This window comes from Hetaerina americana, unplaced genomic scaffold (genome assembly GCF_022747635.1).
Source record: "Hetaerina americana unplaced genomic scaffold, ioHetAmer1.1.p SCAF_10, whole genome shotgun sequence".
Classification (NCBI taxonomy): Eukaryota; Metazoa; Arthropoda; class Insecta; order Odonata; family Calopterygidae; genus Hetaerina; species Hetaerina americana.
Window position 1 is genome coordinate 67,343,345 of NW_027286070.1, and position 63,616 is coordinate 67,406,960.

At 39.0% G+C, this 63,616-nt stretch overlaps 1 protein-coding gene across 1 annotated transcript; it reads left to right on the plus strand.

Moving 5' to 3' along the window:
• The first annotated feature begins 35,035 nt into the window (after positions 1 to 35,035).
• Positions 35,036 to 60,413, plus strand: LOC139700355 (serine/arginine repetitive matrix protein 2-like). Its single transcript, XM_071598996.1, has 9 exons — positions 35,036 to 35,155; positions 45,822 to 46,094; positions 48,417 to 48,884; positions 48,930 to 48,962; positions 51,676 to 51,887; positions 53,402 to 54,942; positions 57,037 to 57,202; positions 57,745 to 57,907; positions 59,528 to 60,413. Exons 1-9 carry the CDS (start codon positions 35,036 to 35,038, stop codon positions 59,699 to 59,701), a joined length of 3,150 nt encoding a protein of 1,049 aa, XP_071455097.1. The 3' UTR covers positions 59,702 to 60,413.
• The last annotated feature ends 3,203 nt before the right edge of the window (positions 60,414 to 63,616 follow it).

The window sequence follows — 63,616 nt, forward strand, 5'->3', positions numbered from 1 at the left end:
CTGGCACGTCATATACAGGATCCCCGTCGTCGGATGAGGAGCGTGGCGACGCCACCCACCCTCACTCACGATTCCACAGTCCTCTCTAAAATGGGTGGCGTCGTTGAAGGGCCGTGGCCACTCAATCCGGCCCCCGGGGAACTAAACCATGGGGCGCCGCCGGAGGCATGGGTAGTTTCGGAAGCTTCGGAGGTTGGAAGGCCACACCGGTTGTCGTTTGTTTATGGTAGCCAGTAAAAATAAAAAAATATAATGAAAAATTCCGCCAAATGATTAATCCGTTTAGTGATCAGGTTTTTACTGGCATTAAACGTCAAAGCTACCGACATTCAACGGGAAATTTGTGCTGCGTACCGACTAAGTGATGAGTGGCAGTGTTGTGCGTCAGTGATGTCAGTGCATCAGTGATGTTGTTAGTTTAAGAGTGAACGGACAAATACCCATGATGTCCAAGAACTGGCCATCCGTCAATTCATCTGTCACAAGTCTAGGCGAGCACTTCAGATGGAATACATCGTCCGTCGGATAGGACGTTAAGCTGTTGACCCCATAGGCACCTTTCTTTCAGTTAGTCAACACCAACACTGAGTTTCTCTCCACCCTTCTTCCCCATTCCCTGAACATTTTATCTCTACTAAAATATCCTCCGATCCCAAATGACGCAAATGTTCTCAGCTGTCGGTCGTCTCTCCTAATAAATACGAGTACTTGAATCCTGCTTATTCCCATAGTCTGCAGATGTCTCTTTTTTGAGCAATTTTCAATGACCTCCAGTATGTGTTATTTCTTCTTCATATATCTCCGTCCCAAAATATCCACTGATCCTGAGTGGCTCAAATGCAAAATTACTACGAACATAATGCCGCCAAAATAGGATCTGTGTTAGGGAAGGATGGAATCCACAACTGCTATATCGACAGACGCCCAAACAGGAAATCAAAATAGCCCATCCTTCTCGAACGAAATCGTAGTTACATTTCAGGTTAAATCGATCCGATTGGTTTCGGCCTCATTTTTCTTCTTGGGTTTTTTTTTATTTCTGTGAGAGACAACCAGTTTTATGGGTGCAAAATCCTTTGACCAACAAGTGGAATGGACTTTTTTGATATATTTTCTGATTTCCTTTCATGGTAAGTTGAATTTTCGATCACCTCCATAGGTTCCATTGCAGTTCAAAAACATTTACTAATAGGTTTGATTTCAATTTATGATCGAATTCAGCATTATACGTGGACGCAGTAAATGGGCCATAACGGCGTTTGAAAAATTCATAGAAAATGATAGGGTTACACTCGATAATGAATATAAGTAATTGATTCAGTCTAATGTGTCCTTTATATATTTATTTGCTACTAAATTTGTTGAAAAGGCATGTTCGACGTCATTTTCACATTTGGCGAAGGAAACAGCGTTTTTGGAGAGAAAAATAAGAGCATGAACACCAACGCACCACTATATAATTGTGAGTTTAATAAAATTTATTCTGTGCGCTGCTTTATTTTCCTGTACCTTTTGCCGAATATAAGTATTATTAAGCACCCCATTGATAGGTATCATCCAGGCCGAAGACTCAAGTTTCCTGTCCGGAGTAGATATGTCCAGAAAAACGTCAACTCTAACTCGGTCGGAAACCACTCTCCCATAAAAGACAGTGACGTATTAATTTTTTTGCGTCGATGCCTGCCATCCGTTTCATTGGTTTGCTGTGGAATTTAAATGTCGAAAGAAAAAATTCACAGTTACTGCTCAGTTGGCTATTGCGAAACCACTTATATTCATGATTACTATGGGCCCATTGCCGACTGAGAAGGTTAGACTTCGGGATGATCAGTACCTATCCTGTCTTATTAGTGTTTACTGCCGATGTCATTACCTGCCAGCGTTGCTCTTGTTATCACATTTTCAGCATTAGAAAAATTCAAGTAATAGAATTAAAAAATTGCGGTCAGGACGGCACGTTCGTTGATGGTCTGTATTTAATGATGTCAGGATCAGTTATACTTTATGGCCTGATGGCATGACGGAGAAATTAGGGCGAAAGATCTGCGAAAGATATCCAAAAATGGAAGTGTCGTTAATCTACGACCCGGATATTCCATAAAAGTCTATTTTTATTCAAGTGTTAATGAGCATTGTCCAGGATTTGAAAGCTTTGAATGTTAGGGCAAAGTAAATGTAATAATGCAAAGTAGGCTGAAAAGTAATGCACACATGCTTATAGGGCACGAACGAAATGATTTTCAGAAGCACGCTGGATAGCACGTGGAAGTAGCATTTCTTCTCAATACTCATGCACAAAATTGAGGTCGTTGCGTTCATCAAGTGCTTTTCGACAAGCGGAAGTATGAAGCCGTGTTCTAGTGCTGTGTCAACGCGAGTCAAACAGCATGCTGTTATCGAATTTTTAACTGCTAAAAAATTGACTCCGACTGAGATTCATCATTTTTTGAAGGCTGTTTATGGTGACGATACTGTTGACATGCCCATTTCGACAAGTCCCTCCTCGTGAAAACTTCTTTGCCTATTGAAATCCCGCACCTGATATCCTTACTACTATGACCATCTTAGTCCAAAAGTAGTACAGTTTTAAAATAATTTTTCCTTAGCCTACCGCTGATATAGCGTGATAACAAATACGAATAATTTTTGAGCGCTAATCTGAATAACTTTAAGCATATAATAATGATAATAATGTTGGAGTGACTAAGATGTATCGGATCGATATGAAATATTGCGAGTACATTGATCTAGGTCAAATCTGAAATATTACGTATACCAATCACACCTCTCCCCGTAAATAGGGAGAAATTATAGAGGGGAGACTTTGACAGAGGCGAGAATGTGTAATGGAGGGAGAAAAATTTTGGTATTGTAGCTGGTATGTAAGGAGGTAGAATGACACTGAAAAGTGGTCAATTCAAATATGTGGGGTTGGGTGTTGCTTGTGCCACAGTGCCCCGGTGCGTAGTCTCTGTGCTCAACTAAAACCTACTTTGATTTTAAGACTACTGCTGTTAATATTAAAATAATATATTATATATATAATATATTATTTTACACACACATAGTACATACATATAGTACGCACATAGTATATAGTACATACACACACATAGTACGCATTGTTCGAAAGAAAGATTACCTTCTCTTTCAAAATACAACGCATGGGTTATAAAACTAAGTACAATGGGCATGGGCAAACGGACTCAGTACCTAATTTTGTGGGCGAATGGAGTATGTCAACTTCAAGGGTAAAAAGTGGATGAAATTTTCATGTCACTTACCTAAGCTATTTTGTTATTAAATGTTCCACTTCCGTACTCTTAGGCTTCAAATCCATAGCATGGTTTATAATATGTCTGAGCACTAACTTCAGATGCTGCCGAATGCGTCACTGAAGGACGGCCGAATGGGAGAAATCGAAGAGCAGCTAAGTGACCACTTTTTCGATGCTTTGTAATTGGACGAAGGAATGGTAGGTCATGGTATCCACATGGTATCCCTTAAAGATTTCTTATCGTCAATAGTTTTCATTGTCGCCGATAATTCACTGTCGAATAGCAAATGCCTTCGAGCATTTTTTTCCTCGCGAATTAACCTGATTCTACCATTTCATAAAGCATCTGAAGATCTTTCACATATTTTTCGAGAGTAAAGACTTACTTTTTAGGTAGTTCGATTGTTAGTTATTGTTTGAAACCGCAAGGATTTCCTTTCTATCCAAAATGCGTCAACGAAATCGAGAGCTTTGCGGCTATGTTTTTTATCATTGCCGCTAACACAATTGAATCTGCCCAGGGAATGGTTCAAGAAAATGGCGCCATATCATCTCGAATAAAATTAATGAAAAGCATATTTAGTCCACTTAATTATTGATTGTTTTCCAAAAATTCGTGAGTCCACTCGTAATTGTTACGTTACGGAAATATATATCAGTCGGTTGGTAAAAAAAATAATTAACAGTGAAAAAATATTTTCATGCTTATTTCTTTATTCGTGATAGTGATATTAAAAATCATAATTATCTGGAGTGACTGATGAATCCAATTGAGCGTTTTATTACGTGGGTGGTCTGAAAAGTTTCGAACCTAAGAAATTTTCAGAAAAAATATCTTGTATCTTTGTTAGGTTGGAAACTTTTCAGACCACCCTCGTAAATAAGTTTAGTTTTCAATGGACTTAAAGCGAGTTTTCGTACGATATTATTTGTGATTACATAAAATGAACGTTCGCTTACAGATAGACGTTTTGATTGAATTTTTAATTTAAAATCTAAGGCAAATACATCACGGTGATGATAAAATGGACCCAAATTCTAACTAAGTGCTCCCCTCGCGTTGCCCAGCCGGCGTAATTTGAGAACCTTCATATGCGTGCCAATTTCTCATCCATTGTGACTCACTCTTTCATTTAGTTGATAAATAATCCTCTGAATGAGAATGAACTTGAGGAAATCTCAGTTGGCGAGAAGCATTAAAATTATCTACCGCACTTTCATGGACACTGAACTCATTAAAACCAAGTAATCATTCTCTCCAAATTGCATTAGTCATAGACTTGTAAGGGAATGCAATAAAGTCTGGATCCTTCTAAAACTTTGCAACAAGTTAGCTGCATTTTTTGCGGTTAATTCTTTTTTTACTGCATACCAAGATCTTAATAGCAGGACGTTACAGTACTGAAATTATTGTCTTTTGCTCTCCTAATCGTGGTCATATTGGCTGTGTCTCTTTGAAGGAAGTCTGGAGGGAGGAACAAGTGGATAGGATAACATTTAGGTTGAGATTGAGTATATACCCTCTCACTTCACGTATCTTATAGTCCTTCTCTCAGGAAGGGTATCCATTGGAAAGAAGATGGGTTTAACGTAAATCATAGTAATATTTAGTGAAAATAATAAAAAGTAAGTCTGACAAATTTTGATGGTACTATCATTTCAATTGGGAAATTTGGGTGATATCTCGGCGTATTGTTGGGAAAAAATACAAGGAGCTGCGAGAAAAGTAAATTTAATTCTCACCATTAACTAAAACAAAAATTAATATTGCTCTGACAGTTAAGCACAGAATCCCATGAGCCCACAGGTCTAAATGTGTGACACACTTTATTTTGACAAAAGCTTTGAAAATGTCGAGGTCATTTTAGGCACATTTGTCCAAAGGGAATCATCAAAACCATATAATATTTAGGCAGGGTAAACCTATAGAACCATGCTCCCTTGGCTATACAAATAGCACTCAATATCCCAGCCCTCTCTCACCGGCTAACAGCAGCCATATTTCATTAACAGCAGGCACAATATCATCAATTGAAATATAAACAGAAACCAATGATTATCAACCCCTCCACTTCACAATCCAACGAAAGATAATCAATCATCACTAGCCTTGGCTTCCGCATTCATCCCTTCCAACTTCTACCTGGACCACTTTACATCTCTTTACTTATTAACAATTATTGTTAGAAACGCCGTCGTCACAACTTCCATTTCGCAATTAATTCTTTTAAACCATGCAATTACTGTTTCTGAATGATGAACGCAATTGCACCATGGGGACAGTTCTAAGGTTTGATCATCATACAAGCGACGCATCGCAAACGAGCAAATTTTACCGGCACTTGAATTAGGCAGCAGTCGCCGTATAATAAGTAAATAAATGGTAAGTTTGGTTTCAAATTTTTTACATAGATACGATGTGAATATTAGTAACAGAAAAAGCGCGATAAATTTGCTGAATTTTAAGCATTTGTATATATCTTTTTAGGAAGTTCATTCTACTGAAAAAATCATCATGATACTTTAATCTTGAGAACTTGATAAATCTAAGACATTTTGGCTGATTTTCAGCAAGTTTTGTTTTGAACAAACATTTCTGTATTTTATGTACTTATGTAGATGTTTTACTTCCGGGATATTTTAAATTTCGATGCTACTTTGACCCTCAGAACAAAATGCAGAAACCGTTGCATGAAAAAAATGCTCGAAAATAATATCAGCCTGTCTATTGTTATCGTTTAAGCGTAGAGGTATTCAATGAATCTGTTAAGGCACAAATTTTCACTGATTCATTAAAAAAAATGATAAAGCATCTTAACTGAGTGGTTAAAACCCTTGGCAATTGAAAACTGCATCCAAAGTAAAAGCGGACAAATTGGTGAAATCACAGACAGACACACTGGCCCTTTATTGGCATTATGCATAAAAAGAATGGATTTCTACGAAAAGAGAAGATGCCCGGGACTTCCCTATTGGCTACTTCGAGGCGTGGGAGTGAGGGACCGGAAATATTCTCCCGGCTGTTATGGTCGCATTGTTCATAAAATGGGAAAATTATAGCCGAAGTGTAGCGCTCTCCGGTGACTCCCATCCCAAGCCATCACTTTGCCGTGAGGTCAGCCGTTCCACTCATGGAGCTTCCTCTCATCTTCTCCATTTCCTTAGGGATCTCGTCCATTGCCAACTTTGGAACGAGGTTTCGTGGATTGTACATAAGAATTCAGCCATGTTCCGAATTTATCAAAAATATCTGAAAGCTGTAATGTCTCCTGTATTTATCGCTCGAGTGGAACCATTGTGAGCCCCCCTAGCGAGGCATTTCACCTCCCGACCCCTTCTTGTGTGACATGAAATTTGAACACTTCGTCGGATATTTTTCTTTCGATGCTCATGGAAACATTGTGAAAACACATCCCGCGTGTTTTGGACGAGCTGAAGCGAGAAGCTTTTAGCATGGGATCGTTCTAAAGGAAGATCTATATTCTTCTTGAAACCGATTTTATTCTTTACGACCTTTGTGGTGTTACTTTATGATGGATATCAGTAAGAACTAGAAATATGCCGTCATTTGTGTGTTTTATTCTAAGATGAATAAAATATTTAATAAAAATGTGGCAATTCAGAAGGATATTTTTAAATTCTCTGGCGGCCATTATTACGATTTTTAAAATCGTGAATGCTAGCTGGCAATTTCACTAAGTGAGTCAAATTTAGAAATAACTTCCCAGCTCATTAACTACTGTCTATCACTCACTTCCAAAACCTTGGTTGGACCGAATAGTTTAAAGAATCCACTGGTTCGACACTTGTTTAATCGGAGAAATTGTGGAAATTATCGTCTGCCGCTTTTCTTGATTCCGGGTTTGGAAGGGATCGGGAAGGGAAAATCGAATCCCGTTGTTTCGATTCATCAAACAAATACTCTAGGAGGGATTGAAAAACGTGTTGATTGTTGATTTTATTGTTTCAAAAATTAGTGGATCGCCTGACGTCTTGACCTTCCTTATCTATCCACCTCACTGCGTTAATAGAACAGACTATACACAATATATATACATCATGTACAATAGATTCTTTCAATTAAAGGACTCTCTGTAGAGAATTTAAGATCAGATTTTCACTTATATCATGAAAAACCCTATGATTTGACGTGGCGCGTGTATGAGAGAGACAAGTATTTAAGCCATATGTAGGCGGCTTAATGTTTTTTGCGTGATGAATAAAACGTGCTGAAATGTGTTTGTTTGCTGATACGAAATTCGCAAAAGTGCTGCTTACCTTTAAAAAATATCTCGACGATCAATGGGGCGATAAATTCTTTTAAAGTCTTTGACTATGTGAAACGACACATTCGTCAGCGTGAACGCCCGTACTCGAATACGCGAGCTCACCTTTCAATGAGTGTAATGAAAGTAACGCATTTCGGGGTCGAGGGACCAGCTCTCTTAAGTACCTATGTTTTCTCTCTTCCGGGTCCTTCCGGTTCTCGGAGACCTACTGTCCCTCCGGAACCGGAATGTGTTTTCTACGTAGAAAGCAAACAGAAATAAGTTTCTCTGAGCGCTGATTTTAAGCAAGAAAAAAAAGTGATGTGGCTATGAGTCCCCAATTGGTGTCACTTTAAAATACTCAAAACGCGATGGCTTTCGATTTTCATCGCACTCTTTTAAAATGGTGCTGAATTTGTATGGATCCAACTGGAAAATAGATTTAAAGATTCAGGTATAAATTGCCTACACCCTGTGACACTTTACGAAATAAATGAATTTCTCAAACAATAGAAAGGATAAATTGAAATGAAATTGGATGTAAAATTAAGCACTTATCGTTTGTTAGCTGTAGTTTGATCAAAAAAGACATAGTAAGGGAAAAGTTGTGCCCCAGAAAAAATAAACCTAGAGGAAGGAAGGGATGAGAGCGACTCAGATTAGAAGGGTCTGAGAGATGTCCTATAACTTGAGCGTGGATTTTTGTGTCATTCCGATTCTTAGAATCCAAAAAGAAAGGCGACGATCTAAGGTTGGTTGCTTTTGAGATGAGAGTCAGAAAATAAAACAAGCAGAGTAGTTTTCTATATGCTAAGGGAACAGAGAAGGGGGATAAACCGAAGGATCCAGACAAAGAGGATGCTGTAAAGAACGAGACATTTATTTTCATAAATCTCTGGAAATACCACTCTGCGAAGGGTGCTTAGTCAAGAGAAAGTCTAATAAGCAGGGAAAATAATTGAGAGGGAGCGAATTGTTTAATTCTCTGAATGTAAGAAGAATATTAAGCGGGGAAAAGATAGAAAAAGAATGTAATTTAGGCGCGAAATCGCAATCAGTGATGAAGTAGCGCAGTGAAAAGGTGTTGAGCGGAAGTTATCTGTCCACAAAGCTTTGTTCTATTTCTCAGGGCCCGTATAACCTAAAACCCTGCTCTAAATTTTTATCCCTTGAAATTTTTAATTATGTTTATTGTTTCTCAACGGTGATTCCTACAACCAACGGTAGTTCCTATTATCTACTTGGTAATCATTGGCTATTAGAGAGGTTATTAGAAAGAAAATAATATTGTCCTTTAGCTAGACAAGCCCTGCGATTTTGAAATGCTTTTCAACATTCAAAGGAATCATACGGTATGCTAAAATATGCTTTACCTAACTCGATGCCGAGTAATGAATGAACATTGTGTTTTGCTAAAGTTTCCTGCGAGTGTCAAAATGTGGCATTCCTTTACTACAAAACTTTTGAATAGGAATTTTTAAATATGAAATGGACAACCTTCAGGACTGAAAACTGACTTCATTTTATCAGTTAAACCATTTGGATCTGCTTCAATAATTACCCACTTAGAATTTACAGGAATCATCTGCCTTATGGTACGAAAGTATTGCGCCGAGTCTTGCCAAGCAGAAGACATGGATTCCAGTATTTTTAAGTAGAATAAATTCTGATAGAAAGGATACCGTCAGTAAAATTTTCCAAGTGTCCGTAGCTTTGTTTATAGAGATTCACCTGAATTTTTGTTTCGGTGCCTATGAATTAATTATACATGCGCTCTATAAGTTTCAGCTGTGTCTGTGCTCCGTGAATATTTCATTTACGATGAGAATATTTCCATGGATCTCCGACGTGCTTGCCGCATCCCATCTGTCGAAGTAACCCTCCACCGACTCTGGATGTGGTTTCGGGGCTCTCTGCAGTACATTGACTCCGTTAGACTCAAATGAATTTGTCTTCCTCCTCCCCACACCGCGGTACTTTCTCTCTTTCTCTCTGCCCATTTCTCCTTCTCGGGAAGCGCCGGCACAGCTTTCGCGAACGAGGCAACATTTAATATAATAAGACGCAGGATCATTCAGTACCAGAAAATATTGTGATCATGTATCAAAGAATAATTTTTGTCTTTACATACTACATAAGTAATGGCGGTACAACTGGCATGCTGTTATTCAGTCTTTATTAGAATCTTTCAACATTGAAAAGAAAAACTCGTGCATTTAGTTTAAATTCAATTAAATTTCAGGTCAATTGATTTCAGGATTGTCATGGTGAACAAAATTATGAATAGAATCTGATGAATGAAATAAGTAATGCATTACAGTATAACTGGCCTTATGCTAGAATTTCGTGATTTTTTCATTTCACTAGCTATATATCAGTAACCACTTATGGATTTTCACAATTATATCAAAATATTGAAAAAAATATCGTCAGGCATTATTATTCCTCCATTTCGAGTTGTTCTTCTCTTAGACTGCCACTCGGGCCATCGCTGACCGGTCAAGGTCTTTTCTCTTCGGTTAAAGAGGACGCTGAGGTGCGGATATTCAAGTGTTGTGGAAAATACTGTTAATCTTAATTTCCATCATGAGAAGGTTGAGATGCATACGGGACTGTTTCCATCGCTCCTTAAACTTCCTCATCATTTCATCTTGACCTGCCAAAGGAGCTTAATTAAACGTGAGCCACAGCACCGTTGAATCAAGTAGTAGTTTTGAGGGGAGGCGACCGACAGCTGAGGTCATTTGCGCCATAGGGGATGGACAGGAAAGGATGAAGGGTGGAGAGAAACCCGGCGTCGGCATTAGCCTACTCTTTACGAAAGGCGCCAAGGGGTCCGCGGCTTAACGTCCCATCCGACGGACGGCGTACTCACTCAAAGTGCCCTCCACAAAGCACCTCAAGTAGGGATCGAGATACCTCTGAAAATATTCAACACCGCCGGGATTTGAACCCGGGCCCTCTGGGTGGGAAGCCAGTACGTTAGCCCCCGCACTATCTCGATCCCCACCGTTGAATCAAAAATTCTTTATTGGGAAGATGCGAAAAACAAGGTGTGGGAGGTTAGCTGTTGATCCTGCCGTTACTTTGATGCTCTTTATAATTACCATACCTTTTAGTAGTTATTAGGGGAGGCGACCAATAGCTGAGGCTATTTGCAACTATCATACCTACTCTAAATCAGTTTCATTGATTGTATAGATCGCAAAACCTCGTCAAGTGGGGATATTTCACTCCAAGCCTCGATATTTGTGCAGAGAATTGGATGACCATTTTAAATTTTTAAGTTTTTTGAAGAATAAATTGCATCCCATTATTATGATATTATTTAAATTTCAGCTTAGAGTTCTGAATTTCTTTTTCCACTGAAATACCACTTCACAGGATTGCTGGCAGGAAAGATTTCACACTTTGGCAATTATAAGACGCAGAGAAAAATTATTCTTGAATTACGCATCAGGCTTGCTGAAGTCTAATTTGACATATTGAATAAGTTGTTAAAATACCCATAATGTTAGATAATTTACAAATTGGTGAGGCTATGATATTATTTTTATTCAATTCCTCAATTGATTGTTTGCCATGTAATAATATGTATTCTCATTAGTACTACCTTGATTATGCTATCGCGTCCAGGATAATGTTCATAAATATGTAAAGATAAAAAAAGTGCCAGGAAATATAAAGTTTGCTTTAGCTTTACTGAAAAACTTACGTTCGCTGTAGGTGGCATATGTATTTAGATTTTTACAACCACATCTATTTTGATCTTCATGATAGGATTTTATTATACCCACACCATATGCTAACAGAGTAGACAACGGTGTATAACTGTTTAAAAAACACAAAAAATTCGATTAATTACTTTTAAGGAGGATGGCCATAGTTAAATAGCTATCATTTTTTATATCTATTTACCACACGTTGAAATCTCTCGTGTATTGACCGTGCCTGACTGGGTTTGGTGTATCAGTAAATGATATGAATCTAATTAATTCTGATGATACTAAAAATAAACTTACTGCGGGAGTTTTGAGCTGCGGAAGTTTTCTTTGGTTTACAGTTAAATAATTATATAGAACCTTATATGGTGCACAACACAACACCTTGGAATTGAACCCTCTGAATAAGAGTCATAATCATAGACAATCAAACCTAGATTCAGTTGGTATCGGCCTTCGACGATGCCCTGCCAATATATTTAATCCTTCATTGTTTCTTGCTCAGATTTCTTCATCACGTACTTCTCTTAACTGATCTTTGCCGTCTGTAAAAAGTTCTTTCTCTAGAACTTTCCTCCACGCTTCATTTCTTTATAATTAGTTTTCCTCCTTTTTTTGTTAGTTTCATCCAGAGGATTCTCTTTTCTTTCACGACCCTCGAGACTTCGTTCATTACTCCCTCTATCCATTTTATTTTCACAGTTTTTGTATAGAGCCACATTTCAATTTGTTATTATACTATTTTATCTGCTGAAGCTATTGTTCATGACTCACAGGGATGAAAAACTTTACCCCATATGCCATTCGACGTTTAGTTGTTCTTTTAGGCAAGCAGCTCTCTTCCTTCTTTCTTTCGTGTTGGACTGTTCTGGTTGCTGATTTTATGCTTGTACCATCATGAGTGTTTCTACCGTCAAATAGAAAACTTTACCCTAAATATATTAGGAGATTATCTGTTTCGCGTAGGTTACTTAGCTCAATCATTTTTTAATTTGATCATTTAAATCTTTATTTTTTGTTCCCTTCTATATGCAGACTGTTCTCATTCCCAAGAGTCCTGCTTTCTGCTCAAATATAGCGATAGCTATAAGAAATATTATTCTCCAATTGGCTTAAAGAGAGATCTTGACATCGAATTAAACTTAAGACGGGGCCATATACCGATCAGGTGCTCCCTCCAGCAAACGCAAATTTTCGCAATTCACATTCGCACCCGGAATTGCTTTGTCATTCCTGTCACACGACAAAGTACTCTCGCATGCATTCTCTCTCACCTCAGACTCACGCCTTCGCTTAGAACTCTCACTTATCTCCTCGTCGCTTATTAATTCCACTTCCCTAGCCCAAACCCGCCGGCTCTCATTGTGAATTTCCCCTCCTTCATTAGGCACTGCCCATCGTGCCCATTGTGCATCGACCACAAGCGGGTGCTTGAACTAATGTTTCCGACCGCCTTCCGCACGTTAAGAGAGCGATTCCGAACAGTGGGTATCTATTCGCGGAATGTGCATCATGGTGCGAAAATTCTCATAGTGACGCATGCTCGTGGAATTTGGAAAATCAGGGGTGATAGGTATCGTACGGATACATTTAATGAGGCGATACTGTGTGTTCAATTTCGCACGCGCGAGCGGTAGCGTTTGGATGAGTTCTAAGTCCTGACTTCAAGCGAAAATCTGCAGACAATGAAGTTCGAGGCCTCTTCGGGCCTCTTCGTGGTCTGCGGATTTTAACCGATGGGAATTGATCGGATAAATTTCATTTCCAAAAGCGGGAAATGCCTACGGGGTTTATTTAGGGAAGAATGTGGAGCTCCGGTCGGACTTTTAGGGATGCTTTTCGATTTTGAGGCAGAAAAAACAGCATATCTGTAAATTATCGGGGTAGGCATTAAAATTTTTTTCCCTGCGTACGATTTCCGTATCCTACAAAATACGCAGGATGCGAAAACGTTTTATTCATGGATGCCAAGTGTAATTTTCTGGAGGCATCGCATGCCCCTGAGAAACCGATTATCATGAGTTCAAGTCCCGTTTTGGGAGTGGCCGTTGTGGTTGTTAATTATGGGTGTTCGTCTCACGGGAAATCCAATTGTGAAGGTCGAGTGGGGGCTGGCTGGAACTCACATGCAAACAGGGCGTCCGGCAGATGATAAAAGCTGACAGTACCTTGAACATACATTTGGTATAAATAAGCATATTTTCATGACTCTCGGCTTGGCTATTCACCGCCTTCAATGTGTCAGACGTATCGTTTTCTCCCCTGATTCATCAAGCTTTCTACTTAATGTGAATATCGGAAAAGATATACTTAGTTATTCCACATATATTTTATTAAACACGACCTAGGTTTCGACTTACAAAGTCATAATCTGGTGTTACTTCGCAAGTCGAAACCTAGGTCCTGTTCAATAAACATATGCGGAATAACTAAGTATTTCTTTTCCGATATGAATCACTTCCACTAAGTGACGCCTCAAACCATTCTATTCACTTTATTTGAACGCCTCTCAAAGGCCTATATTCTCGATTTGTTGTTCATTACTCCTGGAAAAAATTTGTACTCTTCAAATTAGTTGCTTTACTCACCCTTATGAGGTAATTTTCATACACTTTTGGATATATTTGTCTAGAAAATAAATTTAATTTAATTCATTTAATTCTAAATTCATCATTAAATTAACTTTTATTAATTTAGTTGATTACCTCATTGTTTTCCTGCGCCGCCACTGTTTCTTCACTTAACGTAATTTCTCAGCGTAATTATTTGTGTATTGGCTTAGAAATATTTAATCCTTAATTTTTGAATGATTCTTAAAAATGAAACAGAACTCACTGAAAATATTCTTATTTTGTTCTCAATTTTTTAGTGCATTTTACCCAGTGCGCTATGTAGGCGTGGCATAAATAGTATATAGTATAATAAACTTGACCATGCAGTTAATTAAGTGCTGAGTGCGTGTTTTTTTTTAAATTACACTCTCAAAACATTATTTGCTTAAATTTCCTGGGATCTTATTAGCTATTACTGCAAACATTAAAATTACCAGCGCAACCATGTTTCAACTTCATAGTCCGTTAAAATATCTGCCTAGTATTTAATGACCGATAGTTGCGGGTATTTAAGTATGTTTCTTGACCAGCGATTTATAATTCAAAGGATAAATCGATTTCGGATTGGGGTATCAAATTGTTTGAATCCTTGAAAGTGAAATAATTTTGAAAGCAAAATCTTTAACTTCTGTTCGCTATTTAATCATTTTTTTTAAATATTTATTTACGCTCTCAACTATTTCTCTGAAATCTCCATTCCACACAAACTTTTTATTGAAAGTCACACTAAACGTGAGTGCTCTCATTTAAATGTTATCATTGAAATATTTTAGAATTTATTTGCATATTTAAGGTTAATTTTCATCCATATCTTTTAAATTTCCTCGAAATTACGTGCATAGAAGAAACTCCCTCAAGCCGATGTAGAAACTATGCCATCCAACCTATGGGTGAAATTCGAAAAGTAGCGGTGAAATTCATGAGAGGATTCATAAATACATGGTCGCGTCAGACATCGCTTCAGGGCTTATATTTCCGGTCTAATACTTTTGATTTGCATTATTTTCTTTTTATTTTATTATTTTACTGTCGCGCTCGATACATTTCCTTCGAGTCTCGTCCTTACACCCTTAGGGACTCGAGCAGGGGAAACTGGTTGGGCAATGAATTTCTGTGGGATCGGTTTCACTCTTGTCGGGTTAAGTCAATAATCATGACTTGAACTTGACCTTATAAATGGATGATCCAAATAACTTTTGTAGATTATAATTTGTCACCGAATAAATTACGCCGGAACATGTGTCAAGGGCTAGGCCAATCATATATGATGTCATTTACTTTTACTAGCATTTATTTTAACTGAGGGTCGTGTTTCATGAAAAGAAGAAGCATTGCCATTCTACGGTATAGGATTTTTTGGCACCTTGTTTAAATACATAGCTGTCATTTTTTGGTGAGAAGTTGTTAACATGTATTTCCACGAATTTACATTCACATAAAATATACAGTTCTACTAATTACTAGTGGAAACTGTGTTTGTTGTCATTATTTCGTTGAATCTGGGGACCCTTCACAATGTTCATATTTCTTTGTCATTCCATTGTGGCTTTTCTCTTCTATATAACTCGTCACCACTTTGGATTTCCGTATATTTTCCCATCACTACCCTTGGGACTTATTTTCTTCTTTTCATGTTGATTCTTTTTGAGGTATTCCTTTGCCCTTCAATCATTTCAGGTTGTAATTCCAAATTAACTCATTTTTTCGATAATATCTGTTCTTGTTACTGTTAAGTTCAGTAATGCCAATCAATAAACGTAGTTTAAAAATAAACCATGGCAGTTATTTCAAATTATTGAAGTCACATTTAGAATATATAGCAGAATTTTGGAGTCAAAGAAATTTAATTCTTTAATGATCATTATTTTAGGAATTGGATAGAATGATAAACATTCTCGCGAATAGATATAGTGTAAGAGTAAATTATATGTTCCAGGACCTCCAGTTTACATCCGACACCAGGATAGAATTCTCAAACACCACATAATCGAATTAAAATACCACGGATTATTCCTCCCTGTCCCATCCTCTTTTTTCGCTCCCTTTCCAAATTAAATGCAAATAATTCTTTTTTACAAATTCACGGCGAATGATGGTAACCTAACACTCTAAGGCTCGCATGTTGTAACGTATAATTCTTTATTCTGTGCTTCTGGAAGCACACAACAAATGTTAAGGAAACGATAAACATGGTAAAATCAACAGCGACCCAATGTAATTCAATTTTAACCACTTTCCACTAGCGGTGTTGGTTGATTAATTCCAAGCTTTAAAAAAAACTCGTTCCCTTACGAGGAGCTGCTTTGAATGGCTTTTCCATCCCCGTGGGATTCTCGTCCGGACTGGTTGGGTGCGAATCAAATCGGGTTTTGTGTTTGGGGACGGCGAGGAATTACGGATCACCACCCATTCCCCCATGAGCGATTGATGAAGCGCCATTTTGCGTGGTTTGTGACACGCCGGCACGCGGAGAAAGTTATACCGGTGGACGCGTGAACGGTGACGGGATCGGGGGAAAGGGAAACCGTTTTATTGGTTTTCTCTGAAGTTAAAGCCCACGTAGTTATTTCACGAAAGCTGTGCTTAGCCGAAATGTGTACTCTCCAAAGAACTATCAGGACAAGGTAAGGGAGCCATATAGGGTAAGGTGACCTCTAATAACCAGCCGACTCCATCGGCTGGTCATTCGCTCATCAGTCATCAGCTTATAATCAAGTGAGAGCAGTTGTCCAAGCATCAGGTTGTAGTGCCACTGACCGAAGGGTCCGGGTTCAAATCTGAGGAATATGATTTTGACCCTCTGCTAATATCAAAGCTATTTGACTTTCTGGGTATCAGATATTTCTATCAGACCAGCTGGCGGTCTACGGAGATGAAAAGTTTCCCCCACAATGAACCGCACAAATCTTGGTTCCTCACTCGAAGTGACCTCTGCTTGGCTGTCTAATTAGCAAACACCTTCCTCTCAACTGGATTTTACCAACTTTCCACTTGTCTCCACTATCTTTTTGAATTTCAAGTTTGAACACTCTGAGACCGGCCCCCTTTGCGAGGGAAAGGGAATACCCTGTTCGTCAATCCGAGAGTATATACCTGTTGTAACTGAGTTAACTCAATTATCTTTCAAATTTTTTAAAGGTACTCCTATGGTAGAATCGCGTACGATTTATCTTTACCACCTTAACATTACTGTTAACTCAATCAATCACTTACAAAACAGCTCGCATCCATGTTCTGAACGCGATTCGAACCCCCATACATATCACTTGACGTTGGAGGGTTACCCTTGTTGCTATCAGAGATCTGCCGCCCAGCAACAGGAGTTTTATGAATTTACTTTTTATTTTCCGTCATTATCATAGTCTTAAATGAGAATTGTTTGCCACCCATAGTGTCTATTTGCCCTATAAAATAGTTTCATAACTCTTCATTCCATATAGTCAGCTGATTTTTCTCCTAAGGCAGTACTTTACGGTGTCTTCTGATATTATTTCAATGAATAGAAGGCAATTGAGAATATTGAGAGATCCTTGTTCTTCTGAAGGATGCATTTTCATATTTACAGTCACATCCGGCATAGATATACGAACATATAGGAGGCCTTCCGGGGATTGTATGGAGGGGTAGGTTGTAACACCGGGCCTTACGGGGATGCCGGTAGTGACAAAAGAAATCGTACTCTTCACGTGCAGAATAATGATTGATTGAACTCATCTTGTATGCATAGAGGGTATCGTACGTTTCGATGCAACATCTTTCATGCGTCTCATCTTGCGCATTGCCTCACCGAAGTTATTACGAAACTCTACGGGGATTATATTCGATTTGTGGGAATTGGTATTCGTCAGTGTAGACCTAAAAGTTTTACCGTGGGGAAGGTATGAAATCATAGACACATAATCACAGGCGATATTGGGAAAAAGAAATGCCATGAGACGCATATCCAAACGCAGTACCGACCCGGGAATGAATTGATGGTGAAATACTACGAGGGTCATCCGGAAAGTAGTACCCGTTCGTGCCGCATGAAGTGCTGACGACGCGAGTAGCCGCTGGACGAGGTCAGATAGCTTCAGTGGCTTGTCTGCCTTCTCTGAGCCAAGTTGCGTGACGCTAGCATTGCCTGTGTTGTTTCTGTGATTGTTTACAATGTTTAAAAAAATTGAGAACGCCGCCAGTTGTGAAGTGAGGGCAGTGATTAAATTCCTCAATGCAAGAAACGTTCGCCCATGTGATATTCATCGCCAATTAAAGGAGGTGTATGGAGACAATGTAATGGACGAGTCGTCTGTTCGGCGGTGGTGTCGCAACTTCAACATGGGGAGGGGGAACACACACGACGATGAGCGTTCGGAGAGACCGTCTGTCATTACAGACCAACTGGTGAGCTCAGTTGACGAATTCGTGAGGAACGATCGGCGCGTCACAATTGATGACATCTGTGAGCATTTTCCCAATGTTTCTCGAACAATTGTTCAAGAAATTGTTAAACACCATCTGCATTATGCAAAAATTTGTGCAAGATGGGTCCCTCGCGTATCTCAATGAGCTGGCGGCGAAGGACTATGCAGCAGGAATACAGAAACTTGTCACACGTTATGACAAATGCCTTAATTTGCTTGGAGATTATGTTGAGAAGTAGTTTAAAGTATCCTCTTTCAAATAAAATTTTTTATGTTTGTTAATATGTACCCGTTCGTGAAATAAAGACACAAAAGTAAATATTAACAAACATAAAAAATTTTATTTGAAAGAGGATACTTTAAACTACTTCTCAACATAATCTCCAAGCAAATTAAGGCATTTGTCATAACGTGTGACAAGTTTCTGTATTCCTGCTGCATAGTCCTTCGCCGCCAGCTCATTGAGATACGCGAGGGACCCATCTTGCACAAATTTTTGCATAATGCAGATGGTGTTTAACAATTTCATGAACAATTGTTCGAGAAACATTGGGAAAATGCTCACAGATGTCATCAATTGTGACGCGCCGATCGTTCCTCACGAATTCGTCAACTGAGCTCACCAGTTGGTCTGTAATGACAGACGGTCTCTCCGAACGCTCATCGTCGTGTGTGTTCCCCCTCCCCATGTTGAAGTTGCGACACCACCGCCGAACAGACGACTCGTCCATTACATTGTCTCCATACACCTCCTTTAATTGGCGATGAATATCACATGGGCGAACGTTTCTTGCATTGAGGAATTTAATCACTGCCCTCACTTCACAACTGGCGGCGTTCTCAATTTTTTTAAACATTGTAAACAATCACAGAAACAACACAGGCAATGCTAGCGTCACGCAACTTGGCTCAGAGAAGGCAGACAAGCCACTGAAGCTATCTGACCTCGTCCAGCGGCTACTCGCGTCGTCAGCACTTCATGCGGCACGAACGGGTACTACTTTCCGGATGACCCTCGTATCTTGAAGTAAGGCTTATTTGAGGCAGGAAGATTAGCGTAGGCAAGGAACCAAGGGAAATCGGCGGAGAGAATTTTCACTAGTCTACAAGGAATAATGTCAGAACTATGATTTAATTGTAGTCCCTACTGCACTGAGTCAAATTTGAGGCGCGGGGAGGCCTGTCTACCAGAAATGTGGTATCTAAAAATATATGTCACCAGCAAGAATGGGCATGCAACGTTATGTTTTAAATGTTGCTACGCTATTTCAGCCGTTTGTATCGCTGTACTCTGAAGCCTTATTATATCCCCTTCAAATGGCGCTTATACGATTCCCCTCGTTTTATTCCTAATTGTGAAGGCCGCTGGACTACTTGGAATTCTAATATTAAGATCTAGCGCCAGGGTTAGTAAAGACAGCGGGAGGGTGACGGTAATTATGTTCAGTCTAGTCTTACCTATGGCATCCCGGATAGCTAAACCTCCAAGCCTACGTAACCGCGTGTTGGGACGAAATCCTCCAACTTCTCTCTAAGTGCGTGATGCCACCTTCCATCGTGACGGAAGTGATGTATTTTCTAAGAGAATGGTGCTTGCACTAAATAATTATTTTCGTGCCTCGTCTTGGATTGCATTAAAGCTCTATGCATTCATAGGACCATGGCCTTAGATATTTTTCATGATGATGAGGTCAATATTTTCCCCACTTTGTAATATTCTTTTTATGCTTGAAATTGTACTCTGCTTGAAAAAATAAATTTAGGAGTGTGCTCCATATTTTATATTATTTTGTGCTTGATGGTCAACGGTTACAAGGTTGATTTTTGGATGGACACAGGCTGAATACTCCTACATTTTTTTGCCACGTTTAAGGCGACAAAACCGGACACCCCACACTGCAATGATTTGTTATTCAATGCCACATTCCGCCCAATATGCACATCCAATTCATACTCGTTCATCGCTTGCCTTAAATGCTCCCCTTTATCACAGTCTTCACCATTCCATCGCCAATCAAAATGCTCTGCATTCACTTTACACGCCTCCTTTGAATTTCTCCCAACAATTCTCTCTCCTCCCATGTCACACCTTCTACTTCGACTTTTGTTTATTTTCTGCACATTTCACTTTCTCCATACTTCTCCACTCCCACATCTCAAATTCTCCAATTTGCACCTATCATATTGCTTCAACAACCAGGTTTCTGAGCCGCGCAAACCCACGATCCATTTCAAAGTTTTCACTGGCCTTTTTTTAACCTCTTTACTAAACGTCCCTGTCATCAGTCCCCTCCTTATTTTGAAATCTTATTTGCCTTAAGCAATCCTACCGACCGTTTGCTGGGAGGGCTGGGTTCGATTCCTGGGACGCCCCAAGGCACCCTCAGCTCCGCCCAAGCTATGCCATTTCTCCGGTACCAGATTTTCCTGGGTAAATACAAGCGGAACGGAGGAAAGAACTGGCCCCTGAATCGTCATATGTGATTTAAACAGCCTTATTACTATGTGATACTTATCTAGCCAACCTTCGTGTTGATTACTGTGATTAACGTGGCAACTGATGGTGCCACGTTAAAAACACGTTATTGAGGAAAGAATCTCAATTCTTCATCCTAAGAAATGATAATGGGCAAGAGGATAATTTTTATTTCATAAGCTAATAAAAAATTCAATGCTCTTAATGCTGTAGGAATAAACCCATTCCGAGTCAACTTGAGAATTCAGTGTGCGTTCAAGCAGCGATCCTCAGCTCAATCTGGAAATCTAACACTAAATTCGACAGGAAGGTTCGCGTATCAAACTTGAGAGCGCTCTTTTATGAAGACGCACCTGCAATATTGGCCTAGGGGATTTCCGTCGTATTGTTCCTGAAATGCCCGGCCAATTCTTTTGCTTGCAGCTGTTCTCGGTAATTCAAGGCGTTTGGAATAGCGTTCAAATAAGACTCACATCAGTATTACGTCTGCCTGGTGCCTAAACTTCGTAAACCTTTGACTTATCGAGAGTATTTATTTATTCATTGAAAAATGAACAATAGTAACTTTTCCGCAGAAAATATTTTCCGTGGAGGATTATAATTGTTCTTACACAATGAATATGCAAACCTTCCACGAAGTTAAACTTGAAACATTATTGGTTCACTTTCAATATTTGTCACATATCATTTCAATATCATTCATTCTTCTGTGGTGCAATGGGAATCTCATCTGATGATTTCCCTGAAGGATGTGGCTTCTTCATGGTTACCTTTTGTATTCAAGCTGTCCCTCTACCATAAATCGAATCTTAAAAATCTGAGAGCACGGAATAAAAACTTTTTAATGCTATCAATGCTTTCAAATCCCAATCCGAGATTTTTTAAATGTAAATATCTCGTACATACCTGTACTATGCTGCCGCATGATAATTCAAAGGCAATGGTGGTTTTATTTTTCCGAAAGTTTTAACCTGTATTATTTTTAGAAGAGTAATGTCTTCCATTTAGTCAAATAACGTTGGTTTAAATTTAAAAAAATATCAAAAGTTACTGCCAATTAAAATCTTTAATTGGCAATAACTTTTCTTTCTTGAATAAAAAAATTAACCAAATTATTGTCAAATAATCAACGCAAATGAGTAAACAGGAACAAAATATATATATGCTTAAAAACCATCTAAAAAGCTCAGCCAGTCATCATGAAACCGCAAAAAAATTCATAAGGAAAATTGAATAAGACGATAGATATTAATAAGGAAAAAAATAGCCCCGTGAGGTTAATTGTGAGACTTAAATCTTCACTTTTACCATGAGAATATCCAACATTGTATGTGGAATTGGCCAGGCCTATTATTCTGCGACCGTGGTCCGGTGGGTAATGAGCTCGCTCGCCGGATAACTTGAAGGTCGCGGGTTCGAAGTCCACATCGGTCATGGCTGCGTGCCGTATTAGCGTTTGGAAATGACGCAGAATGACCTCAGTCATTGGGGCACAATGGTTACTGTTACAAAGAAAAGCACATTGGGCAATTCATACAATATATAATTTGAACATTCCTCCATACGTATTATTATGTACAGAAACCATAATATCATGAGCTTCGCTGGTAATTAACTCCGTTCCGCAATAAATTGTTTGGCCTATAATACTCTCTGCATCTGTGAGACAACTTGCAGTGTCCGAATGACGAAAGTAGGGGACTCTAGGCCGTCCGTTGATGTTGTGGCGACGACGTTTCTCTCTATATGAGTTCCTTTCCCGCTATTTCCAAGAATGGCACGCGCTATGCCTTCCCCCCCCCTGCCTCCCTCCCCGTCCCACTCCGCCGTCCCTCCAGCCCCTACCCCCAACCCAAGCATCCAACTTACCCCTCATTCCCCTCCCTAACATTGCAACCTCCGCCTATGCCCGCTGCAGCGACGTTTGAAAAAGGCTAATGGACGTGAGATCCCCATTGAAGCGTCCTTAGCGTCTAGTTTGTAAATGTGAGTCATGTGCGTGACACACTTTTTTCCGAATCGCCTGCTGAACTCCCGGTCGCCTTGTTACCTACTCTAGCCTTGTTATGGCGGGATGACTGCCCCATGCTGCCGCTGCTGCTGCCGATACTCTTCCCCTCATCCTCACGGTTGACTTTTGGTTTTGCGTTTTTGCTGCCTCTGAAATAGAACGGATACATTCATGAATCGGGTCGGGGGAGTGGGCGGAGGCGGCGTGTGAACTTCCCGGGCGGGCAATGAGAGACGCTCGCCTCAGAGATAGAAACTCGGAAAACGGCGAAAAATTGTTTGAATATTTATTTTTTTGAGGTCCGTAAGCGAGGCTGGGAATTGACCAAGGTCGACCGTCAAAAGTAGACACCCCTAATTGTTTAATAGTCGCGTGAAATGTGCCTGAAACGTGTTTACATCCGGTCGAAAGGATTCGGCTGAAATAAATTTCTCCTTAGGTTTGAGGTTTGAAAAGACGATATTTCTGACCTATTAACGGCTGTGAATAAATTAAGAGCATTATAATAGTTCAGCTTTCGTTGTAGTTCTACGGTATTTTGACCATAGGTGTGTCGCCAGTGTTGACAATTTACAGTATTATACCTATGATGAAAAATAATTGAAGTGCTTCCATTCTTTGTTTTTCAATCTTAACACTTACCCTTATACTTACCATTCTTCTCAATTCCATTCTTCAAATTAAAACTGCTATTCTTCCATATTTTTGCTAATCCCTTAACCCTTGTTTGCTCCCCACCCTCATTGTGTCTTCATTTAGCCTAGATATCTGTTAACACTTTGGTCTACTTGATTTGCCTCCAATTTTTCATTATTTCCTTGGTCCGATCCCCACAGCCATTTATGTTTCATTACTTATTTGTTTGTTTTTGATTTTAGTAGGAATGCTATTATCAGATGGTTCCCTAATATAATAAAATTTTGAAAGAAAGTCCTTGAGAGCGTAATGCATAATAGGAATTACCCTTTAAGAAATTATCCTTGACTATCACGGTGAGAATCACCAGTAGTAAGGAGTAATTGATTTAGTTTTAGGTGGTCATACTACTTAGATCATGCGCAACTAGTTTGAAGAGCAAATCACTGGGAAAACTCAACGCCAACACCCGAGGCGGAATTCAAACCCTTGCCCTTTGGATTGACGGGCCGGCACATTAACGTCCTGGCTACCGCAAACATAATCCTATTCTCTTTTTGCCAGTATAATGCCGCTGTAAAGCATGATTTCTCTTAACTTATCATCATGCAACTAATGTACAAATATTTTGGCTCTCCGGAGATATTGTGTAGCTTTTCATTATTCCTCCCATTAGTCTATTCACGCCTGTTTTGGTAAAGGTTTAGCCCATTGTGTCCTCCGCTATTTGGAAACGTAGGAACAAGGTTAGCGACGTCATCACAGGCATTTCAAATCGTAAAGTAATCGGCGTAGAACGTTGGTGTACTGACCGGAGGGCCCGGTTCGATTGCCGGCCTCACCTCCCTCTAAGCTTCATGATTTTTCGGGTACCAGATCATCCTGGGCAACCATAGCCGGTACAGGTACCCCTACCCTGGTGTGTGACTTTCACGCGCCGTATAGGGCTAAGCACTGGATGAACTCCACCATCAAACCGACCTTCGGGTTGATTACTGTGTTTATGGTTTATAAATAGAAATATATATATATTCATAAAATACATATATATATATGTATATATACTGTTTTATGGTTTATGGTTTACTGTGTTTATGGTTTATATATAGAAATATATATATATATATATATATATATATATATATATATATATATATATATATATATATATATATATATATATATATAGGCAAAGCTGACGTGTTTTGGTACGCGGCTCCTGATTTGCATAATTGAGTGACAGCAATGTTCTTGGAACATGCATCTAGCTTGATACATTCTTAATCCCTGAATATTAATGAGCATCCATTTTTAAGCACTAATTTATTCTGGCGGACGCTCCTGGTATATCGCATGCCTAGTGGGATCCCAATAAACATACGCGATCCGGTAAACAGGTTTCCGCTACTGAACTTCTAAGTCTACCTCCGATGGCTTACACACACAACATTTGCGTTGGAGATGGGAGTTTTTCCCGGCCGGTTATCTGTAATGAACTCTTCCCCAGAAATATGTACACTCTCAGTCATGTCTCTGTAAAATATTTGCGGATTCAGCTGTTTCTGCTCGTTTCCTGATTTTCCTGTGAATATATACGCACTCCTTATTCTATTTTATATCCATTAACAATACTCTTTCAACTCATAGCCTATTTTTTGTATTATTGGTTGAGAATTTTATATGATTATTCATGGTAGCCAGTAATTTTTCGTAATGAGAGTTTTCATAATTATCAACAAATTAAAGAATTATGTCTATTTTATTACTTGGTTTAGGAAATGATTTGGAAATCGTATAAAGAAAAAATGCTTTTAGTTCCTAATGTAATTTCTCAGTTTCTTTCTTATAAGTGAATGGGATAAAAAGTTGAGCCCTAAGTTTGTAGACAAAATTTAGTACATCAGTCCATTTTAAGAGATTCAGTTGACTTTCTTGCTATCGCAGTTTCAATTTCACCAAAGGAAAAAATGCCACAAATGCGTCCCGACAGTTAGGCTATAAACAGGCGATTTCCATTTGCATGTGTGTCGATTTCTTCTGCGGAAACCCTCTTCTACGCGCTACTGAACACAGAAACCGCCGTGTGAAATATAGGGCGAAATAGGCCTTAGCCTATCAAGTTTTTTCACAGTAAAATTACCAAAATACCTGAAAGTTCGACTGAGGCTCTAATTTCAGTATTGCGACGTTAGGAAACGGACTACAAAGCATGATTGTTTTGTTATGACATTGCACGGTTATCGCGGGGAAAGTTTCGACATTCTAGTTTCGAAATGGGAGCTTTTCAGAATTTCCGAAATGTCCCGTTATGATACGCCAGGCAATTCGTGGCAAAGGCTTGATGACGGAATCATTATCACTGAAAGCATATTGGAAGTACGTACTTCCGTACATTTTACTAGAAAAACGAAGCTTTTTTGGCGAACGTTATGCCCTTTAATGTACGGATTTCGTAGTTGATGACCCTTTGAGAGGTTTAAGGCGTGAGATGTAATTTAGACGGAAAATAAATGTCTACACGATTGTCATGAAAACGATTTTATTTGGTGACCGTTCTAAACAATAGAATATTGTGAGAATTTCACAGAATTTTACCCTCGCAATGTTAATACCTCCAAATTTAGGTTTTGAGAGCAGGAGTTAAGTACTTTCTTGAATGCTGCGGCTTACTTCCTCAATATTACTCAGAGTAAAAAGAAAATATCGTGAGATGCTTGTGGAATAGGTATTTAAGAACACATGCTAATTAGAGACGTATTTGACCTCAAAGGGATTCTCCGAGGTGAGCAAGTTAACTGCCACGGGAGAATTTGCAGTTGAAAATATTCGAAATTTTTAACCTCCTCGCAAGAAAATGGGCAAAGTACGTTTGTGGTTGCTTTAATTCCCGGTCACCAAGTCGAGAGCTTCATTTACGAGAAAAACGCAAGCATCCGCTATCGATCAAGAAAGCATTTGCCCTCCTTATTGCTTACCGCGCTCCCGCTTGCTGGGTATTCCGGTTTCCCTTCCGTCGAGTGCAGTGTTCAGGTCTCGCATATAAATATCAGGCACTGACGTGCACAATTAGTAATTCCCGTCCTCCCCACAACATCGTTTCTTACATGTAATTGGTTCACAATTACCTAAACTACGTACGTTCGGAAATGCTGTCTCATCAGTTCTTTTCATTGCTATCTCCATTATGTTTTTTCCTCTCCCACCCAACAATCCACCCCGCCTTCACTCCCCCCTTTGTCTCGAGTTCATCTCTTGACCGATAGAAAGTGCAAGTGGGAAGGGGGCCAACGAGCATAAGGGGGCCCACGGCACTTGCCGCGTCCTCCCACTCAGATTGTTCTGCATCTCCCGCGCTCGGAGCGCAAAGACAATTAACGGTCGTAAATTCAGCGGCGACGCGGTGATTAATTCGCCAGGCCGCGCGAGCCGGGCTGCTCGAACTCAGCCTGGCGAGGAAGCTCTCCATAGACCAATGACAAGAGACAGTTTCAGGAGGTAAGAGTAATTATCTTGGGCACGGTAGAGTGGCTTTTAAGGGCCCGAGGATTTGTCTCCGCTCAGTTGAGCGGTGAAGGTTCGTTCACCCTCATTCCATCCCCGCATTTCAGAGAATCCAAAAATCCCCTTCCTCTCCTCATTTCCCGCCACCACTATCACACTCCTCCTACCCCCCTCGCAAGGTTTTTCACGTCTCGGGAAAAGCTGAGGATCACCGCGAGTGGAAAGTAAACGCACCGGAATTGAAAAATGGTGTATCCCGTTTCCTCGAACCGGCTTAGCTGTGGACGATTCGATGGAATCCATGCTGGTCAGCATGATGTATTCGGACTCCCCAATTCATATCATTTTTAATCGAAACGGTGGATAGGCTTTTTTTAATCATACGATTCCAGGGTTTATGAGGTGTGAAGAGCACGGACAATATCTAGAATAAATCGAATTTTGACAGAAACATTAGGATGACTGCTTCAAATTTGATGCGTGTGTGTATAAGAACGCTGATAACTACGTTTTATGTCCATTTTTACTCGAAATATTTAAAATTACATTAGAATTCATATTTTTGCCATATAGAATCCAATATATTCTTTACTAATAAACAGACATTTTTCTTCATTGAAGTTTATTTTCTTCGAAGCATTGACTGCTTCTCTGTTCTGAATCGGCATGCCTAGTGGACTTGTTTCACCTTCAATTTGAATTTCACTCAATCTGGTGGCCAAAGATATTAAATTTTCATCTATTACTTATGATGTATTTATAGATATATTTTTCAGCTGTATTTTGGTTACATAATCATTCATATACTTAACTTTAGTGTGTTGTAGATAAATATTTTAACTTAACCAGAAAGTCAAACAATTTCAAATATATAATAAATGTATATAATATCTCTTAGCATATAATGCGCGAAAAAAAATTAGTAAATGCTCTAGTTTTTTAGCACAAATTAAATCAAATATAATTGTACTAGTTTCGGAAATAATCCTTAACATGGTATATGCATTACATGATGCACCCTCTATACATTTTACGTCGTATTTTTTTTGAAAAGAGCAAACATTTTATTTAAAAATACAGTCATATATTTACAGCATATAAGTATTTCATGCGATCAAAATTTTGTGGTTTGGATTCAGTGGTTAAAAATAACCTCGCAGTTGCACGAGTTTAATTGATAACAAAATCGTCTCATTAAAATAGGCAATGGCAATAAGTTATCTATCTTAGCTAATATCTAAGTTATTGGACATTACGCCCCATCCGGTATGAAACCGGACAAAAAGGTCTAAAAGGAGTACACCAGTGCCTCAAGCCATTCTGTACGCATTTTCGTGCTATATATAACCTTTACCATTAACCTTTGAGCATAATTGGACGCCAAAGTGGTGTCTGTCAATTCCTAGAACACTTCATGCTATTATGCGCGAGTCTCTAATATGCATACTAGTCCTTGAAGTGGTCAAGAAAATGGAGCGGAAGCAGACATTAGCAATTAGCAGCATTTAAAAGGCTAGCATTCCACAAGTTAAGCTCGTTGCAAGAGTCAAAGTATGAACTGCCTGATGCTGTTCAACCAACATTTATTCTGTGTCGTGGAAATTCACGCTCAAGGACAAAGGGAAAGGGTATTACATTGAGAGGGTCAATGATCCATAACCGTTACCTCCAATGGGCAAAAAATCTAAATCATAAATTCCTCTCTCTCTGGGAGACTATTTTTTAATACCCAAAGCCCCATTTCAAAAAGATTCATTTCTAGAAAAAATGTGAAATTAAATTTTTGACGTCATTTTCCACAAAGAGATAATCTCGAGCGTCGAGCATTGAGTAACCCGACTCCACAGATCACCGCGCACGCGAGCCACGTTTCTTTCTCTGAAGATTTATCTGTGCACCACATTCTTAGCCCAGTTCTGTTTGAGGAAACAAGTCCGAGGCGGTGTTATGCTTGGTGTTGTCAAAACTCTTTTTAACCGTGGAAATATCAACCGCATTGTTTCAGTTGAGTGTCGAAGCGACGATATCCTTCACATGCGTGCGTTGAAGTCTCCCGAACGGTTGTCTCTTAAATGAAAACGATTCTTAAAGCCATATTTAATAATTCTTAAATAGCGCATTTTCAAATGACTCTAGTTCTTCATAATCTGCGAGTACTTCCCCCAAGGAAATACCTTCCCTAGGTGCAATGAAAAATGTAATCTTAGTATTACTGCTCATTGTCATTATTAGAGGGTACATATTGGAAAACATTCATAGAATTTTTATATAAACCAAAAAAGAACATCATGCTATGAAAATTTTCGTTATCAGTTAGGGTATCGCCAGTGTTTCTTTTCATTATTTCTATCTTTTCAATAAAGTTTCTGAATAGGTAAGCGTAACATTTGGCGTAATTCTTTCACTTTTTTCGTAAAATTTATTCACTAAATTTGGTTATTTTAAAAAATATTCGAATTGAGAATAAGATTTAAACACTTTTCATTCGACGTGTAAAATTCTATCCAAATGATTTAGTTAATAAATCGATTTATTTCATATATTTTAACTGTTAATCCTCAGATGTTCATTAGTTTAAGTAAGATAAATGTATAACCTGAGCTGACTGGATTTTTCTCACTTAGCAGATTTTATCTTCCGCATTCTACAGTATTACTCGCTAGTATGAAAAAAACCATTACATTATACATTGATAACTTTTCTAAAGTCTGTTTTGTCTTAATACATGTAAATATAATTTTTCCATTTTACTCTATACACATTGGGAGGGCATATTTAAAAATTACGTGCATACGGCTATTTACAAGAGCTACTAATTCCACTCTTTGACGCAATGGCATTGACGCTAATTAAAAATGAATAGAAGGAAGTTGGCTCTCAAAAAGTTTTCCCATTATGACCGAAGGTTGTAGCTTCGAGTTGTGGTTATTGTAGATTTAATAATGATAATAGGAGCGAATAAATAGTAGGATAAATACGAAATTATAAATTTTTAAAATAGGAAGTCGATTTTGGCAGCCGGACAGATTTTGAACGAGATAGGAAAGAAACGATGCCCTCATGGCGTCACAAAAGTACATGAAGCTCCTCTGGGCAGCCTGTTATTTTGTAAGTTGGAACATGGACCCCGCTATACAGCGTTTGCATTTAATGATTAAATGCAGAAATTCAAAATACGTGGAAAATATAAAAGCCGCCTGCACAGTTTAGCGTTGCGAATTTGCCGTGGGTATCCAGCTAATGCAATCGTGTTAAGACAATGAGTGGCGGCACAACGCGTATCTGCCGGTATCTTCCTTTCAGAAGCAATTTTCCTGAATTGACACAGTTATAGATCCGTTAAAATCCCACTAAAAGTGCTCAAGAACGCTAGATTATACTTATAACAAGGTTTCAGTGGTTTATCAACACCGCAATGTAATTCTGACTTTATTCTAGCAAGCGAAGAAAATATTATCAGTTAACTCGTAAAGTGTGATGACCTATATAGATCCTGATTTTCGAAATTTTGGGGAACCCATGGTATTTATTGAAATTTAGTGCATACATTTCATTTGGAAAAAAAAACCTTTTTCCCTCTTAATTTATGGACTAGGCGGCATTTTCGTCATGCATACGTTCAATCACAATGAGTGTCGGTGTCACGTGATAAAATACGAAATCCGGGCAGCTTTTTATTTCTTCGATATAAAAAGTCATTTAAAGGCATAACCGCTAGTCTATCAGTATTGAAATGAAATATAATAGAATAAGCATTTTTACACTTCTTAACCTATGCGGACATGTTGGTCACCGATACTCGAGGGTAATATATCTCCAATGACTTCTGACAACGAATTTTAGTATCAATATTTATATTATGATGTTCAAAATGAGTAAGAATGGTACTTTCAGAGACGAATAACTTATCTCTATTGATTGATAACATCTATATGGATATTTTGGACGTAGGTCCGGGGCGTGGGTTTTGCAAAACTATGCATTATGAAACTTCCCAATTCTAATACTGGTTGTAATAGTAAATAGAGGCAGTCATAGAGACCTTAAATTAGGGTATTTTTTCTTTTTAAGACATAATTTATTAATAACTGGTTTGTTTCGAGGTGGCAGCGACTTAATCATAATAAACATCATCATTTTATTTAACTTTCCTTACTTTGCTGTAATGTATTATTAGGTAGGTACTTTCCTAGTTTTGATTCCATCAAATGATAATCCTAAGAAATTATCCAGACAAAATTCAATGACGACAATAAACCAATCCAGCCTAAGTTTGTTTGTTTTATTTTTTGTCATAATCAATCTATTTGCAAAGATGTTCAATGTATGTTAAATTTAACAATGAATTTAAAACTGTCAATGAAGATTACATTTGTTAAAATTAAAGTATATTTTTATTTCTTAGCATGCAACTCATTTTTTGGTAATACCTTAGCAGGAAAAACATTTGATGTGGAGTTATTTAACCTTTAAGTACTGTATTTTAATTTGATCAGGTTAGTGGCAAAATATTGTATAATAGCATGCATTTTCTTTTTGTGGTAAGTGGGTTGGTGCTCAAAAGTTTGGTCGTTCCATCATTCCCTTTATAGTAGTTGACGATTGCAGTTACCCTTTTCTGCTGCTGACGGTCCCTAAATCCTCCGAGAATCATTTGTAGTTTTTTAATAGGTAGGTAGGAGTTTCTACAGAAGTGTAAATGTCATCTTTTTATTTTACTATCGAGAAATATCAGCCAACCGAAATGAGTTTCTTTAGCCTAAGCTACTGGAAATGTTTTTCAAAACACAATCGTTCATACGATTTTCCTTTCGAAAGAAATGAGATGCGACCATTTCGGAGGTCAGAGCGTGTTGAGAACTACATTTTCAAAATTTTCGGGGGAGGGGATGAGGAGGAGTCAGAATAGACAAATTTTAGGGCGGTGATGACATCGAGTTTGATGAAAAGAGCGTTCCATTGGTGAATAGACGTAAATTCCCGGATAACCCTTCCATCCTGAGGAAGTAGTTCCGTTCTTTATGAAATTAATTTAGAGGAGATATAACGCCTCAAGAATTGGCCTTCTCCTTTCACTGCATATCTGGGTTGGCCGTGCTCGCGTGAAACATCGGCCCAAGTTCGAGTGAGGCTCCACTTTTCTCTGACGCCTCAAGTCTCCGTTTTCCCGTCTCGCTGTCATCCTCTCAATTATTTTCTTCCTACGACGCTACCGGTTAACTAAATTATCGATGCTCCATCTCTTAGTCTTGCGAGCCACATTAGTGCCTCCAGAAAGATCGAAGCAGGGTCAGGGCTGCGGTAGGAGTTTCATTAAAAATATATCCAGTCCTTGCAAATTTGTAATCTACATAATATATATATATATATATATATATATATATATATATATATATATATATATATATATATATGTTTTCTATGATTCCTTTCCACTGGCCATTGAACGGACTGCTTCATTTCAACGTCCGATTAGCACTATCTAATTTTGCGTATAAAGTTCCCTGGCAGCCCGTTGCGACCCGGATTGAAGGATTTTTAGGGCCCTCCAACCTTTAGGCCATAGTTTTGGCACCACGGGCTGTATCATATAGCGAAATAGTATCGCAACTCACCGGCAGGAAAGTCACCCATTCGCCGGATCTACCAACTGGGGATGAATTTCTTTAATAATCCAATTTTGGTACCTCCTTTCAGTCAGATCAAGTATGATAATTCTGAAACTTGGGGATTTTTACTCTGCCTTCGAATGTAATGCTGGGTGGTGGATAATCCTCACCATTTCGTCATAGATTATCACTTTCTTTGCCTCCAGCATGAGTATTGCACCTTGAAAATGGTCTTCAAAGTTTATCGTCATAGATTTATCAGTGCTAAAAAATGTTTATAGCAGATCTCCAGACTATCCTGTTCCCCAAACAATCTCTTCATTGCCACGAAGCTTCTTGCACCGACATTTTTCAATACCTGCTACTAGTAGTTCAGCTTTGTCCTTCCTATGTGATTTCTCCCCATTCGCATTCTCCAATAATGACCTTCAGTTGATTATTTTGGCTCAGGTTACATTCAATTGCAAGAAGAGGAGAAATAATCGTCAAATATGCCTGTAGTATAATTTTTCAGCACTTTTTCGAAAAAATCGAGATTCAGAATATCAAGTGGTTGCAGCTGAATTTTCAATGCATGAGTTTTCATTATTTTGGAATTCATTCGTGGTTCAAAGGCCACGAAACTTTGTGGCACATATTTTCGCTTCCATTTATAGGGCCTCAGATCCAGTTCTTAACTAGTATCTTTGACTTATTAAATTTGTACTTTTAGTAGCCCATTCGTCGTAGTCCAGTTCGTAGGGTACCGGGTTATCGACCGGGGGCTAGGTTTGATTCCGATTGACAACTCTGGGCACTTTCAGCTTCATCCAAGCTGTGTGTTTTTTTTGCTACCAGATCTTCCTTCTGGGAAACCAAATGTTGCACAGGACGTCATGTCGTACCTGTGAGTTATGAAAAACTTTCTATTAACAATTTAATTGTTGGAACCGTTTCATTATGATTTAATCTAATAACTTAATGTTTCTAAATGTATACCATGTATATCTATGAACACATACTGTTATCCTAAGCCCAGCTGATGGTTTAGTTTGAGACGCGAGTTGATTTTAGAGGAAGGCTGAGCTGAAATCTTCGAGTTATACTTGCAACAAAATGCCATATTACTTAGCTTCGGAGTTGATGAAATATACACTCCGTCGCGTTGCACATTGTTTGTATGTGATGTGGACGTTTGTTTGTATGTGATGCGGAAGTGTCATTTTATGTAAGAATCTTTTGTCTCCTATCTGTTTTTCTAGCGCGTGTATGTATGTATGTTCGTTGTAAGAGTGATCATTAATCAAACTTGACCGTTCCCACAAAAACTATTGCCTAATTGCAATTTAATTGTTAAATAAAATAAAAAAATAAAAAATCACGAGGTTCGTACTCTCTCTCTCTCTCCGATGGAGTTTACTGCCCAGGGGTGTTGATCTATCAATTGATGTAGCCTCCATTTTTATTGTTCCAAAGATTTTTCACCCGTCCCATTTTTACTTGTCTCGGCGATGTTCGAGAGGAATTTGGGAATGACCTCGCTCACCTTATTATTTTTGGGCCTCAGACGAACGTGTTCGTGGTGCCGTGGATAGTTTCCCATTGGGATAGGATAGATTGAAATTCCTTCCTTCGAGCGCGAGAAAATTATTACTTCATGAATATTGAATTCGCTACTCTTTACCCCAGGCAACCCAAAGAATCCAATTATCATGGATGAGCAAGTCCCTATAGACCTAGAGACGAGGAGGCACATTTAGACGTCACGATCGCTCTCTCCTGCGATCGTCCCCCCCCCGCGCGAAACGGTGCGTGACCCCACGAAGTCCGGAAGACCACACTCGATCGGTGCCCACTCCGCGTCTGACGAACGTCCACCTCAATCGCTTCATTCTCACCCTCCGTGGGTAGGCCGACACACTCATCCATGGTGACCTCCGGCTCCAAGGGTCCTCAGGGCGCTGAATCTGGTCCACGGGAAGATCGCCCGTGGCCCAAATAATAAGAAAAAGTGGATGAGATAGAAAGAGGGGTGCACACTTCTATAGAGGGACGGAGAGGAGAAGAATGAAAAAAACTCTCCAAATAACACCCCGGGACCCGAATGAAATCGCCGGGCTCTCTTCTCTCATCCTCCCCGTCCCCAGCTCCCCCAACATCACCCCACCCCCGACTCATCCGACCACCTGTTCGTCTCGCCCGCACACACACGCGGCACAGCCACTACTACGAATACTTTCTCTTTTCCCGCAGGCGCATGAGGAGGGAGGGCCCCGGCTGTTTGAGACACCGATTCCCGGGCGAAGCGTCCTCCTCTCTTCGCTGGACCACTTGAAAAGGAACCGTGCGGCCTCCCAGCAACGAGGGCAAGGAGAGTCTTCTCACACCCCCCCCTCCCCTCTCTTCCCCTCGCCCTCTCCCAGAGGGAACATTACCCCCCCCCACTCCCAACCCCTCTCCTCCCCATATCTCGCGATTTTTTCTACATGTCGTCGCTGCCGCGGTGACCGGGGAGGTCAAGAAGGTGTCCTCCTATAAGTGATGGGCAACTCTACGTCTTCTGTGGCGCTGCCGGCGGCGCCGGTCAATTCGTTCCCGAGGCACCACCAGAGGTACCACGCGGCTCCGCCGCCCGTGGTGCCGCCGGCACCAGTCACCAAGGTGAGTGGAATTTTTGTCAGCAGTCTCGTCCGGTCATATTCAGCGGAGGGGATGAGTGCCGGCCGCGTTCCGTGCGGACGGCGACCGCAAGGACAGCGCCATTCATGTGTGCGCCCCGGCCCTCCCCCCCCTCTTCGACCCAAGACCATTCTCTACTATTTTGTCTCTTTCCTGGCTGTAATTGAAAACATGTATATTCAAACAATACTATTGTTATTCAATCATGTATACAAATGCACTTTAACTTTAACACAATAAATCCTGAGTTGGATTTTTACAGCAGAATTATTGCCGTAAAAATAGAGATAAAAATATTAAATTTTTTCGCTAAATTAGAAAAATGTTAAAAGAACCGTGCATCCAAGCATGAAAATGTATGGGCAGCATATGCGCAAAAATTACAGTGAACAATAAATGACCGATAAAATATTTAAAATTTTATTTAAAATTGGACTAAAAATGTGACGCTAGTATTAGTTTTTAGCTAATATTAATTTTCAGATAATATTCTCATGTGCGGTGAAGAATGGACTGCGATGTAATATTTCACTCTCGCCGAATTCCAATCAACCGAAGGATATTTTTTTCTATGCTGCGGGGCGGTTTTTCGACACGCTGTTTTTCGTTCGAGTTTCCTCTCGAACCAATTGAAGTGTGACCATCTAGGGATTTGGAGATGATTTGAAGCCACACTTTTATTTTTGAGTCACAGAGATCGCAGACGGTATGATATTTCAGTATGGCCACGAGGAATGGTCGACCGGCGAGAAAAATTTAATGCCCCGATCAATTCTATCACTTTTCTTCGGCGAAATAAATCAATTTAGTCCTATAATGTGGATTTCGGATCCCAACATTTTGGGAAACTTTAATATCGTGGGCATACTTCCCCTTTCGCGACTGGGTTCATCATCCTTGGTTTTGGGATTTTAAGGTCAATTTTTCCAGTTTTTAATACTCAGACCGATTTGAAAAATTCATTTTTTTCGGGGAAAAGGTGAATTTGAATGTCGTTAAGACACTCTCTATCTTCACACTTTCATCTTAACTGTAACCCAAAATATCATCAACGAAATAGAAACGGTGGATTTTATGAGTCTTAATATGAAAAATATTTAAGTAAATTCTCGATTTAAAAACTGCTAATCTACTAATCGTGGTGGAAAGTCATTCTATACGATATCAATCTCTTTATGGTAAAACGGAAGAGTCACTGTAATTGAAATGTTTGTGCCATTGCTGAATTTTCTCCTGAGGTGCACAAGTATTTGAATTCTTACGTGTCTTTGCTGTGCTTCTTCGCTTGAATCATGACGTCATTTTGGCGGCTAAGGCTTAAAAGGAGTACGCTTTGAACTCTCCACTAGGTCGGTCACTCTATTAAGGGTCGGTGTTTCGAAAGGAGTGAGATAATTGGTCGATGAGTGGTCACTTTGCCTAGTTCCACTTTTCTCTACTCAACCTGAGACTTCCATCTTATGATGTTTTTTTATGGGCAACTTCTGGGCGTGTGAAAGTTTAACTATTTAGCTCAAGATGATTCCATTTCATTACACTTACCAAGGAAGTTTTCGGGGTCGAGAAAAAAATCATTTGAAAAACCTGACAATTATTAATCGTCGCTTAATATTATACACATTCTCCTTCGTATTGTTAGGTGTGAAAAATATGCCTCGAATTTTTCATAGTCTTTCTAGAATCATAACCCGATCATTTATCCATCCATATCACATGGAGTTACTAACGTTACTTGATGCTCGAAACCTTTCATTGCATTCCCACTTTTCGGAATTTTCAGTAACACGTTTATTTATGGATTTTGGCCTCGGCGTGAAATTTCAACTTACTCTATTGTAGTTACTTGCAGCGGGGGTAAAATGAATAAAAGAAAATGAAAAACTTGCTTCCCCTGATTTTCGTCGATCATCCCATTGTAGAAAACGTGATTCAATGGCAGGAATTATTTTATGGGTATGTTTTTGCATCGATATATAACACTGAAATTTTTCGTCAATTTCTATTTGTTCCAGCCTATTTTAAAGGTTTGCATATAGCCAGTAGTGAAAAAATAGTTGTTGAATTATATATAATAATTGATGGATTGGAAACTTGCACTAAAGAAATGATTATGCAATAATGTTATTGGGAATTTCCGCCACATAACTACCTATCATCCATCGTAGGTACTTTCATGTTACTCGTCCGTGATAATACTTAATATATTTGCATAAAACATTTATTTGGCTTTACACGAGTTCGCACATTTGTGCACTGAGCACTGCACACATTTATGAAACCTTTTCTCTTATTGGCACAGGAATCTCAAATACATAAGAGGTATTAATAATGCGAATAGAAAACCAATTTTACCATTTGACTCAGATGAACGTATATTTAAATGTTTTTCATGGACCAATGTGGCAATATTATGAACTATAAGCAGAGTTTTAATGCAATATTTCGTTCCTGGAATAGGATAAATGGTATTATATCCTATTTGTATGCGTTTTATTGCACCTGACATGATTAAATGTTAAAATTGATTAAAATATGTCACTTACCTGTACATGCATCTATTGTGTGTTTACAAATATTCCTATCTAAATCTTGTACATTTTGTTCATTCTACAAGCACATCGAACGCTTTTGGAAATCCAATTACTAAAGTACAATAGAGGATTTATTTCCCTCCTCGTATATATCCAAACACTTTTTGTGGTAAGGGTAAAAAAGAAACTTTACACTTCCACAATAAAGATTTAATATTTCACGACCATGGTTTCGATGCTGTGCAACATCATCAGGTAACATACATCAACATATTTTCAACTTAGGAACCAGACTGTATAAGTTGAAAATATGTTGATGTATGTTACCTAATGATGATGCACAGCATCGAAACCATGGTCGTGAAATATTAAAACTTTGGAAATGTGACAGCGTGAAGGTTCTTTTTTACCTTCATCATGAAGAAATTCCACATAGTTAAAACCTCAAACTGTTACTTTTAGTGGTCATTTAATGGAGAAGAGATTACAAAGCCAGTCAAATGCGGTCAGAATTTAGGTATTTTGCTCAGAAAGTTTGGGGAAATACTAAAATTTAAAATAAGAAAGAACCAAACAAAGGTAGGATAATATTATATCTTATATCTAATCTAAGGAATTCCTATATATGTCACGGCGATCGGTCAGTTCGAAGTGAGATTGGTGCTCCCAAAAAACTATGATGAAAAGAGCTGAAGAAAATAAGCCAATCCTCCACTTAATTCAACCAATTACTGGAGTTATTCTTGCCAAAGCCCGGATAATTATTGGGCCAATTCACGATAGCCATGCTTCTTTAATCTACGCACTCGATTCTATGAGAACTCATTTTATGAAAGCAGTGGAAGCAAACTCCGGAGATACTCTCATCCACTTCGATGTTCTTGCAAATTCAATAGAAGCCCCGCGTTGCTTATGGTTGTTTCCAACTCTCTCCTCGCAGGAACAGAACCACAAAGAAGGGGACGTGACGGTGCAATCTTAGAGGGCACGAGAAGGAAACTTTTCTCGCAAATCAGTATTTCATTACAAGGAATTTCTTTTAAACTACATGTTTTTTTCTTATGCTAATGGCAATTTAGCAAGTAATATTAATAGCTAGAATTTGGCAGATGTGTGTTGAGGGTATTTTAAAACGGGAAAGTTAATGGTGTATTCCCTCAGAAGTAAAAGTGGTGACTTCTAGTGAAAAAGATTACATTTTAGAGATTTCTCAACTCGTCCACAACGTGTTTGACGAATATGGGTAAATATTCCCCTTGCCACGACCCCCCAATCCCTCGTTGGATCCACCCCTGGACAAGGAGGAGGTGTTACAGCCATAAAGTAGGCACCAAACAACGTTCGCTTGGGCAAAAACTTATGCAACACGATTTGCATCTACGCGTTAAATCGCGACACGGGCGATTCGTTACCGGCGTGATCCGAAAAGGTAACGTGGCACGTACGCACGCCGTTCGGACTCTGGGAAAGGAGCGGAGGGCGTACGCATAGCGGACAAATCGATCCTATCTCGGCTTATGGCATTCCCTCGTCCGAGCCACCATTACGCGCGCCTTATTCATGACCCCCTCCCCCCTAACCACCAGCCTCCAACCTCCAAACCGATGGAATCTGCGCGTGCTCGAATTCGGCGCGATTTTCTCCGCAGATATCCGAGTTTATATCAAGTGGAAGAAGAAAGGAGTTTGTTGACCTATTTCGAGAGCCGCTCGAGAGGCGAGAAAGGCGAGAATGCTATTTGAATGGAGGTGGAGGGAGAGGGTGGTGTCAGTGAGAGTCCCGAGTTCATTCATCCGAGTGAGAGTTTGCGACCAATCACTTGCTTGTTTTGTGTTTTTTTTGACAACTGTCAACTTTTGGCGCATTCTTACCATTTTGGAGTCACCCTGCGAGTTTAAAGTAAATCTTATTTTCTACCATTGAGATTTATACGCTCCCATTAGGTTAGGATGATCATATTTTTGCTGTTACTTTGTAAATACGGAAGACCTTTCTAATTATTTAAGTTACGCATTTAATTGTACAAATAATGCGCTTTAGTAATGGATATTAGCATTAACGCAATGAAGATCAAGATGGGATACCAGAACATAAAGGTTATCCTCGCTCCAATTAAATTATAATTGTGTCATTTAATTTTTCGCTTGTATACTTGAAAAAAATACTTTTAATCTTTATGAATGCTTAAACTATTGCAACTGTTTCACTGTGATCGAGGATTTTATATTCGTGCATTCGACTGGAGAGAGAGTTTTTCCCTGTTAGCTATTGGCCTAAAGTTTTTAAAATGGCAATGGGACTTGGTGATTCGTGACGTGATCGATTCGTACAATAGATGTGATATATTTGAAGGATTGTGCATGCTCCCTGTGCGTTTGACGCTGCAGGCAAAAGTAGTGCGATTAGGATCTAATTTATGTATGCCTCCGCATACACTTCGTACTGTAGCGCAGAACTTGTTTGAAGTGTGCGCCGAGGAAAAACTTCCACGCTTTCCATCGCTAAGTCTTGTTATTAGAGATGTGCTTCCCTTGTAATCAATTATCCCCAAAGCCTTTGACATTCGTTTTAAAATAGGGAAGTATCCCCCTTCTCTTGTAAAAAAAACTCTTCCTGGCAATCATGGTCCCACCCACAGAGGGCCGTTTATTGCATATCGTTAGTGTGATTGCAGAAGACGTTTTTACAATCGCAAAATATCGAAAAACCAATGGAAATTCATTGGAATTTTTCTTTAAGAGAGAGTTACGGAGTTAATAAGAACCTTTCACTTTATATTAATACGGAAATAAGTAATTTGTAAACATATTTAGCTACCAAAGAGAGAAATTATTTCATTTATCCATTTGATTTTACTAAATTTATTTATTTCACCTTAAAACTGTCTGCCAGGTTACGGTAGGTTTTAATCGACCCTGGTACTACACATTACTGTACTTCTAAGCCCTAAACAACATGACACAAAAATATCTCTGAACAGACGCTTGTCGATGTCTCTAATTATATTTTCATATACGTTTTATCCCAATCGATTACGACCTCTTTTTTCCATAAAAAAAATATTCATAAAAAATCATTTCACCTTAGCCCTGTCGCTTAAGTCAAATTATATCATTGAATTATGCTAATCAGGGGAACTTTTATGGTAAACGTCGTGGTAATCCTTTCCGAGCTGCATGGCTCCATATTCTTTTTTTTTTCAAAAGTGACGTGGCCTTCATGTGAGTGCTACAGCTCTCCTAAGTGGTCGAATTTTCAACTAGAGGTATTGAGAGTTTATTCCATACACCTTATGAATGCCTAATTTTTTCCATTAATTGAGGTTGAATTAATGCTTGGAAATAATGTTCGAATGCTTTTAATGAAGAATTTTATTCATCGGAGTTCCTGTAAAGTTCCAATAAACTGTAAATGATTTCATGAAGTCGATATAAGTGCATTATAAAAGGCGAGCGAGGAATTCACAAATGGAATAAATAAAAAATGACGAAAGAACAGGTAAGACACGTGCAATCACTTGTAGAAATTTTTTATGCATGAATTAACGCGTCAATCCATGAAAACTCATCCGTTATAAAATGCTTATACGTTTTTGGTATTTACGTTTGTCCGATAACTATACTAAATGGAAAGGAACTAAATGGACATATCAAATAAGCTTAGAAGTTATCATTGATCTCTGTGACATGACTAAGAATGGACAAGAATAACAAGCGCGTCGTTATTAACCGCGACTATTTGGAGCCTTAGATGATTCCGCGACGTAAAATGGACCTCAAAGCAGGTTCATTTCCATACGCATTGCTTATGTTCGGAAAAGTGCTAGTTAATCCAGTGTTCAACCTCTTCTAAATGTGCAAGGATGTTTCCATTTATCTATTTTTTTCGTCAGATGATGCTAAATGTTTTAGCTGGGACAATTCACCTCCAATGCCCGGACATTCGTGCTTAGGAAAGTCGTACCTCTGCCGCCAGTCGCGATCTATTTGAGTCCCAAATCGCTCGAGACATTTGCGTTCAACTCTCGAAGCTTTATGTCAAAATTTGATTTGCCAATGATTTTGGATACATCCGCGTGAATTAATGTTGATAATATATGATCATTCTCCCCATCCCTCATCTCACCCTTCTTCTTCTCCATTTGATATCGTTGGCCTTTGAAATTCCTCCAAAAATAATATTCCCATTTGGCCAAAATCAGTGGTCCTTTTCGACAAAAATATAACCGTTTAAAGTCAAATTATGTAAATATCATTGTAAGCGCTATTCAATTGTTATTGCCAGTCCGGGAAGCACATAAATCATGATCATATGCTGTGAGATGACGAATGGCTATATATGCTACAATGACATTACTTAAGAAAATTAATCTAGGAATGATCGATTTCAGTACTTCAAAGTGGGTGGTTTCAAAGGAGGCGTAAGTAGAGTAATTACTTTCCCTCGACATACAGCTTCTTCACACAAAAATTTGCTCTTTAAATGAGCGTCTTTCCTGTCGAGTGTGTTAAGATTTTATTGTACTATATCAGTAATTATTTTCACAATATGTTCACCACTAACATTCATCAATTATATTATTCCATAACTTCGACATTTGTGTTCATCGATTTTTCCCCTTCGACTATGATTTTAATTTGCCACCTAAAATGGCTGCACCACTCGGGTCAGTCGTCAGCACTGTGGTTCAGATGCTGTTCCCGCTCTTTTGTATCCAAAGCTTCGGCCTAAATGGTGAATCGATAGGAGGAATCCTCATTGTTTCAACCGATTTGGAAAATAAGGGTTATTGAAACGCGCAAGCCATTACACCCTTCCAGCTTTTTGTTCATAAAAATGATAAAACTACTGGGAAACCGTAAGAAAGGAAATAAGTTGAAGACGATTGATGTCCATGCTTGGTACAAGTGATGTATAACAACGCGACGTGAAATATTTTTCATAGGCATTAAAAGTCTCTCCTCTTATAATGCAACAATTTTAAGGTGTAGAAGTCATTCGCCTTGGCCGGGATTCGTACTCGTATCCCTCGATATCCGGCGGAGTGCTTTAGCCCGTTAAGCTACCGAGGCGTCCTTTTGCACTCCGAAATGTTTACTCTATCACACTCTTAACCAGTTTATGCATTTAGATCGCATAATAAATATGAATGAAGAAAAATAGGATATAAAAGACAATTGAGTTTGACAACTCTTTATAGACCAAACATTTTTCCCAAAAGTATTCTTTTTATATAGCCAATCGATGTTTGTCCGTCGCCTCTAAACTTGAATGCTTTTTGCCATGGCGTTTGGCAACTGTTAATTTGTTTAAACTTTAATTCAACTGCTGTAACGTGCTATTTTCCTATTTTTCATAACAAATAGCCCTACTCCTCCCAGCCTATTTATCGCTGATGATGGCTCGGTGGGTACAGAGTTCGGCAGCTGACCTGAGGCTCCATAGTTCGAGTCCCGAGTGATGCCTCAGGTGTTCGTTGAATGAAATAAACTTTCCAAAGTGGAGCTAGTGAGAGGCTCAGATCCACGCCACATGTTCAAGCTTTTATGGCCCACCTCCTCTGCATACTAGGCACTTGCCCTTGGTCCTGACCATTTCCACCAAATGCCCACGCTGACTCTGGAATGCCCACGCCCGAGAGCCTTTATATGGTCCCGACGATAATGTGAGTTCGGCGTTCCTTCCTTTTTGTTGTTCCCATACTCCCTTTCGAAATCGAAAATGTTTTTTTTCATTCCGTCGAGTCAGGCGCCAGCACAGGATTTTCTTCGAGTGAAGGTTACTCTCAATGGTTGGGTGTTTCATGCTTAATGGCAGGTGAGTTTGAATGTATGGGACCTCTCATGAAAAATGAGGCCTCTTACTTTACGCATTCCCTTTCACTACATCTCCTGCTGGACATTAATAGCTATATACAAGCATAACTTGAATGCCGATCCGCTCACCAAATTTGTTTTTCTCAGTACCATTAGCGAGGTGCGTGGCTGTTTTGAATTTTTTAGCATTTGGCAGTGCGGGGTTAGAGAAGCAAAGACTGGCGTGTGCAGTCTTGTGTTGGGAATTGGAATGGTTTTGGAACTAACCAGAATAAAAATATGCGAAGGGCAAATCAATAGTCACGCTTAAACCATTGTACGATATTGATAAAAGATAATATATTTAATTTATCAAAAGAGTCAAATGTTTTAATGACCTTTAAAATTATAATTATGCAATTGGACTAGATAATCGTGTTTTGTATTTCATTACTCATATGCAACTCTCAAATCATAGATTTCCCACAATCCCGTGGTATTGTTACTTGCAAAATGAAGACTACTTATTGCATTGAACTGTCCAAAATATATTTGGTGACTATGGTGATAATGTATAAAGCAGTCTCCATTTAAACTGGAGATTGGAGTATTGGTGACATTGTGTTGATACGTGTCGAAAAATAAAATTTTACATTGGGTTACACAAGGTAATTTATAATTCTCAGCAACGTATAAATTCCACCAATGTACGCTGAGTACTGTTTCTTTCACGATAGTTTCAATTTTAGGCCTTAATTATGTACCATTCGATACATACTTCCCCTGGCTTTGCTTCGTGAAATTATAATACTGATAGAAATTCACCGTGTATATTTTTATGTGAAAAATGATATGCAACTTTAACCATGTAAAGAGGCGTTAAAGTGTATTCGAATGTTCGCCCAATTGCAATAATATTAGGCAGACGTATTGTCTCTGGCCAATGATAATGAATTGGATAGAGACGAGGAGTGGGATGGAGGAAGGGTGAGGATTAAAGAGGGGAAATGATAACTCAGGGAACTCGATCGCTCGCCTCGCCTCTATGGGCGTATGGAAGACCAGCTGGATGTTGGTGACACTTTCATTGAATTACGAGATGGCCATAGGGTCACAGTAGTCATCGGGGTAGGGACACGGTGTGGTGGAAGGTTAGGGTAGGTCGTGCTGGAAAAAAGGTATTCAAAGAAGGATCAAAGGAAAAGGGGAAGTTGCAACGCTGTTTCGACGGCAAGGCCATCTTCGACAGGCAAATTGTGATTCCCGATTAAATGTATTACAGGTGGAGGGGAAGAAAGGCGGAAAGGGAAAAGGTTGGGAAGAGGCGTGAATTAAATCCGAGAGTATCATTGGTAAAAGGGGAGCAGGCAATGGGATAAAGGTCCTAATTCAAACTATTGTCGGATTTGAGGACGCAAATGCGTTTTTAGTGGTCAAGGAGATAGTCCGGAGAGCTTTATGGAGATGTAAGTCTGCAGTAGCTATGAAGTGCTTGGTTTTTAATACATGTTTGGAGATGCTGGATGCTTAAGATCTATTAAATTTGAGGTGCGCTAAATGTTCCTTGAGTCTGATGAGGTGTTGGTGTTTTCTTGGTTCGGTACGTACAAATTTTTGCAAGGTGGCGCATTGAATTTCATGTCAATCGGATTTCCGAACGATTTGAGAGGGCACTATCTTTGGCAAGGTAAAGAAAGCTTTTAATTTTAATGTATTTAATAAATGAATCGATATTTCGTGTTGTTTAAAAGTAAAAGGAAAGCCATCCATTGGTTTTAGACGGATAAAAAGAACATGCAACATACGAGACATGACTTCCTCGCTGACCTCAATAATGTCTCTCCATCCATTTCCTTCCCCATAGAAACAGCATCCAACAATTCCCTACCTTTCCATCATCCCACCCCTTATCCCTCCCCATTTCACTATCTCTGAACATCGACAACGCTTATAACTTATATCATGTTAAAAGATGTCATGCATTGAAAAAAATGAAATTGTATCTCTAACATGACATTTTGTGTATTGCTCCTATTGTGTATAGTACATTCTCAGGCATGATATATTGTTCATCCAGTCGCAGGCGTTTAAGATGCATAGTTCAGTATGTTTCACCATAGTCCATATTCCTGAGATCCCATAAATCAGTGTATATGTAAGCAATTATAACTTATCTTTAGTCTGATGAATGGTTTCCCAAATGGACCTCATCAGTGGCAGTTGGGTCGATGCTCGATTATATCTCCGACGCGGAGCGCACCATTGGTGAAAGCGAGTTTTGATCGCTCGTCGCCCTTACTCGACGAATCCCGGTGCCCACAGGTGCTCCCCGTCCCGGCACTACCCGACCAGCGCGCCCTGCTGAGGTCCACCCAGAATGGAGCCATCCTGCACCAAGGGGGTACCATCAGTGGGCGGCGTTTCTCCATCGGGTCCCTCCACGCGGCCAAGGAGCAGTTGCCTTCCTTGGACGAGGACCTGGGGTCGCCGCATCACCGCCGCCGCAACACCATGGGGTCCACGGGTTCTAAAGGCTCCAAGGGTGCACCAGGAGAAACTAGGGGGCAAAAGAGTTATTTGGAGCTTTCGGATGGGGTGAGTTCCGTCTCTTCTCTGTTTCCTTCTTCTGCATCAGTAACGCTCTGCGGTACAGGTGACCGATTTAGTTAAAGAGTCTCTTTCAATCACTCTCTTTAATTAATTCTGCATAATTTATTAATCTCTTTGTTCCAGGATTTCAAATAATCTCAGTATCATGAATTATTTGATTTAAGACTTCAAAGAATGATCCTGATTTTGTAGGGAAATTTTCAGACTGCCTTTGAAACTCAAGTAACACGATGCAAATGCCCTAGTTATTTAGTATACTTTTTTTCTTTACGAGAAAATCATCACTCCTAAATCAGGCTGATTGAACTTCATGTATATTTAACAGAGATTGATTAGAATTTTCTGCCGCAAAAGGGGAATGTATTCTTTCGAGTCGGATCTATCTACTCCTTGCAGCTCATAGTTGAAGGTAGAGCCTTGTCTTTTTCCTAATCGATAATTTTCCTAACTTTTAATTGCGTCCGGAATCTGCATAGTCAACCCTGGAAAGGATATTGAAAGAACATGACTATCAGAGGTTACAGATCGATAAAATATGATTGAGAAAGTCTCTTAAAAACAAAACATTTCCACCTGGTCAACATGAGAAATTTGAAGCGCTGTTGCTCTCATAACTACTAGACATTCTGTATGCTGCCTTCAAATAACGTCATTTAAAATCGAAGCGGTGGGATTTCACTAGTCACCAAAACTACTCGTATGTAAGAAGCCGAATGGTGGTAAAGGGAAAGAAATTGAAGCCCTAACCTGTATAAAATACGCACGCCGCACGGCTTAGCTCTACCCTCGCCAATCATCATCGAGATGGAATTCTGCGAAGGAGTGGCTGCAATTCAAAGAGCCAGTGCTTATTGGGCTGCTCGTGATTTCAATCATTCAAAATATGCGGTCAGAAACGCAATTTCACCCCCGCCCTCAATTAATTTCTGGATAATCCAGCGGGTGCTTAGAATGTCCAAATGAATGCTGATACTTTGTAAAGTAATATTTATCGTTCGAAGATTGAGTTGGTCAGGATAAACGATAAATGTCCCATTAATCGAAAACATTCTAAAAGTGGATGAATTAAATGAACTAAATTTAATTTTTTAAAATAATTTACACGGATTAACATCGTAGTTTAGTTCTCTACCATCAACTAGCCGGAAATCGAAAGATTATTTCGTTTTTAAATGAAGTGAATGCAAGATGCAAACGAGAAATTACTATGTCGTAACGATGGCTTTTGTCTATAATTTTATTTCGCTTCTTGTCCTCGGCTGCAGTTAAGTATTTTTTACGGTTTAATCATTCAAGACAAGAATATTCACATTCAGTATTGATTACACTTTTAATTGTGATAGCTGTGAATGAGGGAAGTATCCTGCCTGCCCATTTCCTCTGGGGTCTGTTTAGGTTATAATTACACCGTAGTTAGGAAGAAATAAACAGAGAAAGGAGAAAGCCCCCGTTTTTCCGTTGGCCTGAATTTATGAAAGGCCCCGTCAAAATTCCCCCGGATTAATGAAGCAGCTACGGTAGCAGAATTTTCTCTCGAGTGTTTGTCATGGCACCTTCAAGAAAAATCATCCGTCGTGAAATGTTACTGTGTGCGCGTGAAGCCAGTGAATTTCCGTCGAAGGCAATAAATTTGATAATTCAAAGAAACCCTCATGCCTCATTTTGTGACTGTTATCATGGACATTCTGTGTGTCTGAGTTGGAGTATTTGTTTTTGATACAATTCTAAAGGAGGCAGAAATGTACCTTTAAATCTCGGAGTAGTCAGTTGAACTATTAGCGATAACTATGAACTGGTTAATTACCGAACGACGTAGATCTATTGGGTGTGCAGTCTAATCCTTTTGATTATTTGGACTTTGAACAACTGAATTTAGAGATTTCAAAGGGCTATCTCGTATCAGAATCGAATTTATTACGTCATAGAATATATAGCCCGTATACACACACCTGTGGGAGAGAATTTATTCGGTGATTATCCCTCCTTTAAAGGGAATATCTTAAGGTGATACCAATAGTTATCCAAAGTATTTTTATTTTAAATTTTGGATAGGGTTTCTATTTTAGGCATTTTTTAGTGGGGATAGTTATTAAAAATTAAGGCAGTCCGAGATCCGAGGCCGTATCTTGCGAGGAGAAAAGCGAAGGCAAGAGAATTATGTTTAACCTCAAAAATCTACATCTGTCATACGAGGAACGTGAACCCGGGTCCTCCATCAGACGCCCTATTGCCCGTCAGTTCCGTCTGGTACTTTCGAGCACCGCGGCAGGGTCGTCCTAATTTCGGATCGTTCCTTGCCATCCGCAGTCGCCGGACGTCAAGAGACGACACCAGAGGAAGCAGCAGCAGTTCTACGGCAGCGAACCGGACCTCCGTGCCCCCATCCCGTCCCACCAACAGATCCACCACCACCAGCAGATGAGCCGCCCCCCGCGGATGCGCAAGAAGTACAAGGCGCCCGCCCCGCCCCCAGCCCACCTCACGGACGGCAAGGGTGACGCCAGGGACTCCCCTCAAAGGGCCCGTCTCTTCCGCACCCGGGCGGAGACTTCGCAGATGAACTCCGCGTCATCCCGCGGTGTCCTACAGGAGGTGCCGGCCAACTGCCAGCCGAGCGCTGAGAGACTGTCGCGGAGGGACGCGGGCCGTAGGGTGGCGGCGGCGGAGGCGCGCTCGGCCTCCCCGGTCGCCGCCGCCGCCCCCCCAGGAAGGAGGCGGAGGGACCCTTCTGCTGATGAGCCGGGGGCCCGCAGCAGCAGGAGAGATGGGGAGAGGGCGGGGGGCGCTGGCGGGAAGAGGAGAGAGGGGGGACACCCACAGGGCACTAAGTGGCTCTCCAGCCCAGAGTTCCAGGTAAAAGACAAAAGACTGGAGGAGGCACACACGACGAACATGCGCTTGTATGCCAGTCGGAGGGTATAGTTCCCATTCAACCTGCTGTCCACTGAAACTCTTAATGTTAGCAAAGTTAAATGTTAGGGAGACGATTTTATGAAACCATGGTTTCATTAAATTATCTTGTGGATTTGCTGCATTTCCTTTACACTTTTCATACAGTAATTCCGAGTAAAGCCTTAGACAGCCGGTATACATACGAGTAGATGAATGATGTAGAAGTACTTGAGCGAGCAATATAACGCTTGGACGGCACAATAGGAGATTAAAAATATACAGATATATGTAGTCCAAGTGTCCAAGTTCCTCAAACTCCTCCAACGAGGTTATCCTGAATCTCTCCTAAACAAAAGAATCCGAAGACATTCTTACACTCCCAAGCCTTCCTCCACCGCAGAAACCCAACCTCTTTTAATTTATACCGCATTCTTCCCTGGCCTAGAGTCTCTGAGATTAATCCTAAAAAACCTCTACCCTATTCTCAAAAACCACTACTCCACCACCAACCTTTTTAACTAATGTCCCTCAGTTACCTCCAAATGCCCCGCAAACTTAGAAGATCTCAAATCAACCCATCCACTCCTTAAATTCCCGTCCCATCCCAAAGCCCCTCTCATGCCCTCCAACAAACCTAGATGCAAAGCTTGTCCTATTTTCAAATCCTAAATCCCATTTCTCTCCCACCCGCTTTTTAACTCTCTCCCACAAAGTCCCTACTCCTTTTGTACTTCCAGCAATGTAGTTTACCATCTGAAGTGTCAACTAAACCCTGCCCCCTATATTGGATAATGTACCACACCCCTAAATATTAGAATCAATGACCACCGGGCCTCATGCAAGAATTCTTCCTTGATTGGGATACTCCCAATCCCAAAACACGCCTCTGAAAATGACACTCCCTTTGAAATACTAGAGTGTCTCCATTCTAGCATTCCCCCCACCCCTTGACCCTCCATCCAAATTCAAAACAATAGAACAGGCATTTATCTGGCTCCTTGATTCCTGGAATTAGCCAGGCATTGATATCAGACACTAATTGCCCCTATCTCTATAGTTTTCATCCCCCTTCTGCACCTAAAACCTTACATATAAATCCCACCTTCCCCTCCCAACTCTTCCCCACCCAAACCTTTCCCCACCTTCCCCATCTCTCCAGCATCCTCGTCCCCTCCTGCTGAAACCCTCTCCTCAATTCATTCTCTCCCTTGAGAAAGGTGGTATCGCCACCAAAAATTCAGAATACATATGAGTTTCTTTTTTGTGTGTTTCTGTGTCTTTGTTTTTATTCACTTGTGCTATCTTGGTGCACATTATATATATATATATAATATATATTGGTGCACATTATATATATATATATATATATATATATATATATATATATACATTCAAACACGAAATCCCGCCAAACGGCGAATAAATACTCATATATACAGAAACAGATATAAGGAAAAGGGATAGGAACACATATAAAGGACGAACACAATAGAGGTGGGGAAGGCGGAATCGAACGGATCACAAGAGTAAAAATATTTCCTCAACCGGGACTCGAACACCGGATCTTTCCACTTGCCGGGCGGATGCTCTTAACCACTTGAGCTATCGAGGATAGTCAATTTACCCTGAGATCCGTGGGTCTAATATGTCGCCAAGCGCCCCGATTCTTTCAGCCAAGAGATGGCGTCAGGGGGCTGTTTCACCCACCAAAGGAGAAATAGACAATACACAAGGAAAGGAAAGGACAGTGGGTTAGAATTCATACAACATCATACAGGAAAGGAACAGTGCGTTTCGTGGCACGCATAGCCAGAAGAAAGAGATGAGCCATATATATATATATATATATATATATATGTATAGCTGGTATAGTATATGAAGACATAAGCTCAGAATAAGTTCAGCTTGGTCATAATCCTGAGAAAATGAGTTCAGAATCTCTTTGTTCATTCAATTTGCTGAGAAAGTGATATATCATTCATGTCAAATTACTCCAAAGCACATTTTCCTTTTCATGGGCTTCAGTTTCTTTGGGAATTGCTAAAAAAGATGGGGTGAGTAAGAGCTGAGTCATTGGATGCAGCAAGAATGGATTAATTATTGTGATATATGAATTTAAAGATATATACTAATCATGGGTTTTTTGGTACCCAATCCAAAAAGGGAAAAACACATTGCGGTAAAACATTATTTTGTACCCTTTTTTGGGTGATAGTTGAAAATCTATGGTAAAATCACGGACTGAGTTATAGAAAATTTTATTTGCTCATGTAAATACTGTTCTTCACCCTTTTAGTCCCCAGCTATAATATTTATCCAACAGAGAGTACCTCCCTAACCATTAATACCTATTTTACAGTGTCATAATTTTCAAAAGTTTGTAGGCAGTCAGCAGCATGGTTAAAATATGGTTATGGTAAACTTTTGCTATGCTGGTATTCGGTTAACAGCAGGCACTTGGGATGCAATAGTTGTACATTACTCTGAGAGGCTTAAGAAACAACCGGACTCTGAATGCCAATTGAGATATTTCTTACAACAAATGCAGTCAAGTGGGATGCAATTTTCAAAATATCAGCATATGCTTCTGCTGTTATAAGCACATGTAAATTTTTCTGCTGCTTATTTGATAAGGAAATAAGTTCTTAATCTGTCTTTTATTCCCTCCTTTTAGGCTGAACTTCTTCGAGTGACTCTGGACAGAGGGATAAGGAAAGCAAAACATGATCCAACCAATTCTGGTGTGAGAAGTAGAGAAAGTAGTGGGAACAGAGAGGCAGCTAGGGTAGGAACAAACAAGGATCTAAAGCCATCTGAAACAAAGGCCCATGAGAAGTTGGATCAAGAGTCTAGGATGCCAAAAAGTCAGCCTGAGAGGACAAAAGAGTATGTTATTCATCAATTCAAGGATATATAAAAGTCATATATTTTGTTCTCTCATTAACCATACTCAAACATTCTCAAGAGAAAGCTCAACTTACTTAAATAGCATTTTTATTTATTTAACCTATTTTTTAATTAACATATGATAAAATGCCCTTACTTGTAATAAAATAACCATTTAAAAATGTTACTAAACAAGGTTGTGACTAAAATAATTTGATCATGCTGTAATAATTTAAACGCTCAATAAAATATTAAATAACTTTAAGTATTCTCTTTGTTTGTTGGACCTGTATCTTTGATAAATACCTACTACAAGATTTATACGGACCTGGACTGATGACATTACTGCTGTACCATCTTTTTAGTTTATAGTGTGGGACTGAGTCACTTCAGAACTAGGATGCTGATGATTGACAATGACGTAAGAAGTTTCATGTATTACATGCACTTTGGCTTCTCTTTCAAAGATGTTCCACTTAAAATTTAAAAAACTTAAGGATAAATTTCCAGGTGTAATAGGTATTCTAAAGTAGTTTTCATTGAATCAATGTGGTGGCATTAGGATGGTTATTCTGCTTGCTTCCTTAGATCCAGGGTATTAAACACTCAAAGTCCCTACCTATCTACCTATCTCATAAGTGAATGATGGCATCGGTACCATGCATATAGATTCATGCACAATAATGAAAACTTTATATGAATTATTCTGTTGAAACATAATCATTGTTTTAAAACTATTAATCAGTTTTGAACAACTGTAAATAACACATTCTTTATACATTCAATTATTTCTGGCTCAACTTTGTGGAAGTTAATGTTCATTAAATGAGAATTCAATGTATTTTTCCTCTGTTTTTCACTGTTTCCACTGTAAGAACAGTGAAAAAATACATTGTGTTCTTCATTTAATGAACACTTTCTTTTGTAACAGGCCGTTCCTCAATGTTTCCCAGACATAAGTTGACAGTGCGACTGATCTGCATGTATACATAATGGACTCATGACTTAATTATAAAGTTTAACCATTGCTATTCTTCACATCAAATGTAAAAACTGTGTATTTCTTCTATCTATATTAGATTTGGTCCATTTCAAGCTTTTTTATTCTTTCGTCACTTTGAATAAATGTTTCTCAAATTGGTATCTATAACAAATTGTATCATAAAATGGGTAACTACAACCAATTTTCTGTCAAACCTTTGTGTTTTGAGGTGTGTAATTTAAGCTCTTATGCATTCCTTTCCTTTGAAAGATGAAATATGCTTTTTTTTTGTAATCAAAGGAGTAGGAAAATAACAAATAATTTATATTCAATACATATATTGGTTGAGTTTTTCAGACTATTTCCTGATTATTATTTTCCAAATCAGTGACAGCTGGTCATAATCATGTGTAGCATTTTTTAGTTGATTTAAAAAAATAATTCTAGCTCCTCTGCTTTATTGTTATCATTAACGCCAATATGCAAACATTTTTAGCAGAAACACACCTAATAGAGTTCTGACTTTTTCCAGGAATTCATCAGCTCCCGCTCCCACTCCTTTTTACTTTGGAATGGAAGGAGATATAGAGGATGAAATGAAGACGAAGGCCATGAGTGAGGAGAGGGACAAAGTAGAGAAATTTGCCGAGCGAGTGAGGCAAATGCGAATGGAAGAGGTTCTCACCGAGGAGGTGGAGTGGCAAAGGAGGTCGGACGACGAAGAGGAAGAGGAATCCGGGATCGACCTCTGCTTGCGCCCCACCTTGCCCAAGAAGCAACCCCAAGTGCCAAGGTTCTCCCCCATCGCCGCCTGGAGACTTCTGGGTAGCCCGGTAATGATGCACTCGCCGGAACCGAGCATTGTGCTGACCGACAGCCTCCTCCCTGAGAAAGTCCCGGCCATGGGCGGCTCGAGAGTCATCGAAATGGAGCCGAGGGGGGAGAAGTCGGCCGACTCGGGCATCTCGGGAGACGCGAGCCCCGGGCCCGGCGTACCGATCCTCAGGGGCGCGCCTCCCTCGCCTACGGTGTGGACACCCCAGCAGGACCTCGCCGAGGAGGAATCCTCCTCCGAGGACGGCCCCATCAACGTCCCGCACCCTCCCCACGTGCTCTACCTTTCCCTCTCCCTCCCGCGTGCCACGGACGGCTCCATGTGGCGCTCCCCCTACACGAGGGGCCGGGAGTCGAGCCTCGACAAGCTCAAACGGTCCGTGTCCGGGGCGATATTCGGCAAGGCGGGTGGTTCGGACGAGTGGCACTCGGTCGGGGAGAGGCCCCTGGACGACAACTGGTCCCTGGGCCACTGTGGCGTGAAGAGGGATGGCGCCCAGCTGCCAGGGGGCGACGTCTCCGATTCCGGTTGCATGGGCAGGGTCATGTACCTTCCCCAAGGGCCCCTCTCGCCGTCCCACCGATCCCACAGCCTCGACCTCCTGGGCGGGGAAATATTGGGGGGCGGACGGGAGTTTCCCCCGAGGCAGAAGGAGGGCTGGGAGGACATCGCCATGCGGAGGGTCGAGGAGGACTTCGAGCGGGGGAGGGCGTTGGACCGTGCCAGGCTGAGGGTCCAGCTCCGCGCCCTCAACGAGTCCGAGAGGGAGGCGGACCGATCCGTAGGCTACGGGCCCTCGTCGCTACCCGCGGACGTGAGGTACGAACCGGACGGCGACGCCGCACCCCCGGCGTTCGAGAGAAGGCTCGACTCGGGCGATCGCCTCTCTTCCTCCCCGCCCCCCTCCTCCTCCTCTTCGCCCCTGCCCTCGTCTTCACCGTCGCCGTCGCCCGCCAGGAGGAGGCGGGGGACCACTTCGTCGTCGACCGCCCAGAAGATCACGAGGAGGGAATGGAGGAAGGATCCCAAGAGGGTGCCACCCCCCACGAGAGTCCTCTCCGAGTTTCGGCAACAGAGGCGGGATTACAGGGAACCACCCAAGGGTTCGGCCAACCCACCACCGCCAACTCACCAGCATATCAGGCATCCGAGTGTAGTTTGTGACATTCCTAAAACTGGGGATAAGAAACCTGAATCCAGCACCATCACACCCTCTGTGGAATCATCTTCTAAAAATGGTAAATTTATAATTACCAGGTCCACAGTTTTCTTGGAACTCCCTTAGTCTTACATTACATTCAAGGCTTGATGCATCATTATTTTTGTAAATGCTTAGGTTTCGACAGTTTAATACCTCATTACTTCATGCTATTAACAATAAGAACATGTGGTTTATTTTTTAAAGATGGACCCAGTACTAACATGAGCCCTATATTGAGTAAAAAGGATAATGGTCAACCAACTGCCCTTTTATATTTTGGGCCCAGAAAAACAAGGCATACAACATTCCTGAACAAGTTATCCTGCTCCACTTGATGTAAAATGCAATAAGGCAAAATATTTCTCTTTGATAGAAGACTATGGTCTATTCCTTTCCATTTAAGTATTTTTTAATTCCTTGAAAAATTCTTGTTTTAACCATAGCCAAGGACAATCAAGTAGGTGTAGAAAGACATATAATATGCTTTGAAAAATTACAGCGTAAAACAAGTAATGATAAGCAGTATCTTGAATGCATTTTCAATCCAAATTGTAATTTTAGATGTGCATACATGCATTTCATATTCAGGATAGGCGCTGTCATATATCCTGATTTTATCTTCTAAAATAAAGCACTATCCTTTACCAATGTCCTCCATGCTGCCGTATTCTGGCAGACTCTTTCACCATTGTCACATTAATGCCTTGTTTCTTCTGTGCTCATTGTTTCCTGAGACCTAAGTATTCCTTGTCTTGATGGCCTCTTCAGTGACATTCATGTATGACTTTCTCAGTGTGCCCCTTCCTCTGAAGTCATTGATCCTTCTCTCTCTCATATATATATATATATATATATATATATATATATATATATATATATATATATATATATATATATATATATATATATATATATATATATATATATATATATATATATATATATTTATACATTCAAGCACGAAATCCTGCCAAATGGCGAACAAATACTCATTTATATAGAAACAGTTATGAGGAAAAGGGATAGGAACACACATAAAAGACAAACACAGGAGAGGCGGAATCAAGCAGATCACCAATGTAAAAATATTTCCTAGACTGGGATTTGAATTCCGGATCTTTCCACTTGCCGGGTGGAGGCTCTTAACCGCTTGAGATATCCAGGAAACGTAATTTACACTGAGATCTGCAAAGCTTTACGCAACCAAGTGCCCCGATTCTTTGGCCAAGAGATGGCATTTGGAGATCAAAGGAGACCACCCACCCACCAAAGGAGAAATAGAAAACACACAAGAAGAAAGGATAGTAGTATAGCAATCATACAACATCATAAAGGATAAGAACAGTGTGTTTTGTGGCACACATAGCCAGAAAAAGAGACAAGCCACATTGGCCTAATCACATTCAAGCACGAAATCCCACCAAACGGTGAACAAATACTCATTTATACAGAAACAGATATAAGGAAAAGGGATATGTATATATATATATATATATATATATATATATATATATATATATATATATATATATATATATATATCCTAATCATGATCTGACTGTTATCCATTCTACTAATATGAAAAAAGCAGCAAATAATAATTATTTAATAGTTGTCAATAACCAGTGCATTTAATTTACATTCTTTTGTAACCCACTCACACCCTACCCTAACCTACTCCTAATTTTACTTGAAACATTCTTCAAGTATCCCATTCCTATTGTATTTATTCAACATTTACAGTTGTCCTTAAGCACCTCAGCTTTAATTTCATACAATAATGAGATGAAGTACATTTTTATGTACTGTAATTTTTGTATTGCTATGCAGCCCATCATTTTTTTGCATTCCAAACACAACCAACAACCTTTCTTCCAGCACATGCATGTTTTTAATCTCCTAATTATCATATCATATTTCAAAATTGTTCTGCTAATCTATTTCGCTTTTTAATGAGTTAAGTGCAAAACTGTTTAATTGCACAGGTAATTTTGATGCACATGATTACAAGGAACTTTTGGTATTTTAGCAATCTAGAATTTTTTAAATGATGATTTCCACAATTTTACATAATATACATTATAAAGGGAACATGATATTAGTATGCTTAATTAGACATAATTGACAATAGTTACAGAGAGGATTATGAATGGTGGAACATCAGGCCACACTTCTACAAAATCATCCAGTACAAAAACCCCATCTGATAATTACCGTAGAGATTTTGCCCATGGAAGCCTACCTGCACCAATGGATGCAGATTCATCTGGAGAGAAAAGGACCCAGAGAAACTCAAGGTAATTCTGAATCTTAACAAAGTTATTCAACTCACACTCTAGGTAATGCACTATCATATCTGAGGAATAGATGGGATATGGAGCACCCTGTTGGTGCAAACTCCATGTATGCCATTGCCAATGTTAGACAAGAGACCAATGGAATGAATAACTCTTTATCCAGCATGTTAATGGAATCAGTGTCACAATGTTTAATCAGCTCTTGTTCATTTAATAAAGGGATCACTGATACATGCATGAACGAGTAACTCTTCGTATTTGATTTTACAAAAAATGGGCCCACTGCCCATGTTCAATGCAATATACTAAGGGTAATTATTTCTAAACACATCTTTCAATTAAGAGTACTGAATTAAACTACTTTTCAATAATTTAATTTTTTCAGCGTCACAGAAATTATTTTGGAAAATAAATTTGTTTTGAATTTCATACTGGGTGCAAAACAGAAATTGATAGTCAAGGTCTCTTTCAAATGGTAAATTTTATTTATTGTTTAGAAAAAATCATTGACATAGTATATTATTATGGTTTGATGACTTCAGGTCACTGACACCTGTGGGGCGGAATGAAAATGAAGCACCAGACCGCAAAGCTAAGTCAAATGCATCATCTATCTCCAGTTTATGTTCTTTGGATGCAACCAGGAGGGGGAAACCTAATGCTGGAGGGAATTCACATGATGCCGTTTCCAGAGATGTGAGTGGGGTATGTTTAAATTGATGAATTTTTGTTATTACTATCTACCTATCATATGTGAATCATTGGGAAAAAAAATCCTTTTGTTTGTCTTAAAAATACAGTTAAAAATTTCCGTATTATTTTATTGAACTGATAAAATGGTGTCAAATTTAGTGGGCCAGATTCAGAATTTTAGGAAATATGTTTTAAGATAATTTTAAATCCTGTTATTTTCAGGGTTCAATTTATTTGGTCCCTTTATTTCAATATAATGTAATTTTATTTATTTATTATTACACAACTGAAAAGATAAGTGCATCTGATTCTGCCTTGGGATGTTTGTCAGTAGCTCTTAGTTACACAGACATTTCATGGCCTTTACATTATTGTTTTTGCCATTAACTTTTACCCTAGGCTAACTGACCCACAAAAGCCATTTTCTTATTAGGAGAGAAGTATCCTCAGATAGGTCAGTGTAGAAAATTAACCATGTTGGATGTTATTCAAAACTCCCAGGATGTAGGGCAAGGATTTTTACACATCCTGATATGACAAGGATTCTTTGCCTCTCTTGTTGTCAACCTTCGCAGATGCCAACTTAACGCATCTACTCTGAGAAATCCCAAATATGCATGTTTATGTACACTATTATGAGTGAGGTAGATTCTCACTAATCTATTTTAATATGTAGTGCTGTTTTTAAGTATTATTATTTTGTTGGCACTAGAATATAGCTTACAAACTTATGCACTTGAATCATTTCGTCATCATCATCTATCATTTCTTAATTGGGTTTTTTCCATGAATGTTCATTTTGATGCTGGATAAAGTACTGTATTTTCCCATTGATAACGCATGCGTTATCTATAGAAAAATGTTCAGATGATCGAAAAAATGACAATGCACGTTTTGCGATGAAAATTGAAAAAATCCAAACATAGACAAATTTTTACACAAACACATCCGATATGGACATATTATTACACACACTATATGTAATTTTTACGCACATATATAATGCTTTTACAGATGTGCGGCCTCTATACATGTTTAAGATAACTATAAAGCCCCGGGCATGTGGTATCTATGCAAATTCATGAGAACTACAAAGTTCTGGGTGTGCATTCTACATAAGGTGCATGTTATCTATGGGAAAATATGGTATATGCTACAAGAGTTTTTTTCTTCATTTGCTGAGTATTATCAAGACAAGAGGCAAGTTGATACCCTGGTAGCAAAGGCGAGGGAAAGTCCTTGATTCTCAAAAGTGCTATCTCCTTATAACCCAGTTGTCTTGCATTTTGAATTCAACTCAACACTTTATACCAGCCTGTCATACTAACCTACATACCTATCAAACTGGCCTATATGCCATTCAGCCTTGCCCTAGATAAAAGTCTTTCGCACAATTCTTTTGCTATTTCTTCTGCCAACTCACGCAATAAATAAATAAAATGTTTTCTGTCAAATAGGCCAGTTAATAATGCAGTGATAGTTGTTTGTTGCATGGTTGACAATATCAATTTTATCTAATTTTTTCAATGAATCTTTAATCTTTTTTTAGTTTAATTTAGCTAATTGTGAACAATATCCACTCATATACAAACAAAGTATGTGCTCACATATTGCTAATTCTTTTTATTTTAGGCTTCTTCAGACTCCAAAAGAAATCTGGAAAATAATGGCGCGAGCACAAGCGGACTAAGATCAAAAGCGCCTTTATTCACATCATTACAACCTTATACACCAGGTAAAGGCTATAGACCTATTAGTTTTAACCCAGGGAATCAAACACAAAAACTTGCTCAATCCGTCAGTTAGTGTCATCACATTTTTATGTCAAATAATTCCAATTTTGTAAGTATTGTAAGTACTAAATATGCAACTAAATATTGTATATGAATTCTTCATTTTGTATCCTTTAAAACTAATACTCTTGTGTAACAAATTGATTACATGCCATAAAATACCAACACATGCTTGGAGAAGGGGCAGATGAATTTTAGCGAGCTATATTATTGATCTTTTCCAGGCATAATAAATTTTAAAATTCTACAGCTCATAAAATGTACTTAAATTGTTAAAGATATGAGTTGTATATTAAGTTAGAATAGTGTTTTTATTTGCTCATTCAAGAAGAGTAGCCTGCTACTGGGTTGAAAAATTTTTTTAAAGTGTCAAAATTAATTCTAACTTGTGATTCCGCATGTATGTTGCTAAATTTTGTTCCCTAAAGAACTATATTTGCTCTGCTCGGGAGAATTTTGCATATACCTCATTTTAAATCACAGCCCTTTAACAAAATTTAATTGAGTTATGGAAGAAAAGTAAACAGGCATGAATAGACAGGTGCAATATCATATTGTAAGGCTACTCTTAATCGTTAATAGTCAATTTTCTTCTTTTTTGTGAATATTTTATTGTAATATAATTTTAATCTTGTGCAATATCATAGCGTTGTCATCATTAACAATGTTATTCCTGTTTATCAAAAATATGTTTGTAACAGAACAAAATTGTACCTACCCATATGTATGATCTAATAAGAGAAATAAACAATTTTGTTGAGTTTATTGTGGCTCTTTTGAATTAGTCCTATATTATTTCCCAGCATGTATCTACATAATTCTTTTAGGTTCCTCAATGAAGAAATATAAATGAAGATTTTTTTGCTGCAAATGTGTGTGGGTACTGTAAGATATCAAGGAAAGGTGATTTTACAGAACGCTGTGTGAGAACAACATTATCAAACCACCAGTTTCATTTACTTCTCTAATAATAATAGCCTCAGACACATTCACTGCATTAGCAGTCATCAGCCGGTGCCTGCCTAGTCATCTAATTATTATTCATTTGTTATATAATATCTTACCCATTTGAAAAATGAAGAAATAATAGTAATCTACATAGATTAAAATTATAACATTCAATGCAAATAATATGATAATTATACATATATTTGAAACTCAAGAATATTTGTATGAAGAATCATGTGATTTTGGAAGAATAAAAACAGTATACAAATATAGACACAATATACCTGTAGAATACAATAGCCCCATAAGTATATTATTCAAAATTTCATAATAGAAGCATTTCCATTTTCCAATCACATTTTACTGCTCTAGGGTTCAAACAGCCCTTTTCATTGTTCTACCTGACCTTTTAGGGTACTGGTACAGTTACTATAAAACTTTTCTTTTGGATCTTGTATTAAGTCAATCAGTATTCTTTCATTATTGGAATTGGTTGCTGACTTTAAAGGGGAAATTAAATAGGTACTTTTATATTAATTCCCTTCATGATCTCTCAAAACATAGGACTGAGAGTCAGGAGGCCAAGCAATGCTCAGACCACAGCTCCACAATGATCTAGGAGATATTTTGAAAGGCACTTTTTCACCAATAATAATAATCTGTTCAGAATGAACATATCATCTTACTCGTCTTCCATTTTCTTTTGATTTTTGATTCACTGATCCCTTGCCCCATTCATCACCATTTTAGGATTCAGCAACATAAAACATTCAGGAGTGTTTTTGTGCAATGATCTAATTGGCAATATTATCCACCAAACTAATTAAAAAATTTGTATCTTCAATATCATCCACCCCTTTACAGTCTTTAACATTCCATTGTCAATCAAAATTTTCTGAAGACACTTTTCCTGCCTCAGTTGGATTTCTTCTGGCTATAATAATTTATTTGTCCAAGGACCACATAGTATGAAAGAAAACTTGCACATTTAGCATTGAACACATCAAATGAGATTAAACAATGCTATCAGTAAGAAAGGTATTCATTTGTGATATGGAACATTCTTTGCAGCAAGAAGCAGTATAGCTTATACTTTAAGGATGCAAGGCACATTGAGGTTTTAAATTCAGCTGACAGTTTGCTATTTAAAATGTGACCCAATTTATGGGTGCCCAGGAAAGAGCTGTTATTACATACATTAGAAATATTCAAGTTATTAACCTTAAAAGTGCAATACTTATGTGTATCAGCATTGATAGAAAATATTGTTGTCTTCTTTTTGAAAAAAACACAAATAGAGGGAAGAGGCAACACTTGGGCCTTCCTAAAAAAGAGGAAGACCCAAGTGTTGCCTCATACCTGACATTGTCAATCAAGTTTAAAATTTTCTTTTATAGTTTAAACACAGAAACAGCTTGAGCGGAAGAACCTCAAAACAATATATTAGGTACAATTGGAGAGTTAAAAAGACATAATACATAGATTTAGGCTATTCGAAATAGTGAAACGAAAAGTGAGAATAAGTAAATGCAATTTCTAAGTCTCTTCAGAGGAATGTTAATTTGAGAAAACCTATGACGTTGGGAATTTAAATGAATGCCAAGAAATTAGGATGACTCAAATGAGGCAGTTTTCCCATGCAAAGGAATTTTCAAGGGTGGGAGTACTTTTTATAGCAACTCTTATGACTTTTTGACATTGATATAAAGGTTATTGTGATGGGTTCAAGAATTATTTTTTGGATGACTAGGCGGTAAGGACTCTCAAGTTCCTGGGTAGAAGTAGAGGAAATAACAGTATTAGTGTCATCAGCATACAGAATAGAAAGAATACCAGTTATACTGACAGATTATCAGGGATATCATTAATGTAGAGAATAAACAGGATAGGATGAGAAAACCATCCTCTCTCTTCTCCCATCACTGTCCAACTACTTCTCCCTTGGTTTTCTCATTCATCCAAATTATCTTTTACATTCCTCTCCATGTCCACATCTCAAAAGCCTCAAATTTATGCCTCTCATTTTGCTTCAATGTCTAACGTTTTACACCTTGCAATACCATTCTTCATATCAAAGTTTCCCTGCCCACACAAAATGATGCTCCACATATGAGGTTTTACTAATACTTTTAAATATTCCAAGAGTGATGTCGGCGCTTTTTGAAGATAAATTGCTTAAGATCCTACCTCCTCTTTCGAAAAGGGTATTCATACAAACAATTTTAGGAGTTTGCTTTAGTATTAGTACTTTTAGTTAGATATGTTATCACTGAGTTTATCAAACAGTATCTTAATATTCTGTAAGCTACCATAAGTTTTTTTTCATTTTTAACAGGTCATAGGGTGTTGTCATTGAAATGAAGGAAACATTAAATATGAAGAGAGTGCTCTTCTCATTACTGTACTGAAGAAGTGAGTATAAAATCACTCAAATGTGAACCAATAGTCTCTCACTGTGCCTCTGATTCATTATCCCATTGAAATCTCCAGCTGACTTCTTAGGTCAAGGTGAATGCTTCTCTTTTCACAGTGGTAAAATTTAGCCAATAAAACAATATATTTCATTCACCATTAACTGAAAAACTGCTGCAAAATAAAGTATGAAAACTGGAATGCAGTTGAACCAACTGTAAGCATTAATCTTTGATCCTTTAAATGCCTCTGCTTTTGGACTGGAAGTTCAGAATATTGAAACGCAATTACATTTCTAAAACTTGGTGATTACCAAAATAATGTATCACTTGATGGCATTTCTACTTGTCCTCTTTTTTACTCATCACCCTCACTCCACATCAACACTTGGCTCTACATAAGAAACCAATATCAGCAATCAATACATCTTCAATTTTAACTCTCTGAAGTTGTTTTGGAAACCGTGTTAAGGGGAAATAATTTCTCAAAAAAATATTCTATGTGCTTTAAATTTAATATGTACAGCTTTGGCATTTTATGTAAAAATTTCATTAGTTTTGTGAAGCAC

Coding starts and splice junctions, on each gene's coding strand:
- LOC139700355 (XM_071598996.1), top strand. CDS start 35,036: ATGGGCAACTCTACGTCTTCTGTGGCGCTGCCGGCGGCGCCGGTCAAT. Junction 35,156..45,821: donor CGCCGGCACCAGTCACCAAG/GTGAGTGGAATT, acceptor CGGTGCCCACAG/GTGCTCCCCGTCCCGGCACT. Junction 57,908..59,527: donor TTTCCAGAGATGTGAGTGGG/GTATGTTTAAAT, acceptor TTTTTATTTTAG/GCTTCTTCAGACTCCAAAAG.